Source organism: Rhincodon typus, chromosome 42 (assembly GCF_021869965.1).
Source record: "Rhincodon typus isolate 14 chromosome 42, sRhiTyp1.1, whole genome shotgun sequence".
Classification (NCBI taxonomy): Eukaryota; Metazoa; Chordata; class Chondrichthyes; order Orectolobiformes; family Rhincodontidae; genus Rhincodon; species Rhincodon typus.
The window spans coordinates 9,584,959-9,657,047 of record NC_063373.1 but is presented as its reverse complement, the minus strand read 5'-3'; the positions used below and the strand labels follow the sequence as shown (position 1 = coordinate 9,657,047).

At 42.3% G+C, this 72,089-nt stretch overlaps 2 protein-coding genes across 7 annotated transcripts; one reads left to right on the top strand and one right to left on the bottom strand.

Annotated features, from left to right (window-relative positions):
• The first annotated feature begins 10,796 nt into the window (after positions 1-10,796).
• LOC125487526 (gastrula zinc finger protein XlCGF17.1-like) lies at positions 10,797-15,801 on the top strand. Of its 2 annotated transcripts, XM_048619185.1 has the most exons (3): positions 10,797-10,891; positions 11,225-11,357; positions 14,211-15,801. In XM_048619185.1, the coding sequence occupies exon 3, from the start codon at positions 14,309-14,311 to the stop codon at positions 15,146-15,148; it is 840 nt and encodes a 279-aa protein (XP_048475142.1). In that variant the 5' UTR covers positions 10,797-10,891; positions 11,225-11,357; positions 14,211-14,308; the 3' UTR covers positions 15,149-15,801. The 2 variants fall into 2 exon arrangements, with proteins under 2 accessions (XP_048475142.1, XP_048475143.1); XM_048619186.1 differs by lacking the exon at positions 11,225-11,357 and having other exon boundaries at positions 10,818-10,891.
• Positions 15,802-29,978: 14,177 nt separating this feature from the next.
• LOC109916330 (zinc finger protein 239-like) lies at positions 29,979-53,608 on the bottom strand. Of its 5 annotated transcripts, none has more exons than XM_048619170.1 (5): positions 53,268-53,608; positions 52,296-52,397; positions 39,836-40,389; positions 37,171-37,279; positions 29,979-32,586 (listed from the first exon to the last, which is right to left on the bottom strand). In XM_048619170.1, the coding sequence occupies exon 5, from the start codon at positions 32,477-32,479 to the stop codon at positions 31,547-31,549; it is 933 nt and encodes a 310-aa protein (XP_048475127.1). In that variant the 5' UTR covers positions 32,480-32,586; positions 37,171-37,279; positions 39,836-40,389; positions 52,296-52,397; positions 53,268-53,608; the 3' UTR covers positions 29,979-31,546. The 5 variants fall into 5 exon arrangements, with proteins under 5 accessions (XP_048475127.1, XP_048475129.1, XP_020371636.1 ...); XM_048619172.1 differs by having other exon boundaries at positions 37,171-37,212; positions 53,268-53,592; XM_020516047.2 differs by having other exon boundaries at positions 39,836-40,385; positions 53,268-53,592.
• Between the last annotated feature and the right edge of the window lie 18,481 nt (positions 53,609-72,089).

The window sequence follows — 72,089 nt, the reverse complement described above, 5'->3', positions numbered from 1 at the left end:
GGCTCGTCTTAGTCTGTCTCACTCCAGAGCAGGACTGAGTCAAGATTCAGGAAGCTGCCAGCAGGTAGATAGCTCAGTGAGCTGGGCAGGGTTGGAGTGGTTCAAGGGACATGTTTTGGCTATATCAGAGCAGATACATTCCCGGTCCTCTTCCCTCTCCAAGTGGAGAACCGAAGGAAAACCAAGGAATTGAGGAGTTAAAAGAAAAATACCTTGGATTTTTTTCAGGCTGTGTGGTAACAAGATACCACAGTCATAAGATACAGCAAAAAGGAAAAATGAAAGAGAGAGAGACAAAGGTGTTGAGGCCCAATTAGCTGACATGTAAAGGAAAAGCCTGAACAGGTAGATGATCACATAGAGGTGCTGAGTTCTGAAAGATTAATGGAATTACAACAAAAAGATGAGACAATAATAGGTTTATATCATAAAGCCTACTTGTAAAATGAATCAGAATGTTTTCCCAAATGTTATTATCTCAAGGATAGAATCTTTAGGCGAAAATGGAGACCATGGCAGGTTAGTGCAGAGGAGAAATGGGTGGAAGTGCACCAGATAGTATACAGACCGGAAGTATTGCAGGTAACACATGTATTACCTGTAGGAGCTCATCTATGAATGAGGAAGACTCAGGCTAAGATACAAAACCTTTTCTACTGGCCTGGATTACATAAGAATGTGGTTGAAATTTGCCGTACCTGCCATACGTGTCAAATGGTAGGAAAGTCACAAGCAGTAATAAAATCAATGCCTTTGATGCTAATTCTTACATTTGAAGAATCTTTCACGTGGGTGATGATTTATTGTGTAGGCTCCCTCCACAAAAAAAACAAAAGCAGAAACCAGTATTTGCTAACCGTAATGGATATGTCTACCAGATTTCCGGAGGCAATTCCACTATGGAATGTCAAGGCAAAAGTGTTGTGGAGAAGTTGCTTGCTTTCTTTACCCATTGCGGACTACCCAGGGAGAATCACACAAACCAAGGGTCCAATTTTACTGCAAAACTATTTTAGGAGATCATGGAGAGTTTAGGCATCGAACACTTTTGATCAAGTGCCGATCATCCTGAATCCCAACAAGTATTGAAAAGGTGGCATCAGATCCTAAAGATCATACTGAAGGCTTATTGCTAGGATTCCCAAATAATTGGGATAAAGGTATCTCATTTCCATTGTTTGCCATGAGAGATGCTCCAAATGAATCGACTCAGTTTACTCGATTTGAGTTAATTTTCAAACACGAAGTAAGAGGGCCTTTAAAATTAATTAAGGGAAAGTCGATAGGTCCAAAGTCAGATCTCACAGTTGGATTATGTATCTGAGGTCAGAGAAAGATTAAATAGAGTGGGTGAGTTAGCTAAACAACATTTATCCAGACAAACGTATAGGTTTGCCTGTGGGGATAAAATATTGGTGCTGTTACCAGTGGTAGGAGATCCTTTCAAAGCAAGGTTTATTGGTCCTTATCAGATTGAGAAGAAGTTGAGTCAGGTGAATTATCTGGTAAGGATGCCAGATAGGAAAAACCTTTATCAGCTATGTCATGTAAATATGCTGAAACCTGATTATGACAGGGGCAGGGAACCAGAGAAACAGGTATTAGTTACTGCTCCTCAGAGTGAGGAATCAAATACAGATGATTTGGATTTTTATGCAGCTCAACATAAGTTAAATAATGAGGAATCCTTGGAGAATGGGATTGGATAGTGAGCTATCTGTCTCAGGAATAGACAACTGAGATGAAAGACTTCTTGCAGCAATATGAGGACATATGTAACAATAGAATGGGGACAATTAATATCAGAGTACTTGAGGTTGAAGTAGGGAATGCTGTTCCAATGAAACAACATTCCCACAGGCTTAATCCTCTCAAAGCCACACAGGTGCAGAAGGAAGTGGAAGTGATGCACCAAGAAGACGTCATCGAGCCAAGTCAAATTAAGTGGAGTTCGTCGATTGTGTTGATTCCCAAACCTGATAGTACTCAGCGATTCTGCATGGATTATCAGATGGTCAACACTATTGCAAGGCCGTAGGACTGTGTGGAAGAAGTTTGGCAAGCCACTTACATCACAAAGTTAGATTTACTTAATGGTTATTGGCAAATGCCTTTGTCAGATAAAGCAAAAGTAGTTTCTGCATTTGTAACAACAAATGGGCTGTATCAATTTAAAGTAATGCCTTTTGGAATGAAGAACATGCCAACTGCATTTCAAAGACTTATGAAAAAATTTGTGGCAGGATTGACTAATTGTGCCATCTATAAATACAACTTAGTGATCTTTGGCCATTCATGGAACAATCATATGGCGCATTTGGCAGAGCTCTTTGAAAGACTACGGTAGGCAAAACTAGTTATAAATTTAGCGAAAACTGAATTCGTGAAGGCAGAAATAACGTTCTTGGGACACAATATTGGATATGGAAGGATGAACCCAAGGAAAGTGAAGACGAAGGCCATCAAGGAAGTCCAAGATCATCCTCGAAGAAAGAGGTGTTTCGATTTTTGGGACTACGTGGATTCTACCAGAAGTTTGTGCTGCACTTTAGCAGTGTGGTGGCACCACTGATGGATTTGCTAAAGAAGAACACAAATTTTCAGTGGACTGAACGATGCCAGGAGGCATTTGAGAATTTAAAAGCCATGTTAACCACCGCACCAGTATTAGCCACACCAAATTTCTTGAAACCGTTTAAAGTCGCTATTGATGCCGGTGATGTAGTGATTGGAGCTATGTTGATGCAGCAGGATGATGGTGGAATTGAAAGGCCAGTTGTTTGTTTTTCAAAGAAACAATATCCACCAGAGAAAATGCTCCACCATTGAAAACAGTTATTGAGTTTAGTACTGGCCTTACAACATTTTAATGTTTATGTTACAAGCAATGTTTTGGAGACTGTTGTGTATATGGACCACAACCCTCTCACTTTTTTGGAAAGAGTTAGGAACAAGAATATGAGACTATTTTATTGGAGTCTTATGTTACAGGCTTTTAATTTATAGATTGTACATGTTGTGGGAAGTAAAACTGTTATTGCAGATGAGTTATCATAAGTTTAAAAGAAAATGTGTAGATGAGATAGAAGTGGTACTGTCCAATGTTATATATGTATGCAGAATTAGTATGAAAGGTGTAACTTTAGATTACTGACCTATATATCTTGTGATAATGGTGTCAAGATTTTTTTTAAAAATGAAGCCATCTTTTCATAATGATGGTTCATTTTATTTCTTAAGTGGGGTGGAGGGGGGAATGATACGAACTTGTGTAGAGTAATTGGAAGGCAGGAAGCTGGAATTTGTATGTAAAAAATGATAAAGAAAAAATGTGCATGGTCCCTTTAAAGTTAAGTTCTTTTCCAAGCTTAGAGATTTATACAAGGGAAAAAAAAATGTCTGTTTGTAGCTGAAGATGTACAGTCAGTTCTAAAATTGAAACACGTATCAATTTGCTGTGTGATTCGAAACCTTAGGCTTGTTTCAATGTTTTGGCAACTAGCTGGAATCAGCTAATTAATTTAAACCAAGCACTTAGCGATTGAAAGCCAATTCAATTTAAATCTGATGGTTTTTTCAACCTCAGACAAATGCTATTGTAAGAAAATTAATGTCATCCAAGGTTTATAAGGAGATGGTTTTTGGAAATCAGTGTGAGAGCGAACCACCATCTGAGAAATAAGCATCTCGCTGGCACAAGAAATTGCTATGTTCTCTAATATAGCACCATCGATTCATGAGAGGTACCACTGCATTTCTAGCTACAAGTCTTCTCAGAAGACTTCACAGACAAAACATCCCTAACAGCCGGATCAGTGGAAGATAGGCATTTATGACTTGAGAACATGGTGGCACAGTGGCTCAGTGGTTAGCACTGCTGCCTCACAGTGCCAGGGGCCCCGGTTTGAATCCACTCTCGGGTGACTGTCTATGTGAAGTTTGCACATTCTCTCTGTGTCTGTGTGAGTTTCCTCCATGTGCTCCGATTTCCTCCCACAATCTAAAGTTGTGCAGGCTAGGTCAATTGGCCATGCTAAATTGCCTGTAGTGTTCAGAGATGTGTAGATTAGGTGGGTTATGGGGGATGGGTATGGTCGGGGGTGGTGGGGATGCTCTCAGGGTTGGTGTGGACTTGTTAGGCCAAAGGGCCTGTTTCCACACTGTAGGCATTCTATGATTGAACAGCAGAAAGCAGGCATGTACACTTTGAGAAACTAAGTTTTAATTTGTTTTCGTCTTATTACATATAAGTTATATAAGGGGGACTTGAGTTTATTGGAATAGCATACCAGTAGAATTTAGTTCAGTGAGGGAATATTAGTAGTTAAGGGGAAACTGTTCTGTTTGTTCACTGTTAGGGTTAAATAAATGAATTGCTACATGTTACTTATAAAGTGAATACCAGGGATTTTTTTTTTCATTTAACCTCCCCTTCTTTGTAACAAGTCACACTGGGGAGAAACTGCTCACCTGTTCGGTGTGTAGGAAGGTATTCACTCAGCCATCCCTCCCACTGAGACACCAGCAAGTTCACACTGGAGAGAGTCCATTCATCTGTTCTGAATGTGGGGAAAGATTCACGCACCCATCCAAACTGCTGGAACACCAATGTTCAAAGAGGAAACAGACCATTCACTTGACCTATTTGTGGGAAAGCATTCACTCAGTGATCCCAACTCCTGAGACACCAGCAAATTCACAAATAACAAGAGTTGGATTTTTTTTCTCTTACACCAAGGAATGAACAGTGACAAAAACAATTTTCTGGAAAAGATCTGCAGGTCTGGTAGCATCTGTGGAGGGAAATCAAGTGACCCTTCCTGAGAACTGATGATAACTTGGAAAATGTCAGTTTATTTACACATGATGGAGTAGTGGGAGGAGGTAAGGTGTAAATGATAAGTGGGGTAGAGCCCAAAGAGGGAGAAGAATAGTTGGACAGAAAAAAGAGTGGACAAACATAGAACATAGAACGTTACAGCGCAGTACAGGCCCTTCGGCCCTCGATGTTGTGCCAACCTGTGAAACCAATCTGAAGCCCATCTAACCTAAACTATTCCATTATCATCTATATGTTTATCCAATTACCATTTAAATTCCCTTAAAGTTGGCGAGTCTACTACTTTTGCAGGTAGGGCATTCCACGCCCTTACTACTCTCTGAGTAAAGAACCTACCTCTGACATCTGTCCTATATCTATCACCCTTCAATTTAAAGCTATGTCCCCTCATGCTAGCCATCACCATCCGAGGAAAAAGGCTCCCACTGTCCACCCTGATAAAGATCAGCAACGTCACCAAACATGCCTAAAAATGAGGTGTCACCCTTATGAATCTACCAAACAGGAGTACATGCATGCCAAACAACATTGGTGGAAAGTGATAGACAGAGATAAGCAATTCCACAACCAACGGATCAGATCTAAGCTCTGCAGTTCTGCCACATCTAGTGGTTAATGATAGTGGACAATTCAACATCTCACCAGAACAGGAGGCTTAACAAATCTCCATGTTCAATGATGGAAGATCGGCCCGTCAGTGCAAAAGATAAGAATGCAACATTTGCGGCAATCTTCAACAAGAAGTTCCAAATGGTTGGTCCATCTCGACCTCCTCCAGTGGTCCCCAACATTTCACTCCATGTGATATCAAAAAAAAAGTGGCTGGAGGCACTGGAAACTGCAAAGTCTATGGGCTCTGGCAATTTTCTGGCTGCAGTACGGAAGGCCAGAGCTCTAGAAATTGCTGCTCCGCCAACGAAGCTCTGTAGCTAAAACTCTAACATTTTGAGGTTGGTTGGCTCGCCGAGCTGGTTTCTTGTTTCGCAGATGTTTCATTACCAAGCATGGTAACGAAACGTCTGCAAAACAAGAAACCAGCTCGGCGAGCCAACCAACCTCAACAACCTCAACACCCACAATCCAAGCTTCAAATCTACTCCAAAACCTTAGAGACTCTAACATTTACCAAAAATGTGGAAAATTGTCCAGATATGATAAACACACAAAAAGCAGGACAAATCCAATTCAGCCAAATAACAACCCATGAGTCTACTCTCAATCATCAGTAAGGTGATGGAAGGTATAATCAACAATGCCATTGAGCACGACCCTCTCAGCAATAACCTGCTCAGTGATGCGCAGTTTGGGTTCAGTCAGGGCCACGCAGCTTCTGACCTCATTACAGTCTTGGTTCAAACATGGCCAATAGGACTAAACTCCAGAGGTGAGGTGAGAGTAACAGCCATTGATATAAAGGCCATATTTGATCGAATGTGGAATCAAAGAACCCTATCAAACGCAATCAGGGGCAGACTTGGCACATGGTAAGATGGTTGTGGTTGTTGGAGGTCAGTCATCACAGCTCCAGAACATCTCTGCAGGAGTTCCTCAGGGTCGCCTCCTAGGCCTAATCATCTTCAGTTGCTTCATCAATGAGCTTCCCTCCATTAAAAGACCAGAAATGGGATGTTCACTGATGATTGCACAATGTTCAGCAGCATTTATGACTTCTCAGATAATAAGAGTGGCCATGTTCAAATACAGCAAGATCTGGACAATATTCAGGTTTGGGCTGACATGTGACAAGTAACATTTGCACTGCTATTTCATTGTCACTGTGTCCAAATCCTGGAATTCCCTCTCTAATTGTATTGTGGTCCAATTACAGCACATGGACTGCAGATCACCACTACCTCCTCAACAGAGACTAGGGATGGGCAATAAATGCTGGCCATGCAGTTCCACCCACGTCCCGTGAGAAATTATTTAAAAAGTCTTAAACACAAGTATCTTTAAATTTCACTGAAAATGACAGGCGAGTCCAAGCTAGTGTGTTGTGCCGTCTATAGCGCGTGGGAATTTCTCAATTCTTCTGGCAGTTTGATTCACTGCAACTGTAGGAAGCATTGCTGGCTCGAACAGCTTGAGTGCCAAGTCTGGGAAGTTGAAAGCCAGCTGGAAGCACAGAGGTGCATGGGAGAGGCTGAAGATTCCGTACATAGTGTGCTTTCTGAAACGGTCACCCCACAGACTAAGGAGGTGAAGGCACAGTGGGAACAAGTGACGACCAGGTAGAGGAAAGGCTCCAGGTAGCCAGCCGGGCAAGCCCTAGAAGGCATCCAACTCACTAACTGTTTTTCTGCGTTGGAAAACAGTGGGAAAGAGACAAGAAACATTAACAGAATACACAGAGCTTTCAATATAAAGTGGATGCATTAATCATGCAGAGAGATGGAAATAGGTGTGATACAGTTGGGATTATGGAGACAAGGCTTTAAGGTGACCAGGGATGGAAATTGAACATCCAGGAGCATTCACTATTTAGGAAGGCAGAAAAGAAAGAGTGGTGAAGTAATTTTGCTGGTTAAATAGGATATACACACAATATTGAAGAAAGATACTAACTCAGGCAATATAGAATCTATGTGCATATAATTGAGAAACACATTAGTGAGAGTGGTATATAGAGCATCAAACTGTACTGATGATATTGGGATGGCTTTAAACAGGAAATCAGAGATGCGTGCAGTAAAGGAACATCTGTAATTATGAGTGACGTTAATCTGCTTATAGATTTCGTGAATCAAATTTTACAGGAGGAATTATTAGAATGGTTTTCTCGATGAATACTTTGTGGAACCAACTAGGGGAGAGACAATTTAGACTGCATATTTAAGCAATGAGAAACGAATAATTGATAATGTAAGAGACCGCTTGAGGATGAATGATAATAAAATGACAGAATTCTTCATCAAGTTGAAGAGTGAGGCTACGATGCTATGAGGTATAGTTTGGCAATAATGGATTGAGAAATGTTACTGACATCACACTTATTACACAATGGCAAACATTCAAACAGTCAATAGGTGAATGACAAAAATTGTTTATTCCTGTACGCTGCAAGAGTACAAAGAAAACAATGGCCAAACCTTGGTTTATGAGAGAAATTAGAGATAGTGTTAGACGGAAAAAAGGGGCATACAGATTGGCAAGAAAAATACAATAGATCTGAGGATTGGGAACAGCTTAGAAGTTAGCAAAGGAGGACCAAAAGATTAAATAAAAAGAAGAAATAGAGTATGAGAGTAAACTTGCGGGACAAAACAACTGACTGTAAAAATTTCTGTAGATATATAAAAGGAAATGGATTGGTGAAAACTAATGCAGGCCCATTGCAGTCAGAAATGGTAGAATTTATAATAGGAAGCAAAGGAATGACTCACAAATTAAATTGATATTTTGTTCCTGTCTTCATAAAAGAAGACACTAATAAATAACCAGAAAAAATGGAAAACATGGGATTTAGTGAAGAGGAGGAACTAAAGAAAATCTGTACTGGTAGAGAAATGGTTTCAGAGAAATTGATGGAATTGAAAGTTAATAAATCCCCAGTGCCTAATAATCTACATCCTGGAGAATTTAAAGAAGTGGCCCTCGAAATTGTGGATGCATTGATGGTTATCTTCTACAATTTCTTAGAAACGTTTACAGTTCCTACATATTACAGGGTAGCTAATGTAACCGCATGATTTAAAAGAGAAGACAGAAACCTTATAATTATAGACCAGTGAGTTTGACGTAAATCATAGGGAAGATGCTCAATGCCATTATCAAGTATTTTGGAGCAGAGTACTTAGAATACAATAACAAAATCACAAAGTCACCATAGATTTACAAAAGGGAAATCATGCTTGACAAATCTGATGAATGTCTTTCAGGATGTAATGAGTCGAGTCAATCATGGCGAACCAGTGGATTTGTTTATTTGGCATTACAAATGCTTTTGAAAAAGTCCACACAGCAGAGATTAATGTGTACAATTGAAATGCATTGGATTGGGGTTAGTGTATTGAGATGGATAGAAAATTGGTCAGCAAATAGTCAACGAGGAGTCAGAATAAATGTGTCTTTCTCTCAATGGCAGGCAGTAACTAATGGGGTATCACAGGGATCAATACCTGAATCCCAGCTACTCACAATATATGTTGCTGATTTAGATGAGGAAATTAAACATGATTTCTCAAAATTTGCAGATGACAGAAATCTGGATGGAAGGGTGAGCCGTGAGGAGGATGTAGATATGTTGCAGGTTGATTGAGAGAAGCTTAGTGAGTGGGTAAATTAATGTCAGTTACATTACATTTGGATAAATATAAGCTTATCCGCTTTGTACCAAAAAAAGAAGGCAGATTATTATTTGAATGACACATGGGGGTGCTCAACGAGACCAGAGGATCCTTGTGCACCAGTCGCTGAAAGTAAGTGCACAGGTGCAGCAGGTGGTAAGGAAGACAAACTGTGTGTTAACCTTTATAGAGTGAGGATTCGAATACAGGAACAATAATTTTTTGCTGCAATTACTCAGGGCATCGATGAGTCCACACCTAGTGTATTGTCTATATTTTTGGTATTCTTATCTGAGGAAGGATGTTTTTGCTTTCGAGGGAGTTCAGCTTGTGTTTACCAAATTGATTCCTCAGACTGTAGGACTGACGTATGAAGAGAGATTGAGCTGGTTAAGATTGTATTCATTGCAGTTAGAAGAATGAAGGAATCTTGTAGAAATTTCTAAATTTCTGACAGAACGAGACAGGTTAGATGTAGGAATGATGTTCCAATAATGAGGAATTACAGAACTGGAGTCACAGTTTAAGGATGAGGGATGAATCTTTTAGAACTGAGATGAGGAGAAACCTCTTCACCCAGAGAGCTCCTAGAAGTGCATTCCTCTTTTTTCTCTCCCTCTCAAACTATATTAATCTCTTGTTTTCTGGATCTTTTCCTGATACCACACGCCTTTTTTTACAGGAGCCCATTTGGGAATAGCTTCCCAAACAGAGATTAAAGGTTTCATTAAATTCAGTCGAATGTCTAAGTTCTTATTTAAATATCTAATTTTTGAGATTACACCCAAGCATCTGTGAGTAGCTTCAAAATGATCATAGATGCACATATCTGCATCAGGAGCAGTTGTGTGCCCTTCAGCCCCTCGAACCTGCTTGGCCATTCAATAAGACATGTCTGGTCTGAGTGTAGCATCAACTCCAGAAACCTACCTACCATAATAACTTGTGACTTTCTTGTTGACCAGCAATATATTTAGCACTAATATAAGAACAAAAATAATGCTACCTCCTTCATCTTAGATAGTTAACATTTCCCTTCTGTGAACTAATGCGGGGAATTCATGCAATATAAAGTGCATTTCTCCCTTGACAGGTGCTCAATCTGTTTTTGTTTGTCCAAAGAGTGCCGAGACTGTGAAACTCATTAGAAGAGGTGATTGAGATCTCAGTCTGCTCTGGAAGCTCGTGAGTTACATTTCACGCCCTGTCTGACCATCTTAATTTACTGACACATCAGCACAGTCACAGCCAGAGGAAGACTCTTCATACTTCAGTGTGAGAATTGATTTATTTAGTTTTCTTACATGGTATCATTCAGCATTGACAGTTCGAATGATTTGATCAACAATAAATATATTATTCTTGGCAGGCGAAATTCAAATATTCTATGCAGGTAAAGAAAATATTTTGTTCATCTTAACTGTTGAGACTGCAGTGTGTACACATCTTTTTGTTTGCTGCTATTTACAGCCAGGATATAAATATGCTAAAGGACCGTGCACTTGGTTTCTTGTATCAACGGATTCCATCATCTTACATCCAGCTGATGCCTCCATATCTTCGTTCTATCAATGTGACTGTTCAATGGCAGCATTTTTACCTAGCATTCCTTGCGGGAATTAATATGCTCAACAGACAGCAGTTTCCTGCGCATGCGCAAAATGACGTAATCGAGCATGTGCAGTACCAGACACGAAGTGGAGCTGGAGGAAGTGGACGAGTAAAAGGCGCGATAAGGGACTGAAATGAGAAAGTGAGAAATCGAGTAAGTGAGAAGTCCAGGAAGTGGGCGGAGAGGCTTTATAAAGTGTTAGAGTAGCCACAGTCGCTGAATTGGAAAATGCCGAACCCGGTTTTGTCGCGAATGATCCGGAATTGCTGAATTCCTTTGTTTGCTGGTCCAGGGTGATCGCCGCCATGTTTATTAGGGGCATTGTTCCCTGTGCCATGTGCGAGTCCACCACCTTTATCCGGGGCGAACCGGAAGCAGACCGCATGCGTAGTATTTACTCGTTGGGGGCGGGGCGAGGGTAATGCGGGCAGGATTTACACAGAGCAAATGCAAATTCAGTTTTTCTGATCTGAAATTCTCTCCTAGACTGATCGTGATGGATTTTGCACTGTTATAGGGCGGTGTCAGTAGAGGAATTGATAGACAGGAAGCTCAAACCAAACATCACGTTAAGCTTCGAGAGAATAACTCGATTGAATATTATCAGCATCTGAATGCGGTAGGATTAACGTTTGTCGTTCAGTCTGTGGGATAAGATTTAAGATATCGGGAAATGTACTGAGACATACTAACTGTGGTTAGATTAACTTGCTTAGATGTTTTCAGGTCTGGGCCATGTCCTCAGGAACAATCTAATGGTCTTGGAATGGGTGTAGCACAGATTTCCCTGATTAATAACTAAACCCGTAGGTTTAGAATACAGGAAAGATCATACAAAAGAATCATTCAGAGATTTTAAGAACTGCCAATGCTGGAGTCAGAATTAACACAGTGGGGAGCTGGAGGAACACAGCAGGCCAGGCAGCATCAGAGGAGTAGGAAAGTTGATGTTTCGGGTCTGAAGAAGAGTCCCGACCCAAAATATCAACTTTCCTACTCATCTCATGCTGCCTGGCCTGCTGTGTTCCTCCAGCTCCACACTGTGTTATATCTTATACAGAAGAATCATATTGTGCTAATGGAACTACAGAGGCCATTTAGTCCATGCTAGCTCTCTAGAGCAATCCAGTCAGTACATTTCCCTGCTCTTATCCCTGTGCACTTGCATATTTCATCAAATACTTGTTCAGTTTCCTTTGAAATCAATCAAGATCCAATTATCTTTGCTGACAAATTAATCCATCCCATTACCTTCAAATATCTGTGCGTGTGAATCCCTCAGACCCTGCACACTCTTTGGAACCATACCCTTACCTCTTCCTATCCATTCTGCTAAAATATATCACTTCTCTATGAGGGAGGTATCCATGGAAATTGAATAATAAGATGTGCTTTTGATCAAAGTTTTGAGGATATGTTTGGCAACTGATAGGGGAATTAGAGAGTAACTATTTCCACTGGGTGGAGAATCGAGGACAAGCAGTCACAATCTGAACACGACATCAGATTCTAGCATATCTTCAGGTCAAGTGTTCCAGATCCTTGTAGCTGTCTGATGGTGCAGAAACTGCAGAACTCCATGTTCAGTCTGGAAGGTTGGAGAGTGTCAAATTGAAAAAAATCTGCTGTGCGTTGAGCTTCATTGGAACAGTGCAGGAGTCATCAGGGCAGTCTGGTACAAAAGATGAAGTCACATGAGCTGGCAAGATGGATACAGAACTCGCTAAGCATAGGAGACAGAGGGTAGCAGTGAAAGGATGCTTTTTGGAATGGAATGTTGTGACGAGTGATATTCCATAGGGATCAGTGCTGGGACCTCTGCTGTTCATGGTCTACGTAAATAATTTGGAGGAAAACATAGCTGGTATGACTAGTAAGTTTGTGGACGAAACAAAGATTAATAGAATTGTGGATAGTGAGGAGGATTGTCAGAGGATACAGCAGGATACAGATCAGTTGGAGACATGTGCAGCAAAATGACAGATGGACATTAATCCGGACAAATGTGAGGTGATGCGTTTTGGAAGGTCAAGTACGGGTGGAAATTATACAGTGAATCCAGAACCCTTAGGAGTATTGATATGCAGAATGATCTGGGTGTGCAGGTCCACAGATCACTGAAGGTGGTAGTGCAGGTCGATAAGGTAGTAAAAAAGGCTTATGGCATGCTTGCCTTCATTGGAAGGGGCATTCAGTATAAGGATAGGCAAGTTATGCTGTAGCTTTATAGAACTTTAGTGAGGTCACACTTAGAATATTGCATCCAGTTCTGGTCACCGCACTACCAGAAGGATTTGGACGCTTTGGAAGGTACAGAAAAGGTTTACCAGAATGTTGCTTGGTATGGGAGATTTTAGCAATGAAGAAAGGTTGGAAACACAGGGTTTGTTTTAGCTGGAATGCAAGAGGTAGAGGGGTGACCTGATAGAAGTTTATGAGATTGTGAATGGTATAGATAGGGTGGAAAGTATGAGGCTGTTTTCCCAGTGTGGAGGAGTCAATTACTAGGGGGCACAGGTTCAAGGTGCAGGGGGGGAGTTTAAAAGAGATGTGTGAGGCAAGTTTTTCACACAAAGGGTGGTGAGTGCCTGGAATGCAAAATGTGTCGGCACAGGCTTGGAGGGTCAAAGGGCCTGTTCCTGTGCTGTTCTTGATCTTTGTTCTTGACAGAGAATTGAGAGTGTGCTTGAAAGTTAAAATCATAAATGATCAGAAGCTCATGGTCCAGCTTGCACACTGAATAGATATTGTTTTGCACAGTAATAATCCAATCTGTATTTGCTGTTCACAGTGTGGAGCAGACCCATCATGAGCAGTGAAGATAATTAAAATATGTAAGGTACAAATGATTCATCATTTGTTTTCATCTTACAAAATCTTGAGGATATTCTGAAGAAAGTTATGTTATTTTCAGGGTAGGTTATAAAATACAGCAAACCATTTCCAAGGTATTAGATGCTAACTCAACGTTAGGCTAAAATAAACTCCAACTGTCAGAATGAACGTGGGCCCCGTTTTTTCAGCAAGTTGAATTTTCGATAAAATGCATTCTGACACATGGAGCAAGTGAATAGTCTCTTCCAGTCTATACCTGCTGCTGAGAGTCCTGGAAGTGATGGTATTCGCATGCACCACTTGCTCTTGTGTTTCTGTTCGATGAGTTTGGAAGATTCTGTCAAAACCTTATTTGAATTGCTGGTAGATGAAGCCCATCTCCTTTAATGCTCTCTATCTTTCTTGGTTTTCCCACAGAAAACCAAGTTCTGTGCAGTTCCGGATCAGGCAGCAAGTTCTTTTCCCTGAAGTTTATTACTGAACCAGTTCTGTTCTTACAACAATCCAAGAGCTTTCACGGTTACATTGTTCTCTTGCAGCTGCACAAATGATCAGATTTATTCAGTCCAGTTTTCAAGTACTGCCTTTGTCTTTGTGGGTCACATTTCCTTCTTTCTGTTTTTCATTCATTTTACAGGAAATCGGAACATTTGTAGTCAGTGAACTCAAACGTCACTTCAGATTCTGACGGAAATATTGAACTCATCAGGACCTGAATATCATCAGACTTTGATCATGGAAGCCAAAAGCAGCGTTCGCACTGAGAAACCATGGCAATGTGGGGACTGTGGGAAGGAATTCAAATATCCATCCCTCCTGGAAAGTCATCGGCGCAGTCACACTGGGGAGAGACCATTCACCTGCTCCGAGTGCGGAAAAGGATTCATTTGGTCATCCAATCTGCTGACACACCAGCAAGTTCACACAAGAGAGAGGCAGTTCATCTGCTCTGAGTGTGGGAAAGGATTCACTCACTCATCCCACTTGCTGACACACCAGCGAGTTCACACTGGGGAGAGACCTTTTAAATGTCCAGACTGTGGGAATTGCTATAAAAGTTCTGGAGAACTAATGTCCCATCAACGTGTTCACACTAACGAGAAACCTTTCAGGTGCTCTCACTGTGGTACTCGGTTCAAGCGATCATCTCAACTCACGATACACCAGCGAGTTCACACTGGGGAGAGACCATTCATCTGCACTCTGTGTAGGAAGGGATTCATTCACTCATCTGACCTGGTGAAACACCAGCAAGTTCATTCTAATGAGAGACCTTTTAAATGTTCAGACTGCAGGAAATGCTATAAAAGTTCTGGAGAACTGATGTCCCATCAACGTGTTCACACTGATGAGAGACCATTCAGATGCTCTCACTGTGGGACTGGGTTCAGACGAAATTCTAACCTCACTGTACACCAGCGAATTCACACAGGGGAGAGGCCATTCACTTGCTTCAGGTGCGGGAAGGGATTCACCAGGTCATCTTACCTGCTGAAACACCAGCAAATTCATTCTGATGAGAGAATTTTAGATGTTCAGAATGTGGGAAATGATCAGAAGATTCTGGAGAATTAATGCCCACGACCATGTTCACATTATTGAAATACCTTTTGAATGCTCAGATTGTGGAAAGTGCTTTTAAAGTTCTCAACAACTGATGATCCATCAATGTCTTTACACAGTGGAGAGACTGTTCCAGTACTCTCACTGTGGGACTGGGTTCAGGTGATTATTTCAACTCATTGTACGCCAGTGAGTTCATACTGGAGAGAGATCGTTTGCCTGCATTGAGCATGAGAAGGGATTCCCTCAATCATCGCACCCTCTGAAACACCAGGGAGTTCATAAGTAACCACAGTGGTTGCATTTTGTTATTAATCATATTTGGGAATGAACTCATTTCATCAGGGTCTGTTTCTACTGATGTTAAATTGACTCTCCTTCAATCATAGGTTTTGATTTTCTGGATAAAAGTCAAATAAACTAGCTTTCTGTTAAACACAAAATGTATTTTTTTTCAAATAACACAAATACAAGTTGATTTCTTTTGGCCTTCTTAGCGAGAGGATTCAGGAACAGGAGCAGGGATGTCTTGCTGCAATTGCACGTGTCTCAGTGAGACCATAGCTGGAGTATTGTGTACAGTTTTGGTCGCTTTATTTGTGGAAGAATGTTCTGACTGTGGAGGGAATACAGTGAAGGTTTACCAGAATGATTCCTGGGATGGCAGAGCTGACATGTGAATATAGACTGAATCAGTTAGCACTATATTCACTCAAGTTCAGAGGAGGGGGATCTTATAGAAAGGAAAAGATTCTGACATGACTACACTGGATAAACACAGGAAAGAGTTCTCAATAAACGGAAAGTCCAGAACCATGAGTCAGACTTTAAGGATATGGGCTAAGCCATTCGTTATTGAGATAAGAAGAAATTCCTTCACCCAGAGAGTAGTGAGCCTCTGGAATTTTCTGCCACAGAAGGTGCCTGAGGCCAAAACATTGAATGTTTTCAAGAATGATTTAGATATAATTCTTGGGGTGAAAGGGATCAAAGAATATGGAGAGAAAGCAGGAACAGATGGATGATCAGCTGTGATTGTGTTAAATGGTGGAGCAGGCTTGAATGACCAAACAGTCTACTTCTGTTTTCTTTGTCTATGGTTATTAGTTTCCCTAATACTTTTTTCTCTTGTGATCATTATTATGGTTATTTCCTCCCCTTTTTGCTGCTTGACTAGTTAGTAATTTTTGAATGTTGTAAGTATACCCTATTGTGAAGATTGATGAAAAGTATTTGTTTAACTCTCTTGCTCTTTACTGGCTCCCCATTATTATCATTTACACAACCTCATTCTCCAGGTGGTCTCGCCATCCACACAACCGGACAATTGGCCACATGCTTGTGCTGCAGCCCTAATGTTTCTGAAAAGCGCCAAGAAACAAAACCATCACCTTTGAGAAATTCAATGGAACTTTCTTGCTCTTGTACTCAATGGCACTAATAATAAAGCATATAATATCGTAGGCTCTATTAAGTTCTCACGCAATCTGTCCTTCTACATTTAAATACTTACGCACATATATACCCAGGTCACTCTGTCCCTGCATCCCCTTTAGAGATGTACCCTTTATTTTGTTTTGTTTATGTCCATGCATCCCATCAAAATGTATGATCTCTTACTTCTCCACATTGAACTTCATCCACCTGTGATCCACACACCCTATCAACTTTACAAAAGTTTACAAATTATGAAAGGCATGGATTGAATGGAGAGTCGAGTCTCTTTGGTAGAAATATCAATTACTAGGGGACCTAAGATTAAGGTAATAGGAGGTATGTTTAAAGGAGATGTCAGAGACAAGCTTTTAGACAGATGGTTGTAAGTGTTTGGAATGCACTGCCAGGGGTGATGTTTGAGGTGGATATGATAGATATATGAATAGGCAGGGAATAGAGAGATATGGACTGCATGGGGAAATAGGTTTTAGTTTAGAAAAGCATTGTGTGTCAGTGCAGTCTGTTCCTACGCTGTATTGTTCTTCGTTCTGTTATTCTCCTCACAACTTTCTCTGCTTCTAAATCTCAAACTATGCACACATTTTGACATTTTCCCTGTATCCCAATGTTTAAGGCACTAATATATATTAGGTAAAACAAGAGTCTCAACACTGGCACCGAGGGAATTTCAATAGATTCATTTGGCTATTCTGAAAAACATCCATGAGTCACCATCATATTTCTTTTCTGTCAGCTAATTTTGTGTATGTATTGTTACTGCAGTTACTTTCCCATAAACATGGCTCACGGGTCTGCTGTATGACATTGGATCACATACCTTCTAGAAGTCTCGGATGAACATGAACTGGATTCCTCTGATCAACTCTATCTTTTACATATGCAAAAGAAAGGTCATTAACAGCAAGTTAGCTAACGTGATGTTTCCTTGAGAAATTTATGCTACTTTTCACAAATTGACTTATATATGTCCATGTGACTATTCATTTTGTCTCAATTGTTGTCTCTAGAGCTTTCCAAGCAACTAAAGTAAATCACTTGTCTATAACAGTTGGATATATCCTTGCAAATTCTTTTTAACAAATGAGTAATCTTTGCAATTTCCCTGTATTGATAACACTTCCAAATTCAACAAGTTTTCTAATCACTTCAAGCAGACTTTATAAGTAGACTTGGAGACTGCCGGTGAACAGTTCTCATTCTTTCATGTGGCTCACCATCTCAGAAGAGGCCCATTTTGGAAAAGCCTGATCAGTATTTTCTTGCCGTGCATCTGCTGAACACCGCAGGATTGTTACAGCTCCACTTGCCTCACATTCAAAGGCAATTTCAAAACTTAACCACATGCACAAAACTGGCGAGCCTGGAAGGGGTAATGGACACTCAGCACATTCGTCTAACTAGTATGTGGGAGAATAAGGAAGATGAGATCCTAATGTTTTTATTACCTATCGTTGAAAACCCCATCAAATTACGATACCTTGTGTCTTATATTCCTTTTGCTTGCTTACTAGGTAAACATTGGATTTGCCGTTGGCCTGCATTGAGCACTTAATTGATGTTGGATCTAGCCGGGCAAAGGAGCTGAAGGTGATACAGGGACAGAAGCAGACAGAGATGTAAATTGGAAGTGTCGTGTGTTAGTTGATTACAGTGAGAATGAGTGTTGTGTGTTGCACCCTAAGTTTCCCAGGAGTCATAGGAGTGATTGGGTTTTGAAAATGGAAAGCCACACATTAGCAGCTTATGGAATGATTTCACCTCATTGATGATGGCATGTTCCACCAAACAGCAACAGTTGCTGACATTCGCTGAAGATATAATTTATTACATCTGAATACATTATCTCCAGTCAAAAAGGTTTGAAGTCTAGAGATGGAGGTGTGGGAAAAGCAGTTTGATAACTGAACAACAATGGAGTGATGGCGGGTTGGTGTTGAGGTAAAGCTGGGCATTTTCAGTATACATGTGAAAACTAACACAGTGCTTTTGACAATGTCATCATGTGGCGGCATGTAGATCAGAAATCAGAGGGGCCAAGGATAAATCCTTGGGCAGCAAGTACAAGGATTTTGGAGACGAAAGTGGGGTGGAGATGGGGCAGGGGCTTAGAATGATGATGAGGTCAAGAATTGTCTTTTGAGTTTGCGTGATGACATTGGGTTTAAAGATGAGAGCAACATTAGCAGAAGAGAAAGAAAACTTAGCAATATTGACAAATATGGTAAGTTCAGTGATCAATAGTTTTGTGAGAATAGGGTTAGAGAGAAAGAGAAAGACTACCTGGAGAAAGTGAATGCGAGCAGAGCCGGAGAGTGTCACAGGAGAGAATCTGGAGAAAGATGAGAGTTCACGTTTGCGCTGGAGAGAGATTTAGAGACAGCTTGGCCCGGTGGCTAATGGAAGGCAGGAAGCAATTGAGACAGCTGATTAGATTGTCTCAAACTTCACAAAAAGCTTCATGTGCTCCTTGTACTTGTTGGAGGTGAGGATGGAGGAGACAGGGGACAGGCAGAGCCACTCAAAAGGAACTAACGTGTCAGTGATGTGAAAAAGACACCACACAAATAGTTTAACATTAAGATCATAAGACATAGGAGCAGAAATTAGGCCATTCAGTCCATCGAGTCTGCTCCGCCATTCAATCATGGCTGATAAGTTCCTTAACCCCATTCTGCCGCTTTCTCTCCGTAACCCGTGATCCCCTTGATAATCAAGAACCTATCTATCTCAGTCTTAAATGTACTCAATGACCTGGCCTCCATGACGTTCTGTGGCAGTGAATTCCATAGATTCACCAGTCTCTGGCTGAAGAAGTTTCTCCTTATCTCCGTTCTAACAGGTCTTCCCTTTACTCTAAGGCTGTGCCCTCAGGTCCTAGTCTCTCCTACAAATGAAAACATCTTCCCAACATCCACTCTGTCCAGGCCATTCAGTATTCTGTAAGTTTCAATTAGATTCCCCCTCATCCTTCTAAACTCCAATGAGTATAGTCCCAGAGTCCTCAAATGTTCCTCATATGTTAAGCTTTTCATTCCTGGGACCATTCTCGTGAACCTCCTCTGAATCTGCTCCAGGGCCAGTACATGCTTCTTGGGATATGGGGCCCAAAACTGCACACAATACTCTAAATGTGACCTGACCAGAACCTTACAAAGCGTCAGTAGTACATCCCTGCTTTTATATTCAAGTCTTCTCAAAATAAATGCCAACATTGCATTTGCCTTCCTGACTACTGACTCAACCTGCAAGTTTACCTAGAGAGAATCCTGGACTAGAACTTCCAAGTCTCTTTGCACTTCAGACTTCTGAATTTTCTCCCCATTTAGAAAATAGTCCATGCTTTTATTCCTCTTCCCAAAGTGCATGACCTCACACTTTCCCACGTTGTACTCCATTTGCTACTTCTTTGCCCATTCTCCTAACCTGTCCAAATCCTTCTGCAGCCTCCCCACGTCCTCAATACTACCTGCCCCTCCACCTATCTTTGTATCGTCTGCAAACTTAGCCAGAATGCCCACAGTTCCTTCATCTAGATCATTCGTGTATAAAGTGAAAAGTTGTGGTCCCAACACTGACCCTTGCATAACACCACTTGTCACTGGCTGCCATCCTGAGAAAGACCCTTTTATCCCCACTCTCTGCTTTCTGCCAAACAGCCAATCTTCTATCCATTCTAGCACCTTGCCTCTAACACCATGGGCCTTTATCTTACTCAGCAGCCCCCTGTGTGGCACCTTATCAAAGGCCTTCTTGATTTATTTCATTTTTTTTTAAATTCATTTATTTCATTTTTATCTAGAATATTAATACCTTTATCTGGGCAGGAGATTTGAAAATCAGCAGAAACAGTCCCTGATAAAATCTGGTTGAGTTCTGGATGTGATTTACATCGAAATCCAGGCACTACAGTTAACTATGAATGCACTGGTGCATCAGCAAGATGGATGACTGAATGAATTCCTTCCTATACTCAAAGCAGGAGAACAGCCTCTCCACATTTGCGCATATGCAGTGAACTGGAACTCAGTTATACAGTGAAACCACCTGAGCAGTCTCTTATTAGTGAGAGAACATTGATCGCGGGTCCAGTCCCAGGAACTTTCAACCAATTTCTCTCATTCTGGGCATTTAAAAGGCCTCTCATCAATGTGAAATCACTGGTGTTCCAACAGGCTGGACAGCTGAGTTTCGAAACTCAGAATGAGCAAAAGGCCTGTCATCAGTGTGAACTCACTGGTATTGGATGATTCAGTGAACTCCCCTCCCATACTCAGAGTAGATAAACAGTTGCTGCTCAGTGTGGAGTTGCTAGTTGACAGTGACCTGTTAGGGATGATTGATTGAACTCAGACTTGCCGTAACAGCATCTGAAGGGTCTCTTGTCAGTGTGAACCAGCTGCTGTGGCTGGAGACTGGATAACTGACTGAATCCTTTCTCACACTTGGAGCAGGTGAATAACCCACATCCAGTGTGAATTCCCTAGTGAACAGTGAGTTGAAACGATCGCTTGAATGTCATCCTGCAGTGAGAGCACCTGACCATCTCTCGTCAGAGTGAACATGTTGATAGGACTTCAGTTTCCACGAATTTTACAGCCTTTCCCACATTCTAGACATTTAAAAAGTTTCTTGCCAGGGTGAACTTGCTGGTGACTGAGCAAATTGGACAAATGAGTGAATCCCTTCCCACCCTCAGAGCAGGAGTACAGCCTCTACCCAGTGTGAATTCATTGATGCACAGTGAGGTTGTATAATTGCTTGAAGCCTGCCCTGCAGTGAGAGCATTGGAATGGTCTCTTCTCAGTTGAACCAGCTAGTGTTTGAGCAGGTCAGATGACCAAGTGAATCCTTTCCCATACTCAGAGCAGGTGAATGGCCTCTCTTCCCCTGTGAACTCACTGGTGTACAGTGAGCTGAGATGGCAACATAAGAACATAAGAACTAGGAGCAGGAGTAGGCCATCTGGCCCCTCGAGCCTGCCCTGCCATTTAATAAGATCATGGCTGATCTTTGAGACTCAGCTCCACTTACCCGCCCACTCACCTTAACCCTTAATTCTTTTACTGTTCAAAAATTTATCTAGCCTGGCCTTAAAAAACATTCAGTGAGGTAGCTTCAACCACTTCACTGGGCAGGGAATTCCACAGATTCACAACTCTTTGGGTGAAGAAGTTCCTCCTGACCTCAGTCCTACATCTGCTTCCCTTTATTTTGAGGCGATGCCCTCTAGTCCTAGTTTCACCTGCTAGCAGAAACAACCTCCCTGCCTCCACTTTATCTATTCCCTTCATAATCTTATATGTTTCTATAAGATCTCTCCTCATTCTTCTGAATTCCAATGAGTATAAGCCCAGTCTTCTCAGTCTCTCCTCATAATCCAACCCTCTCAACTCTGGAATCAACCGAGTGAATCTCCTCTGCACCCCCTCCAGTGCTGGTATATCCCTTCTCAAGTAAGGAGACCTTACTGCACACAGTACTCCAGGTGTGGCCTCACCAGGACCCTATACAGCTGCAGCATAGCCTCCCTGTTTTTAAACTCCATCCCTCGAGCAATGGCAGTCAAAATTCCATTTGCTTTTTTAATCACCTGCTGCACCTGCAATCCCGCCTTCAGCGATTCAATGCACCTGAACACAATTCCACAGTGAGAGCATCTCAACGGTCTCTCCACAGTGTGAACATGTTGATGAGACACCAAGTCCTTGGAACATTTATAACACTTCCCACAGTCTGGACATTTAAATAGCTTCCTGGTGTGAACCCGCTGGTGGCTCAGGAGGTTTGATAATTCCCTTCCCCCAATGGGAGCAGGTGAATAACCTCTCCCCTGTGTGACTGAGCTGATGACATTCCAGCTCAGATAGGGAATGGAATCCCTTCCCACAATTCCCACACTTCCATGGTTTCTCCCCACTGGGTACGGTGCTTCTTCCATGTTCAAAATCTGATGATGTTCAGGTTAAGATAAAATGTGTGACTCCATCAGATCCTGATGTGATGTTCCTGAATGCAAATCTCCCTGTTCCTGTAACATTGATTTGAAGGAGAAAACAAGGAGTGAGAGAAAACCCATAAAAATAACATATTCTGAAATGGAACCAAATTAATACGGTAATGTGTGGGACTGACACTGGGAGCAAGGGACCATGAAACCTCCTGGATTGTCATAAAAACTTATCTGGTTCACTAATGTCCTTCAGGAATGGGAACTTGCCGTTTGTCTGGGCCCACACAAGACTCTGGCCTCGAAGGGAGGAGACAGAGAGAGGTAGGAGGGAGGGATTTTATGCATCTATGACTTCATCACAGCGTTGACAAAAACTAACCAGAAAGACTAGGGTAGTAGGTTCATGTGAATAGTTTCACCTCCCAATCACACACTGTCTTGATTTGTCTGACATCGAGTGCTGGATGAGCAGAAATTTTGTAAATATTGGGAAGATAGAAGGCATTGACCCTGCTACAAACTCCAGTTGCTCACCACCGACTCCATCCCTCTCCCCTAGTAACTGTCTGAGGCTGGACTAGACTGTTCATATTCATGGTGAAATATTTCATTTTTACTTTAATCATTCTGATATTAATCCTGAACTCCCCTGTCTGCTATTAATTCTGTTATTTCTGATAATTTCACAATTATAGACATTACATGTTAGAATCTAATCTACTCTGTGTAACCTTGGTTGATCTTTATATTGTAGTAAATAACAGACAAACCCAGTCCTTTGCCTGATCTGGTTCAAGTTTCCAATGAGGAGATCCTGTGCAATGGAATGTCTCCAATAGTCAATGAGTCATCAACTGGATGAAATCAAATTCAAATCATCAACAAAACACCCAGACCCAGGGTGAAATATTGAACAGATGGTACAGAAATGTTCCAGACACTCACAGTGCCTCCAGAACAATGTCCCAGACGAAACTCTTAGTTTCTATAATCTTTGTGTTCAATGTTGTTCTCATCATGATGATGGATGTCATCACTGTGGTGTGGGGCAGGCTGAGCACCCAGTGGCTGCTTGAAACATTCTCCAATCAGATATAGCACACGCTAGATGCACAGTGAACCTCCCTTCACATTTTCCCCTTTACCACAGGTCCGGGCAGATACAGCTCAGGTTAGATACACATTGAACCTCCTTTCACATTATCCTCATTACATTATCCTCATTACATTGCCATGGGAATATATAGCACAGGTTAGATACACAGTCAATATCCATTCACATCACACTGTCCCAGGCAGTTACAGCAGAGGTTAGATGTGCAGAGAATCTGCCTTCACATTAGCCTCATTACACTGACCCAGTCAGATAAGGCATAGATTCGAAGAAGAGTAAAGCTCTATCTGCATTGTTATCATCCCCCTTCCTGAGCAGGGGATTAGTGCTTAGATACAGAGTAAAGTTTCCTCTATGTTATTCCCATTATACATTCAAAGGACAGGTATAATGTAGTGTCATGAGCACAGCGAAGTTCCTTTAGTACACTCCACAACAAGTATTCCCAAAACAGGTTAGATCCAGTGTAAAACTCTCTTACCTGAAGGGAATTAGCAACAGGATGAGCCGTGTAAAGCCCAGAATTAATGGGGACAGACACAGGATAATTTCTACTTTACTGAGTGAAAAACATCATTGACCTGGAGACTCCCAGTCTCTCACTATCTGTATCACAGGGACAGGCCTGGGTTTACTCTATGTCTAATCCATGCTGCATTTGTTTGGGGAGTGTATCATTCTGACTGGTGAGATAATCTCAATAACATTGAGATACACCCATCAGCTCCTCCCCGGCACAGATCCTGAAGAACAAGGAGTGTCTGCAATGTCTTACACATTGACCTTGATTATGTTCCGAAATTTCTGCTCACATCTCCTGTCACCCTGCTTTAAACTGATGAAAAGACACCCACTTTCTCTCAACTTTTGAGAAGGCACACGTAAGACTGCTCATGAGATAACAGCCCATTGGGCTGGGTGTGGGGGGAGGTCGTATATTAGCATGGACAGGGAATTTGGCTAACTAACAGAGGACAGAGTTAGAATATGAGGGGTGTTTTCAGGATGGCAATTTGTAATCAGTGGAATGTCACAGATCACAGCCGTGGCCAAAATTATTTACAATGTATATTAATGACTTGAATTGGGCAAGTAAATGTACGAAAGCAAAGTTTGTGAATTAAACAAAAATAGATGGGAGACAAGTGCCAGGGATGACACACAGAATCTGCAGATGGATGTGGACATGTTCGGTGAGCAGACAAAAACTTAGCAGAGGGACATAGGGGTCATCATTTGGAGGTATGTTGGCTTCTCTTTCAAATGGAATGGAGAATAAAAAATAATGAAGTATTGTAAAGCTAAACAAGGCACTAGTTAGACCACATCTAGAATAATTAGAACAGTTTTGGTCATCTAATCAAAGAAAAGATACACTGACATTGGAACTAGTTCTGAGCAAGTTCACTCGGTTGCTGCTGGGTGTGGACGGAACGTCTTCTGAGGAAAGGTTGAGTAGGTTGAGCTTGTACTCAGTGTAGACTAGAAGCCACTTCAACTCCCCCTTCCACTCCCTGGACGGCATGTCCATCCTGGGCCTCCTCAAGTGTCACAACGATGCCATTCGGAAACTGGAGGAACAGCACCTCATATTCCGCCTTGGAACCCTACAACCCAATTGTCTCACTATGGACGTTACCAACTTCAAAGTCTCCCCACCCCCGACCTCATCCTAGGACCAGCCCCACCTCTCGTCCCCGCCTCCTTGGCCTGTCCATCTTCTCTCCCACCTCACTGACCAACGCCCACCCCCACTTCCTACCTACACTCATCTCTACTAGCTTCACCCCGCCTCCTTGACCTGTCCGTCTTCTCTCCCCCTATCTGCTCCACTATCCACCTTTTATCACCGCCCCCCACTATTTATTTCAGAGCCCCCTTCCCCTCCCCCATTTCTGAAGAAGGGTCCAGGCCCGAAACGTCAGCTTTCCTGCTCTTCTGATGCTGTCTGGCCTGCTGTGTTTCCTCCAGCTCCACACCTTGTTATCACCGGGAAGTTGCCTAGCCTGAAGTAATTTAAGTTTGAAGAGTCACTGGACAGGCTGGGGCAGTTTTCCTTAGAGAAGGGAAGACTGACGGTGAACCTGACAGTTGTATATAGTTATGAGGGGCATTGTTGACGTCGATAGAGAGAAACATTTTCCCTGAGTAGAGCAGTCAATACTTTTAAGGTAAGGAGCAGAAGGTTCAGAGTGAATTTGAGATGGTGGTGAGCAACTGGAACTCATTTCATGTAGGAGCATTAAAAAGGTTGATCTCTCCGGACATTGAAGAACTATTTCGTAGAGGCTCCCCACTTGGTACTCCAGCCCCGCCCCTCATTCATTCCCAGTTGGTCCTCCAAGCCCGCCCCCTACTTTTTTATTGGTCCGGAGCTGCAGTCGATCGGCGGGGTCCTATTGTGAGCTGGAGCATGCTCTATGGCAGCCCCGCTGATGGACTCCGATTGAGCCCGTGGTTTAGTTGCCTAGATCCAGAAACACACAGAGACGAGAAGACTGTGAAACCTACTTTTACGGCTTTTAATCTGGGAGTAGCTTCTCAGGGTACATCTCGCGAGTTAACAGCCGCCATCCTGAACATAGTCAGAAGTCACAGGACACCAGGTTATAGTCCTTGTCATTTCAAATAAACCTATTCCGGGACTATAACCTGATGTCGTGTGACTAGTGACTTTGTCTACCCAATCCAAGACCAGCACCTCCACATCATCTTCAACATGAGCTGGTGAACAACACCGGGACAACTGATTCCACCCCTCGTTCACTTACATTGGTTGGAGCACTGTCGACATTCGTTTGGTCCTATAACCCGACTCCGCCCCACACTATTGGTCGACCAGTCACGCAGCTGGTTTGAAGGAGAGTTGCTGAACATCAGCTAGTGCATGCTATAAGCGTGTTTTACACAGTTTGATTCTCGGATGGACCTTACCGTGCAAAGTTTTGTTTTGCGAGCAGTACAGATAGATCATAACAAACAAGGACAGACAGCTCATAGGCAGAGCGAAGCATACAAGGTTACAGTTGAAATAGGAGGGGTCCGTTTCGCGGGGGGGAGGGAACACAATTCATGTATACAAAAATATGAAGGGCAGGGACAGGGAGAAACATTTCCTCTTAATGGAGGGATCAATAGAATCAGCGTAAAGAGCAGAAGGGTTAGGACAGTATTTAAGGAAGAATGTTTTCACCCAGTGAGTGGTGGGGTATCTGGAACTCACTGACTGAAAGATTGGTAGAGATGGGTACCATGTAAAACATTAAAGTATTCAGATGGTCACTTGAAGCATCAGAACACACAAGGCTTTGCACCAAGTGCTGGACAATAGGACAACAGTAGATAGTTGCTTGATGTAGATCAGCCAAAGAGCAGCAGTTATGCTTTAAACCTCTATGACTCTGCGAGAGAAGGAAAGTTTATGTTTTGTATTGAATTTCATTCTTCTTTGGAAAGCATAAGGTAATACTACTTTTTCAGAAGGAATATGGAGAGTGAATGTATCCTGAATGGCACAGATTGAAAGGCATGCAGGTACAGGGAGACCTAGGTGCTAAGGTGAAAAACCCTTAAAAAGTGACAGGACATATCAAGAGAACATTTAGAGAAATATGCAGGATCCTGTGCTTCAGGATTAGAGGTAATCAGATCAAACTCTGGGAAAGATGCAGAAATAGAAATCATAGAATCCCTACAGCGTGGAAAGAGGCCAATCGGCCCAAAAAGTCCACAGTAACCCTCCGAACAGCATCCCACCCAGACTTATCCCCTTCCCTGTAACCCTGTATTTCCCATGCTAAACAACCTTACACACCCCTGGACACTACAGGCAATTTAGCATGGCCAATCCACCTAACCTGCACATCTTTGGTCTGTGGGAGGAAAAAGGAGCACCCAGAGGAAACCCACACAGACACCATGAGAATGTGCAAACTCCACACAGTCAGCCGAGGGTAGAATCAAACCCGGGTCCCTGGTGCTGTGAGGCAGCAGTGCTAACCACTGAGCCACCATGCCACCCACTTTATAAGGATCTGCTTCGGTCACAACTGTGCCCACTTTTGGTTACTAGATGAATCCTGGAAAACAAAAGGACATTTAGATATAAGATTTAGCTTGGAGAAGGTGGAATTGTTCTCCTTGAAGAAAAGGTGTTGACGGAACATTGGATAGAGATGTACATAATTATAAGAGGTTTAGGTAAGGGAAACAAAGCAAAAGCGGTTTCCAAATGTGAAAATGTTGCGAAAAAGATAGATGAGCAAGAGTTTTTTTAAATGCAGTGACTGATAGTATGCAGAACAAGCTGCTTGTGAGAGTGATTCAAGTGCAGATGATGAATGCACAAAAAAGGAAATCAGATCAGTCAGCTTGCATGGCTTTCAGAACAGAGTAGGGAACGAGATAGACTGGGTTGTTCTCCAGAGACACAACTTGTTTCTGGTCCATAATGAATCCCTTGTGCATTTTTTAACATGTGCTGATAATATAAATGTGGAATCCTGTATCACTTTTGTAAATACACTCTGCACTCCATGAAAGGCCAAAAAGTTTTACACTTCCTCGTCCTTGTGACTTGAGTAACAGGTCGTGTTGTGATGTTTGTTTTGAGCTTCCCGTCTATGAATCCTGTTCTACTGTTCTGTAAAAGGTGCCTACAACATATGTCAATGTTAGCCCAGGATAGAAATTCAGAATGAACAAATGTTTATGATTTCAGTTTGTGTATAAATCCTCACCTTCCAATCTCATGTTAAAGGAGTTTCACGATCAACTCTGATGGTGAGGGATTTGAAATTCAGAAATCACAAACATGGTTTGAACTTGCTGTATGTGCGTGTCAACCTATTTCTTTTGACTCCAAAGGAAGGTTGTGTGCATGCCCTATTCCACATTACCCCTCATAAAAACGGTGGTCACACATGCATCTCACAGAATATTGACCCCAGTAACGATAGCGGAGGTAACCTGGACCCTTCACTGCCTGAGGAGGGCAGCCGTTTTCCTGTATGCTGGAAATACAGGACCAGGAGTTTCTAATTCGGGCATGGCAGGGTGTACTGGGTGTTTATGAAACCTTCTATTTCACACTGACTCCAATTTGCTGTCACCTCTCCATCATTTTCTTAGTCTTCGGTTTCAGCCTCAGGATGCATGCAGGGAAGGATTGTCACATGGCGGAAACTAGCCCCCACCCTTAATTCACACGCAATGGTGCAAGAACTAGCTCCGTCCCCACTTATGAAACTCATCAGAACATATAGAACATAAAACAGTACAGCACAGTACAGGCCCTTCGGCCCACGATGTTGTGCCGAACTTTTACCCTGATCCTAAGGTCTATCTAACCTCCAACCCTTATACTATCATCCATATGCCTATCTAATAGCCGCTTAAATGCCCCTAATGAGGCCGATTCCACTACCCTCTCCGACCACACGCCTACCTCTGACATCTCCCCAATATCTACCTCCACTCACTTTAAAACTATGCCCCCTCATAATAGCTACCTCCACCCTATGAAAAAGTCTCTGGATGTCCACTCTATCTATACCTCTGATCATTTTGTACACCTCTATCAAAGTTACCTCTTGCCTTTGTCGTTCGAAAGAGAAAAGCCCTAGCGCTCTCAACCTTTCTTCGTAAGACCTTCCCTCCATTCCAGGCAGCATCCTGGTAAATCGCCTCTGCACCTGTTCCAACATTTTTCCTGTAATGAGGTGACCAGAACTGGACACAATACTCCAGATGTGGCCGAACCAGGCTTTTGTATAGCTGGAGCATAACTTCACTGCTCTTAAACTCAATCCCTCTATTAATGAAAGCTAACACACCATACGCCTTCTTAACAACTCTATCCAAGTGGCAGCTTTCAGGGAACTGTGGACATGAACCCCAAGATCCCTCTGCTCCTCCACACTGCCAAGAATCTTTCCATTAACCCTGTATTCTGATTTCAAGTTTGTCCTTCCAAAATGAATCACCTCACACTTTTCAGGGTTAAATGTTATCTGTCACTTCTCAGCTCAGCTCTGCATCCTATCAACGTCCCTTTGTAACCTAGAACAGCCCTCCGCACTATCCACAACTTGACCCACCTTTGTATCATCCGCGAACTTACTAATCCACCCTTCCACTCTTTCATCCAAATCATTTACAAAAATCACAAATTGAAGAGGATTCAGAACAGATCCTTGTGGTACACCATTGTGAGTCACAGTTCTAAACTGCAGAAAAGACTGCTAGCCCTTAGTAAATAAAGGGTGACTAGGCAACGGGACCCAAACTCTGTGCAGTTATTTTACAAAGACAGCAAAATATTTTGTTATTTAATCCACCATTTCCTTGTTATTTACTAATAACATCCCATTTTCATTATCAATAAAATCAACACTCACTCACTCTTTTCCTTTTATAATGCTTGTAGGAAGCTTTGCTTACATTTCTATTTCAATTATTACTGCCTGTTTCAGTTAATCTCCTCTTTAAAAGAAAAAAGACCATCAACCCTTCGTTTTCAGGCCATTCACAGAGTCAGAGTGGTCTCAGCACATGTAGACACCTTACAGTCCATCGGAATTTCTCCCTGGATCTTTCACCACCGCCCACTAAGCAGATTGTAATTTAATCTTGCCCTTTTAACAGGAGAGTTATATTTTACCACTTGCTTGGTGGACTCTATTCTGTGGTTTCTGACAAAATAAAGTTGATTACCTTTAATAGAACAAATGGATGTTGTGGCTATTTTTAACCAGCTAGAAACTTCACCTCTGCAGGCTAAAGTTTTTGATACCATCAGTAAATGCAGTATGAAACAGCATTGAGCCTTGAACAAGCTGCTATTTCAAAATTCTATACTTTAAATGCAGTTGAGATTAACATTGTTGGAGGTGTGTAATCAAGCCTCCATGGGGGTCGGGGTAGTGGCAGGCAGTAACCACCAGACTTGCACTGCAGATAAACAAAACAACTAGGACCCATCTCTAAGGTTAGGACAGCTTCTTGTGGGTAGTGTAAGTTGCAGTCCTCTTATGTGAGGGAATTATCAGACAAATTCTGTCTTTATGGGTATGTTGCACAACAGTTTCACAATGCAGTCTCAGCAAAGGGTATATGAAATGCTGATTCTCTGGCTGACTTTGACTTCAGAGGAACCATGATGGATTACTGTTAATTCAAATAATGTGATTATAGCAGCTATCCTTATTGGACAGTTCACAAACAGTCATTGCACATACATGTGGATATGTACTAAAGGTTATTTTAAACCAATTTGTAACAATAAATATTAGGAAAAGCAAATGACCCAACACTGATCCCTGGCAAACTCCACTACAAAGTTTCCTCCTGCCTTTAAAATATTGATTCATCACAATGCTCTGCTTCCTGTCAATCAGTCAAATCTACATTGTTGCTGTTACTATCTATTTTACTCCATGAGTTCTAACTTCGCTCACAAGTCTATTGTGTGGCACTCTGGCAAATGCTTTTTGGAACTTCATATACACCACATCAACAGCATAGGGGTGATCAATCTTTTCTGTTATCTCTTTGAAAACTCTAGGAAGTTAGTGAGAAATAATATTCCCTTAAAATTACATCGGCTCTTCTCAAATAACCGGCAGTTGTCCATGTAAGAATTTCTTAAACTCAAATTATTGTTTCTAAATTTCCCAACCACTAGAGCTAAGCTGATTTAACCACAGTGTAATGTTTATAAATCCCTAATTCTCTAGCATCATTAATAAGTGTCAACACTGAAAAATACATTTGACAACAGACTCTGCAATTTCCCCTCTCATACCCCTGAGTATCCTCGGATGCATCTTCTACATTCTCAGTTGATAATTAACTTTAAGAATAGACAACATTCCATACCACCTCCTTATTAATCAATAATCACGCAAGTGTCAGATTTAGCAGCAACATCCAAAGGCTGTAGTTTCTTTTCAACTCGCTGGTGTTTCAACAAATGGGATAACTGAGGGAATCTCTTCCCACACTGGGAACAAGGGAATGACCTCTTCCCAGTGTGAATTCGTTGGTGGACAGTGAGTTGAGATGATCGCTTGAACCGAGTCCCACAGTGAGAGCATCTAAATGGTCTTTCATCAGTGTGAACACGTTGATGGGACATCAGGTCCCCAGAACTTTTATAGCTCTTTCCACAGACTGGGCACTTAAAAGGTCTGTCTTCATTGTGAACATGCTGGTGTCTCAGCAGGTCGGAGGAGACAGTGAATCCCCTTCCACACTCGGAACAGGTAAATGGCCTCTCTCCTGTGTGAACTCGCCGGTGTGACAGCAGACTGGATAACTGAGTGAATCCTTTCCCACACTCAGAGCAAATGAATGGCCTCTCACCAGTGTGAACTCGTTGGTGTTTTAGCAGGTTGGATGAGTGAGTGAATCCTTTCCCGCACTCAGAGCAGGTAAATGGTCTCTCCCCAGTGTGAACACGGTGATGTTCCAGCAGGTGGGTTGACTGAGTGAATCCTTTCCCACACTGAGAGCAGGTAAATGGTCTCTCCCCGGTGTGAACTCGCTGGTGTTTCAGGAGATGAGTTGATTGAGTGAATCCTTTCCCACATTTGGTGCAGGTAAATGGCCTCTCTCCAGTGTGACTGCGCCGGTGCATTTCCAACTTTGAAGGTGATTTAAATCCCTTCCCACAGTCTCCGCATTTCCACGGTTTCTCCCCAGCATGGCTGCACTTGTGTTTTGATAGACCAGATGATTGGCTGAAACCTCGTCCACACATAGAACACATGTATGGTTTCTCCCCACTGTGAGTGGTGCTTTTTCTTTCCATGTTCACCATCCAAGGATATTCAGGTTTTGATAAATTGGATAACTCTCTCAGACCCTGATGTGATGTTTGGTTTCAGTCTCCGAACTTTAAAGATCTCGTTTTAATACCCTGTGAAACTGATTCAAACAGAAAGAGTGAGTGAGATGAAGCCACAAAAACACAAAGGCAGGTTGTAAAGTTGACCTGAATGAAACTGACAATTTGTGAGGCCAGCCTTGGAAAAAAGTGACCAGAATAGCTGCTGAATTATGATAAAAACCCAAATGATTCATGAAGATCCATGAGGGGAAGGGACTTTCCAAACAGTCTGGTCTTACACAAGAATATGGAGACTCTGGGAGGAGATGGAGAGAGGGATAGAAAGGATGGATCTTACACATCTACAACATGATCAGAACTTTGACAGAACATCCCAAACTCCCAATGTCCACCATCTAGAAGGACCAGAACGCAGTTGTACGTGAACACCATTATCTCCAAGTCACACAACATCTTGACTTGTTTGACATCCATTACCCGATGAGCAGAAATTTCCAATATTTAATGATTGGGAAGTCTGAAGCCATTGATATCAGTCCCTGCTCAAAAATCCACTGCCTCAACAGGAACTCCATCCCTCATTTGGGCAACTCTCTGAAGCTGAACCAGACTGTTCATAACCAATGTGAAATATTTCACCCCAAGATGAGCTTCCAACCACATATCTCCATCATCACCTCAGTAATATCATCTGACTTCATTAGTATCAGCTCATCCATTGCTGGAACTCTCATCCATTCTTTTCTTACCTCTCAACTATGTTACCACACTCTCAGCAGGCATCACACTTTGAGCTGTTCTGTAATCTCGAGTGCATCCAAATTTCTGCTGCTTGTGTGCAGACTCACACCAAACCTAGTTCACCCATGATTCCTGTGTTTAGGATAAAGGCTGCTGTTTAAGAAGCACCAACATTTATACATTGTTGTTCTCATTTCTCTTCTTGGTTATGATCATATCTGTTTCTGTGTTCTCTTCCAATCAAAAGACCTTAGAAATTCAGTTTTTTAAAAGTATTGGAATTTATCAAGGTAAAATTAGATCAATTTTTGGTGTACGGACATCAACTGAAATGACAGCAAGCTGGAAAGTGGGATTAAGACCACAACCAGATTTTGGACGATTTTATTGAATGGAAGAGCAGGTTTGGTGGGCCATAATGTCTGGTCCTGCTCTGAATTCTTACACTCCTATCTCTGCAACTCAACTAATTCCGCCTGGTCTAGCATTCCTGATGTGCATTGCTCCAAACTTGGTGGCCTTCTTTCACCTGCCAATGCCATAGATTCTGGAATTTCCTCCCTAAATGTCTTTTGCTCCCCACCTCATTATCATTCCTTGAAGCATTCCGTGAAGCCAATCTTTTACTCCAATATGTTATTCACCCTCCTCAATATCTGCCTCTGTTTCTCAGTGCCAAATGTTGTTTTGCAACAATCCTGTGAAATGAGTTGCAATATTTTGTTACGTGAACAATGCATTGTAAATATAAACTAGTGACACAGACCTGGACATGGCTACAATACACCTATTATTACAGACAGAGTAGCTAGACAATGGTGGAGAGATAATCAGGGAGAACAGAGGTGAAACAGAGTAATGAACGGACATGGATTCAGATCCACAATAACAAAGTCACACCAGCCCAGAGTCATGGAACTTATCAGGGATAACAGACCACAACACTAAATCTACCACATAGTAGTTGAACGGTCAAAAATACACTCCTCTGAAACCAATTCAGTTTTCAATTTTGGAACCTCCTGCTGGAGTCTGCAGCTGGACGGATATCAGAAACACTGGAGTCAGAGAAAAATCTCACAGTTGAGGAAAGCCTCGCAGAGGGGGTGATGTCACTGTGCAATTGTTGCTGCGTGATGACATCACTGTGAATGTTAGCCCCTGAAGGATGAGACTGGGGAGTTAATAGTTGGGAACACAGAAATAACAGAGACACTGAATCAAATATTTTGCCTCAGTTTTCATGTTGGAGAACACTAGTACCAATAGTAACAGGTAATGCAGATATTACAGAAAGGGAAGACTTAGAACAATGATCACCACGAGGGAAAAAGTACTGAGCAAACTATTGGGATAGATGGCAGAAAATTCTCTGGGCCCTGATTGCAGACATCCTAGGTCTGAGGGGGAGTGGCAGGAGAGAGACTTAATCCATTTTTTATATTTTTTTTTATTCTCTGGATATGGGAAATGTCCCAGAGGAAAGGGAAAATGCTAATATAACACCCCTATTTAAAAAGGTAAGGAAGCAGAAAGGAAACAAAAGACTCTGTCAAGCCCCTTAAGAATCATGTATGTTTCAATGAAATCACCTCTCATTCTTCACTTTGCGCGGTTGCAGAGAGACTTCCGTACTCTATACTCCAACCCCCTGATAGAAGGGCCAACATTCCATTAGCTTTCCTGATTATCTGCTACACCTGTGTCCTAGCTTTCTGTATTACACATGTAAGTACCACAAGTCTCTTTGTATTGCAGTTTTTTGCAAATTCTCTCCATTTAAACAATAATCTGTTCATTTGTTCTGCCTTCCACAATAACAAGTTCAGTTTTCCACATTAGGTTCCATTTGACAACTTTTTACCCACTGACTAAATCTATCAATATCTCTCTAAACTGTTTATATCCCACCCCCTCACAGCCTGCCACCTTTTTTTGTGTCATCTGCAAATTTGGCTACAGTACATTCACTTCCTTCCTCCAAGTCATTTATATTGTCAAACAGTTGTGGTCCCAGCACTGGTCCCTGAGGAACTCTGCTGGTCGCTGTTCACCAGCCTGAAAAAGTATCCCTGTTTCTGACTATTAGCCAATTCTCTATCCATGCCAATATACTACCCCCAGCATCATGGGCTCTTACCTTATAACTTAACCTTTTGCACAATATCTTGTTGAATGCCTTCTACAAGTCCAAATGCACATCTACTGGTTCACTCTACACACTACGGTTGAGACATTCTTGAAAAACTCCAATAAATTAGACACTATTTCACTTTCATGAAGCCATACTGACTCTGCTTGATTATGCTGGTTTTTCCAAATGTTCTGCTATTACTTCCTTAATAATGAATTCCAATACTTTTCCAACAACAGATGTTAGTCTAATTGGGCTTCGGTTATCCGCTTTTTGCGTTCCTCTCTTTCTGAACAGGGAGGTTTAGGATAAGGGGTAGCAGATTTAAAACAGAGAGGAGGACAAATTACTTCTCTCAAAATGTCACGAATCTATGAAATTGACTACCCCACGATGGGTTAGTTGTCAAGACACGGAGTAAATCTAAGGATGTGATAGATGTATTTTTAATTAGCAATGGGTTAAAGAATTATAGAAAACATGCAGGAAAGTGGAGCGGATGCTAAGTTGATGGCTGAGCAGGCTCAAGGGGCTGAATTACCCACACTTGCTCCTAGATCTTATGTTCCTAACTGCAGTAACTAATTCCAATTAATAATGTAACACTGCCTCCTCATTTACATCCTTCACTGTTCCGCCTGAAAATACTACATCCCAGAATGTTGAGTTATTAACTGTTGATCTTGCTTAAATACCAAAGAACAATTAAAACAAAATGTACATGTAAAATGGACTAAAAGCATCCACAGAAATGACTGTTCCTAAAGGAGCACCTTATTACATTGTATGCACAGCGTCCATTTCGCAACCTGGTCTCCCAAAAAATCTTCCACCCTTTACAATCAGAGATCAGAAATTCTGGGACCTGACTGGGTTTCAAAGGCCTCAGGATTAAACTCTGTAGCTCCTCTAACATCTCCACTTCAGCTCAAACTGATACATCTTCAGGATTAAACCCACCAGCTCCTCCTCCACCTCCATTCCAGGACAAACTAATTCAACAGATGCTTTCAAAATAGAACTGGAAAAACACCTGAAATAAAAAAAAATTGTTGGGGTGCAATGAAGGGAAGCGTAATGAAATTCACTGATATGCTCTGACAGAGAGCCAGGGGCACCATGTGTGAAATGGCCTTCTTCTGTTCTGTAATCAATCCTTAATTTTGTGTAAAAGGATCTAAACTGGAGACAGGGAGTAAACCTCTGGAAGCAACACTGCCCTACTGCAAACCGACCTTAATTGGTCTGTCTGTGTTTCTAGATTGTTCTGTGAACAACCTTTGGAATAACACAAGGAAAATACTGTAGATGCCGGACATCTGAAACAAAAAAAAAACGAAATACTAGAAAGCTCAGCAGCTCGGGTTGTATTTGTACAGAAGGCAACAGAGTTGACATTCAGGGACTTGCAGAATGAATATGGTGAATGAAAATAATACAGAATATGATAGTTTACATCAGATCAGCAGGGAATATAAATGATTGTCAGCTCAGGAAAATTCCTAAGCATGAGAAGGTAAAGGTGCTGAATCAGTAGCACATAGTCAGGAGGTGGACAGCAATGGAAACCTCAATTAGTCATATTTGGTAACAATAACAATACCAGACAAGGTTAAAATACACCTTGTATTAAAAGCAAAGAGATGATCAGGATGAGAGGTGTAAAACAAAAGATTGGACATAGATTCACATCCAGTGTAAAAGACTTACAACAGGCCCAGAGTAATATTTCGAGAACATCACACAAAAAGCTGTAAATTGAGGATGGATGCTCAATAGTACTCACTTCTGAAACAATTTCACCGATTTCTCCTGCTGGATGTCACAGCTGGAAAAGTAGCAGAAGAATGGTAGTAAGAGAAAAATCCCCCAAGTTTTCAAAAATCTTCAGCTCCCTGTAAAGTGTGATATCAAAAATCATAAACGTCAATTAAATTTGAAATTCAGAGAAGACAAACGTTTCTCTTGGCTGGAGTTTGCCACGTATAAATTTTTGCTTTTTAAAGCCTAGTGAAAGGAATTTCCAAAATCCATCACTGTCATACCAAACTGGATATTCACAACATGATTTGAGGGACAAGAAATTTTAATTGTAAGCTTAGGTAGGAGACACTGTGGCAGATGGGAGATTTGAGAGATAAGTTCAAATTTAGAATATATTTACATACTGAACACAATCTAAGTCGCAGGGTGAAGTTGTGTTGCTGTTACATGACCCTTTGCCCAGAGTGACCAGTGAAGTGCTTTGTAATGCCCTGAGGTTGTGAGTGATGTTATATCAATGCAAGTTTTTCAGGGTTTGTTTCTTTTTTTTTGAAGTTGACAACAATCCTCACTATCCCAGCGTTAGTCTTCTTTGGAGATTTGATCTTACGCACAATCTCAGATCATTTTGCTTGACCAAGAGGAGGAACGGTCCCCTGACTAATCCTGAAGGACACAACTGTTTACATTCCTAGGTCTGTATATACAACTCAGCAGTATAACCATTCCATCCATTAACATCACATGTCCTCTAACACACTTTATTGACATTATGTGTCTTTTTAGAAATGATGTACTTCAGTCACTGTTCCGAATTACGTTCTGAACTTCCAAAACAATTACCTTCAAAACAACTGACCAAAATCCATATGCCTCTACTTAACAATTCAAATCCCAAGGATAATATATGTTATACACCTTTTATTACACCTAACTAATACATCTTTCTCATTAACTTAAAAACAATTCAAGCACCAGAACTATCTCATCTTTCACCATGGTCTGAGTAGCATCTTCTTCCTTTGGAAATCCAGATATCAAGACATCATTTCACACCCCAGCTATGCCTCCTGCATAAATTCCATATTTGGTCCCTACCTGACCTTACTCCTCCTTTCACCACACTTCAATGGTTAATATCTATAAAAGAGCTTGGTATTCACTTTTAATGTAACTGCCAATTTCATTTTGCAATCCCGTATTCCTTTTCTATCTCTTTTTCCACCTCCCCTTTAAACCTTTATATTCAGCCTGGTTCTCAACTGTATTTTCTCCATCACACCTCCAATAAGTACACTTTTTAAAAAATTTGTTTGCCATCCATGAAGCTCTGGTTTCCTTTGTCCTACTTTTTTACTTTGTCTGAAATATCTCTTTTTCAAAAAGACAGCCAATTGTTCAGTTACAATTTTCCATGTCAACATTTGACTTGGGTTGTTCTTACTTCCTTGAAGTTAAAACAATTGAGTAATACAGCACAGAATAAGTCTTTGGCCCATCAAGTTGGTGAAGGCAAAGCGACACTATATCTGCATCAGTACCAGTTTCCAACACTAGACCTTGAATGTCATGATACGTCAAGTGCTCATCCAAGTACTGTTAATCATTGTCAGGTTACCTTGGTCAATTGACCTTCGAGGCTGTGCATTTGAGACCCTCAGAATCCTCTGCGTGAAATTTGTTTTCCTCAAATCCCCTCTTATTCTCTTATCTTGCACATTAAAATTACGCCTCCTTATTAATAACCCTTTGACTAAAGGGTCTCAGTTGGCTTTGATGATTTAATTATTTGTACATTCATTGTTCAACATTATTTTCATAATTGCCAGCCTAAATTGTAAGACAGAATGATCACCAACCCTGACACTTGATCCCCCTCATTTTCAAGGACCAGGTCCAATACTGCCTCCTTTCTCACTGGACAGAAAACACATTCTGGGTCAAAATACTGAAACTCCCACCTTAACAGAATGATATGTCTTCCCACGCCAAATGGATTGCAGCAATTCAAGAAAGCATCTCTTCACAACATTTTCTAATTCTGTTCAGGATGAGCGATAAAAGATGACAGAGCCAGCAAGGCCCAGATCCTCTGTATAGAATATTTTCCTGCAAACAGTTTCCCAACTCTTGCCCTTCTCTGTCCTTTATGCAAGAACTGCTACAGTGTAATTTTCTTCCTGATTTTAATGTATTGCTAGACCCAATCCAAGTCATTGCTAGCAAGGTAGGAATGGCGGTATGGAGCTGGAGGAACTCAGCAAGCCAGGCAGCATCAGAGCAGCAGGAAAGTTGACGTTCGGGTCGGAACCTGAAAAATGATCCCGACCTGAAACGTCAACTTTCCTGCTCCTCTGATGCTGTCTGGCCTGCTGTATTCCTCCAGCTCCACATTGTGTTATCTCTGACTCTAGCATCTGCAGTTCTTAATATCTCAGATTAGGAATGGCGGCATCTTTAACCGCCTTCCCCAGCGGTGACGATATCCTGGCCGCCGGAGAGCGGTGCGCATGCACAATAAATCATGACAATAGGCAGAGACGCCGTTTATTTTCTCAACTGTAGGAGATGAGGATGGGAGACAGCGGAGTGAGCGCTGCAGCCGATGGGAGATCGAAAAAAGTTCATAGACACTTATTAAATACCTCAAACTCAAGTAACAACCTGCAAGTCCCGGATTTACAAACCTGGCGCTTTTCCCCGGGAAGAACTTCAAATTAACGGCTGCCATCTTGGATCCGCGATGACGAGCGCACTTGCGTCTCAGCGTCGTGACGCGGCTTGAGGACGGGGCTTCAGGTTCACTGGTTCTAACTGGGTCCTGGTGAGCAGGTAGTGACATTCAACCTGATAGTTGCCACAATTGCTGGGTACCTTGAGAATGGAGTGTCTCAGACTTTGGAAATAATATTCTGGCTTAGGTCGGAAAGGTCCCTTTGCTTTTCTGGAAACTTTGTTACTAATTTTGACTTCATTTGGTTGGATTAGTTTTTTTTGGGATAACAGGATGGAAATGAATGTTCCAGATAGACTGGAATTGTCCGGCCTGAATTTCTATTGTGGACTGATAGTGAGGGCTTTTGTAATCTCCTTTTACAACGTTCTGGCAGAGGATTGCTGACTGGAAATCCAAACTAAGCACCACATCTATATCTGACAGAGTCACTCGATTCATTCAAACCTGAATATCATCAGTCTCTGAATGTTGAATGAGAAATGGGTGACATGGTTTCAGTTCTGTCTAAAAGAAACAAGATTAAATGTCAGTATGTCTGGAAAAGCAACAACACAAACAGACCTGAGCAAGAGTGTTCAGTTACACATCCTGAAAAAGAAGTCACAGCATTTACAGCAGAGAGAACTGTACACATGGGGATCAAATAATCATCCAGACTGGATAGACACAAGGACACCTTTGCCGTGGAGAAACCATGGAAATGTAATGATTTTGGGAAAGGATTCAATTACCCATCTCAACTGGAAGTTCATAGGTGCAATCACACTGGGGAGAGGTCATTCACCTGCTCTGTGAATGGGAAGGGATTCACTCATCCATCTGGTCTACTATATCGCCAGTGGATTCACATTAGGGAGCGGCTGTAATCCTGGACTGTGTGGGGGAAGGGATTCATTAATTCATCCAATCTTCTGATACACCAGCAAATTCACACAGGAGATAGACCTTTCATCTGCTCTGTTGGTGGGAAAAGATTTACTTGTTCATGTAACCTTCTGACTCATCAGCAAGTTCACACTGGAGAGAGGCCATTCACCTGTTCCATTGTGTGAAAAAGGGATTTAATCATCCTTCTAGCCTGCAGCCACCAGACGATTCACACCTGGGAAGAGTCTGTTTACCTGCTCCGAATATGGGGAAGAATTTTCTCACTCATCCTCCATGGTGAAACACCAGCAAGCTCTGGGAAGAGGCCATTTACCTGTACTGTGTGTGGCAAGGGATTCACTCAGTCATCTCATCTGCTAACACACCAGCAAATTCACAAGCATCTGCAAGATTTGTATTTCAGCAGATGCTGTTAATCATATCCAGGATTGAAGTATGTTCATCCTGATTATCCCGATTTGTTGATGAGGTTTTACATTCTGGAGAAGTGTGAAATAATACCTTTGGAGACATTCTTGGAATCTTTGTCTTTCCCACCTGAGTGTTTAATGTCAGAATGTTGTCTGGAGTCTCAAAAGGACAATCTGGGAGCAGGAACATATGTCAAAAATAGCTCTTCAACCTTAACACAGTCCATCAGTGTCATGCTCACAGGGACTTTTGGTTTTTCTTGTTTCGCTTCACTGATAGCTAAGTCCTCATGTTTAATGCTAAGGTGCATAATCAGTTTGGCACAGTCACTCTCTTCCACCGTTCAGAGATTCTAGTGAACCGTTTTCCAACTGTGTTCATAGTCAGAAAGAATGGCAGTGAATGTTGGAAATGTGTTGAAAAATCAGAGATTGGTGTCAAACTGTGGTCTGTCTCATAACATAAAATAGGTCTGATCACATAGATTTGAGTGTTTGCAATCTATTCCTGACTGAAAATGAAATGGCAGAATTAAGTTTCCACTCTGAAAATGGTACTTGATAATTTCCAAACATTTGGACCAGTTTGTGTTACAATTTTGATTTATTGACCAGAAACCCATTTAAAATACTTCAGTTAAAATCTGTAACAACATCGCAGTTGGAGGAGTTTACTTGCATCTCTGAGCTTCTTTGACAGTGATAATACTTTTATTCCCAGATGAAGAAGAACCCACATAGTGTCCAAGAATTTCCCCTTGAATTGATATGTGTTTCCCACACACATCCTTCTAAATATTTCTCACCCCTACTGATGACTTAATATGAGCTGTCATGCATTCCCTGAAAGGCTGATGCAAACAGATTCAAAAGTAACTATATTTGAAAAGGAAGCATTGTAAGAGCTTTGGAGAAAGATTGCAAAACTGCAACTACTGGACGATTGCTTCAAATAGCTGACTTAATGGGCAAAAGGGACTTGTATTTCTTTCAAATTCCATTAGTCTAGGAATTTTTCTCCATTTTTCCAACTTCCTCCATTTTTTGCAGCAGCAGCGGGAGCGGTGAGAGTGAGGACCAGGAGGCTGCCGGGAGATAAGTTTCCCAGTTAAAAACTTGCCTCGTGCAATCAGCGGCCTCCATTTTTTGCAGAAGCAGCGGGAGCAGCGAGAGCGAGGACCAGGGGGCTGCCGGGAGGTAAGTTCTTCATTTCGGCAGCGGAGCTGAGTGGGAGCAGTCAAATTACGCTCTGGGAAGGTGAGTGAACGGATATATTTGGGTAGTGGCTACGTGTCAGGGACATGGCTGATGTCCCTGACTCCTACCGGTGCAAGAAGTGTGTCCAGCTGCAGCTCTTGTTAGACTGCATGACGGCTCTGGAACTACGGATGGACTCACTTTGGAGTATCCGCGATGCTGAGGAAGTCGTGGATAGCACGTTCAGCAAATTGGTCACACCACAGATTAGGATTGCTGAGGGAGAAGGGGAATGGGTGACCAAAAGGCAGAAAAAAAAAAAGCAGGAAGGCAGTGCAGGTGTCCCCTGTGGTCATCTCCCTCCAAAAACAGGTATACCGTTTTGGATACTGTTGGGGGAGATGGCTCACCAGGGGAAGGCAGCAGTAGCCAGGTTCATGGCACCGTGGCTGGCTCTGCTGCACAGAAGGGCGGGAAAAAGAGTGGAAGAGCTATAGTCATAAGGGATTCGATTGTAAGGGGAGTAGATAGGCGGTTCTGTGGTCAAAAACGAGACTCCCGAATGGTATGTTGCCTCCCAGGTGCACAGGTCAGGGATGTCTCAGATCGACTGCAGGACATTCTGAAGGGGGAAGGTGAACAGCCAGCTGTCGTGGTGCATATAGGCATGAATGATAGGATCTCATCCCATTTTTAACCTACAAGCAGAATTTAGGGAGTTAGGAGCCAAGCTAAAAAGTAGGACCTCAGAAGTAGTAATCTCAGGATTGCTACCAGTGCCACGTGCTATTCAGAGTAGAAATGAAAGAATAGGCAGGATAAAATGAGTGACTTGAGAGATGGTGCAGGAGGGAGGGGTTCAGATTTTTTGGGAAATTGGGACCGGTTCTGGGGGAGGTGGGACTACTACAAATTGGACGGTCTACACCTGGGCAGGACTGGAACCAATGTCCTAGGGGGTGCTTTTGCTAACGCTGTTGGGGAGGGTTTAAACTAATGTGGCAGGGGGTTGGGAACCAAATGAGAAGGTTAGTGGACAGTAAGGAGGTAGTAACTAAAGCCTGTAAGGAACTAGATAATGAAGTCAGTGTGACTAAGGGGAAGAGTAGGCAGAGAGCAGACGATGAACGCAAAGGGACAGGTGGTCTGAAGTGCATTTGTTTTAATGCGAGAAGTGTAGTAGGTAAGGCAGATGAACTTAGGACTTGGATTAGTACCTGGGAGTATGATGTTATTGCTATTACTGAGCCTTGGTTGAGGGAAGGGCAAGATTGGCAACTATATATCCTGGGATATAGATGCTTCAGGCGGGATAAAGAGGGAGGTAAAAGGGGTGGAGGAGTTGCATTACTGGTCAAAGAGGATATCACAGCTGTGCTGAAGGAGGGCACTATGGAGGACTCGAGCAGTGAGGCAATATGGGCAGAGCTCAGAAATAGAAAGAGTGCGGTAACAATGTTGGGGCTGTATGACAGGCCTCCAACAGTGAGCGTGAGATAGAGGTACAAATATGTAGACAGATTATGGAAAAATGTAGAAGCGACAGGGTGGTGGTGATGGGAGATTTTAAATTTTCCCAACATTGACTCGGATTCACTTAGTGTTAGGGGTTTAGATGGAGCAGAATTTGTAAGGAGCATCTAGGAGGGTTTTATGGAGCAGTATGTAAGTAGTCCAACTCGGGAAGGGGCCATACTGGACCTGGTGTCGGGGAATGAGCCTGGCCAGGTGGTTGAAGTTTCAGGAGGGGGTTACTGTGGGAATAGCGATCACAATTCCGTAAGTTTCAGAATACTCATGGAGAAAGACGAGAGTGGTTCTAAAGGATGAATGCTAAATTGGGGGAAGGCCAACTATAGCAAGATTCAGCAGGAGCTGGGGAATATAGATTGGGAGCAGCTGTTTGAGGGTAAATCCACATTTGATATGTGGGAGGCTTTTAAAAAGAGATGTTGATCAGAGAGCAGGACAGACATGTCCCTGTGAAAATGAGGGATAAAAAGGGCAAGATCAGGGAACCATGAATGATAGGTGAAATTGAGAGACTAGCAAAGAGGAAAAAGGAAGCATACATAAGGTCTGGGCGACTGAAAACAGACGAAGCTGTCGAAGAATATCAGGAAATTAAGACCAATCTGAAACGAGGAATTAAGAGGGTTAAAAGGGGTCATGAAATATCTTTAGGAAACAGGGTTAAGGAAAATCCCAAAGCCTTTTATTCGTACATAAGGCGCAAGAGGGTAACGAGAGAAAGGGTTGGCCCATTCAAGGACAAAGGAGGGAAGTTATGCGAGGAGTCAGAGAAAAAATGAGTCAGATTCTTAATGAGTACTTTGCATCAGTATTCACTGAGGAGAGGGACATGACGGATGTTGAGGTTAAGGATAGATGTTTGATTACTCTAGGTCAAGTCGGCATAAGGAGGGGTGGGGGGAAGTGTTGGGTATTCTAAAAGGCATTAGAGTGGACAAGTCGCCAGGTCCGGATGGGATCTATTCCAGGTTACTGAGGGAAGCGAGAGAGGAAATAGCTGGGGCCTTAACATATACCTTTGCAGCATCCTGGAGCACGGGGGAGGTCCCGGAGGACTGGAGAATTGCTAATGTTGTCCCCTTGTTTAAGAAGGGTAGCAAGGATAATCAGGTAATTATAGACCGGTGAGCCTGACGTCAGTGGTAGGGAAGCTGCTGGAGAAGATACTGAGGGATAGGATCTATTTACATTTGGAAGAAAATGGGCTGATTCGTGATAGGCAGTATGGTTTTGTGCAGGGAAGGACATGTCTTACCAACTTGATAGAATTCTTTGAGGAAGTGACAAAGTTGATAGATGAGGGAAGGGCTGTAGATGTCATATACATGGTGTTTGATAAGGTTCCCCATGGTAGGCTGATGGAGAAAGTGAAGTGGCATAGGGTCCAGTGTGTACACCTAGGTGGATAGAGAACTGGCTGGGCAACAGGAGACAGTAGTGGAAGGGAGTTTCTCAAAATGGAGAACTGTGACCAGTGGTGTTCCACAGGGATCCATGTTGGGACCACTGTTGTTTGTGATATACATAAATGATCTGGAGGAAGGTATAGATGGTCTGATTAGCAAGTTTGCAGATGACACTAAGATTGGTGGGGTAGTAGATAATGAAGGGGACTGTCAGAGAATGCAGCAGAATATAGATAGATTGGAGATTTGGGCGGAGAAATAGCAGATGGAGTTCAATCCAGGCAAATGTGAGGTGATGCATTTTGGAAAATCCAATTCAAGAGCGAACTATACAGTAAATGGAAAAGCCCTGGGGGAAATTGATGCACAGAGAGATCTGGGTGTTCAGGTCCATTGTATCCTGAAGGTGGCATAGCAGGTCGATAGTGGTCAAGAAGGCATACGGCATGCTTTCATTCATCGGACAGGGTATTGAGTACAAGAGTTGGCAGGTCATGTTGCAGTTGTATAGGACTTTGGTTCGACCACATTTGGAATACTGCGTACAGTTCTGGTCGCCACATTACCAAAAGGATGTGGATGCTTTGGAGAGGGTGCAGAGGAGATTCACCAGGATGTTGCCTGGTATGGAGGGCACTAGCTATGAAGAAAGGTTGAGTAGATTCGGATTATTTACATTAGAAAGACGGAGGTTGAGGGGGGGACCTGATTGAGGTCTACAAAATCATGACAGGGTGGATAGCAAGAAGCTTTATCCCCAGAGTTGGGGACTCAATTACTAGGGGTCACGATTTCAAGGTGAGAGGGGAAAAGTTTAAGGGAGATATGCATGGAAAGTTCTTTACGCAGAGGGTGGTGGGTGCCTGGAACGCGTTGCCGGCGGAGGTGTTAGAGGCAGGCACGATAGCGTCATTTAAGATTTATCTAGACAGATAAATGAATGGGCAGGGAGCAGAGGGATACAGATCCTTGGAAAATAGGCGACAGGTTTAGATAGAGGATCTGGATCGGTGCAGGCTTGGAGGGTCAAAGGGCCTGTTCCTGTGCTGTAATTTTCTTTGTTCTTTGTTCTAATTACACTCATATCTAACCACATCGAAGCAACTTCAAGAGTGAATTGCAGTTTGCGTTATCAGCATATGGAAGTTTAATAGCAGCAATGTCATGGCAAAGCTGTAGCCATGTAAGGCCACCTTCTCATGATTTGCATTATTTGAGAATCACTAGGTTCTGGAATTGATTTCTGTTTCAGAACCTGATCACATTTATCAGTTGTCCAGTCGCTGCAGAACTGAAAAAGTATCATTGTTTCTGGCCATCATCTGAACTAATAAAAGCATCAATTTTATTACTGTTGTGTTACATTAGGACATGTAAAGAATTGATCCTAATCATACTGTAATAGATCATGTCACACGTCATCCTCCAACAGTTATCACTGCAGTTGATCAGGTTTTGTTTTACTTTAATCTAGACCTTGGATCAGGAATTTCCTCAGAAGAAACCATGTTGGTTGTGATGGATTTCATGTAAAGGAAAGCTGAGCTGTCAAGCAAAAAACTGCAGCATTTTGCACTTAAGCACATTTAAGAACAAAAGGAAACAAGAGCAGAAGTAGGCCATCTGGCCCAGCAAGCCTGCTCCGCCATTTAATACGATCACGGCTGACCTTTTCGTGGACTGAGATCCGATTACCCACCCGCTCACCATAACCCTTAATTCATTTACTGTTCAAAATTTTCAATGAGGTAACTTCAAAATGCTTTGGACAGGGAATGCCACAGATTCACAACCCTTTGAGTGAATAAATTCTTCCTTAACTCAGTCCTAAATCTGCTCCCCCTTATTTTGAGGCTATGATCCTAGTTCTAGTTTCACCAGCCAGTGAAAACCACCTCTATTCTCTTCAAAATTATATATGTTTTCGCAACATCCCCACTCCCACACCAACCAATTCCTCTAAATTACTCAGTCTACTCAATCTCTCCTCATAAGCCAACCCTCTCAATTCTGGAATCAACTAGTGATCCTCCTCCACAACCTCTCCAGTGCCAGTACATCCTTTCTCAAGTAAGGGCACCTATTCCAACCTAGCCAATTACCACCCCGTCAGTCTACTCTCGATTATCAGTAAAGTCATGGAAGATGTCATCAACAGTGCTGTCAAGCAGCACCTGATCAGCAATGCCCAGTTCAGGTTCCACCAGGGCTACTCAGCTCCTGACATCATTACAGCTTTGGTTCAAACATGGGCAAGAGAGCTGAATTCCAGAGGGCAGGTGAGAGTGACAGCTCTTGACACCAAGGCTGCATTCGACCGAGTGTGGCATCAAGGAGCCCTAGCAAAACTGGAATTAATAGGTATCGGGGGAAAACTCTCCAGTGGTTGGAGTCAGATCTGACACACAGAAAGATAGTCGCGGTTGTTGGAGGTCAGTAATCTCAGTTCCTGGACATCTCTGCAGGAGTTCTTCAGGGTCATCTTCTCAGCCTAACCATCTTCAGCTGCTTCAGCAATGACCTCCCCACATCATAAAGTCAGAAGTGAGGAAGTTCGCTGAGGATTGCACAATGTTCAGCACCATTTGTGACTTCTTGGAAACCGAAGCAATCCATGTTCAAATAGAACAAGATCTGGACAATATCCAGGCAAATATCACTGGCGCCACACCAATACCAGGCTATCACCATCATGAATAAGAGATAATTTTACCACCACCCCTTGGCATTCAAAAGGTATTCCCATCACTGAATCCCCCACTACCAACATCCTGGGAGTTATCATTGACCAGAAACTCAACTGGACTCACCACATAAAGACAATGGCTACAAAAGCAGGTCAGAAGATAGGAATACTGCAGCAAGTAACAACTCCCAACTCCCCAAAGCCTTTCCACCATCTGCAAGACACAAGTCAAGAATGTGATGGAATACTCCTGACATGCCTGGATGAGTGCAGCCCCAACAATACTCAAGAAGCTTGACACAGCAGCCGGCTTGATTTGGCACTACATCTGCTCCCTTTACCACCAACGTTCAGTAACAGCAGTGTGTACTATCTACAAGATGCACCGCAGAAATTCACTAAGAGATCCTCAGACAGCACCTTCCAAACCATGACTACTTCCATCTAGAAGGACAAGGGTAGGGAACATCACCACCTTCAAGATCCCCTCCAAGCCACTAACCATCCTGACTTGGGAAATATATCATTGTTCCTTCACTATCACAGGTCACAATCCTGGAATTCCCTCCCTACTGGCATCGTGACAGCTCACCACCACCTTTACAAGGGCAACTCAGGATGGGAAATAAATGCTGGCTAGCTAGCGACATCCACAGCACACAAAATGAATAAATAAAAGGAAGCCAAAACTGTACGCAGTACTCCAGGTGTGGCCTCACCAGCACCCTATACAGCTGCAGCATAACCTCCCCATTTTTAAACTCCATCCCTCGAGCAATGAAGGACAATATTCCATTTGCCTTCTTAATTACCTGCTGCACCTGCAAAGCAACATTTTATGACTCATGCACAAGGACACCCAGGTCCGACTGCACAGCTGCATACCGCAATTTTTCACTATTTAAATAATAGTCCATTTTGCTGTTATTCCTACCAAAATGGATGACCTCACATTTACCAACATTGTACTCCATCTGCCAGATTCTTGCCCATTCATTTTATCTATATCCTTCTGCAGACTTTCAGTTTCCTGTTTGTTCTACAATTCATCTTAGTGTCATCTGCGAAATGACACAGCACACTTGGTCCCCAACTCTAAATCATCTATGTAAATAGTATACAATTGTGGTCCCAACACTAATCCCTGAGGCATACCACTGATCACCAACCAGAAAATCACCCATTAATCGCAATACTTTGCTTTCTGTTAGCTGACCAATCTTCTATTCATGCTAATACATGACTCAGAACACTTTATGCAGAGCCTTTTGTGCGGTGTCTTGTTGAATGTCTTCTGGAAATCCACAACAAATCACTAACCCCAATTAACAAAAACCACATTTAAAAAATTCATTCAGTAGATAAGGTTTTATTTACTTATCTATCCAGCTTTTTTTAAAAAGACTCAAACCCTCCATTCCCGACAATATCCTGCTAAATTTTTTCTGAATCCTCTCCAGTTTAATAACATCCTGCATATAACAAGACAACCAGAGCTGCACACAATACTCCATAAGATGCCTCACCAAAGTCCTGTACCACCTCAACATGATTTTCCAACTCCTATACTCAAAAGGTCTAAGTAATGTAGGCAAACCAGCTAAATGTGTTTCTAACCATCCTGTCTACCCGTGATGCAAATTTCAAAGAATTATGTACCTGGACTCATAGGTCTCTGTTCTACAACACCACCCAGGGCACTATATATAGCATAAGTTCTGCCCTTGTTTGTTTTACCAACATGCAATACCTCACATTATCCAAATTAAGCTCCATCTGCCACTTCTCAGCTTATTGATTCAATTGATCAAAGTCTCTTTGTAATCCTCAATAACCTTCTTCACTGTCCACTATACAACCAATTTTGGTTCATCCACAAACTTACTAACCACCCTGCTATATTCTCATCCAAATCATTTTTTAAATGACAAACAAAATTGCACGCAGTAACAATCCCTGTGGGATACCACCGGTCACAGGCCTCCAGTCTGAAAAACAACCATCACCACCACCCTCTGTCCTGTACCATAAAGCCAATTTTGTATCCCATTTGCAAGCTCACCACAAATCCCATGTGATCTAGCTTTACTAATTAGTCAATTAACTTTATCAAAGGCTTTACTATAATTCAGACAGACAAGGTCTATCACTCTGCCCTCAATCTTTTTGGTGACTTCCTCAAAATAGCCCAAGCTATCCTCGATTCCTGTGGTCCTCTCTCGTCACTGCCTGCCACCCCGGAAAAGACCACTTTCTTCCAACTCTGTTTCCTGTATGTGTACTGAAATGAATTGAGAAATGGTCAGCAGTCTCCAATCTCATGTGCTTTGATATTGCATGCTGAGTTGTTATGTGATGTCATTGAGTGTCCTTCTGAATGTCCAAGTAAACAAGATCCGCTGGCTCCCTCCTAGCCACTCTGCTAGTTACATTCTCAGAAAAATTCAGATTTCCTCAAGCGTGATTTCCCCTTTGTAAATCCATGCTGACTCCTAATTCTTGGGACAATGTTCTAAATTGTTTGCTATTACACCTATTATAGTGGACTCTAGCATTCTTCCCATCACATGTTAATTCCCTGTTTTCTCTCTGTCTCCCTTCTTAAATACTGGGATTACATTAGTTATCATCCAATCCACAGGAACTCTTCCAGAGTCTACAGACTTTTGGAAGATAACCACCAGCATGTCTACTTTTTCTAGGACCACTTCCTGAGGTCCTAAGAGAAGGTTATCAGGCTCTGTGGATTTGTCTGCCTTTAATCCCATTAGTTTCCCCAATATCATTTCCCTACTAATTTCTTTCAATTCCTGCTTCAATTTAGACCCTGTGATTTTCAATATTTTTGAAATGTTATTTGTGTCCTCCTTTGAAGGCAAAACCAAACAACATCTTTAATTGGTCTGCTGTCTCTTTGTAACCCATTATAAGTTCCCCTGGTTCTACCCCTATATTCATTTTTACTGATCTTTTTCTCCTCACAGACCTTTTGAGGCTTCTACTACCAATCTGGAATCGAGAGTCTAATTGTGACCTTAAAACCCTTTAGGGAAGGAAACATCTGTCCTTATTTGGTCTGCCCTATAAGTTATTCCAGACCAACAGCAATGCACTTGACTCTTAACAGCCCTCCGAGTGATTAGGGATAGGCAATAAATTCTGGCCTAGCCAGTGACACCCATATCTTGTGAAAGACGTTTTTTAAAAAACGTCTATTGGTTGGTATAGTCGCTGCAAGCTTGTTGTCATACTTTGTTTTCCCCCTCTTAAATCAATCCCTTTGTTGAAATGTAAACTGTTCCAAATGCTCAGGTCTGTTGCCTTATTTTGCCAATTTGTGCGCTTCTTCCTTAGATTTAATACTAATCATAATTTCTCTTATTTGCCATGGTTTGACCACATTTCCTGTATTGTTTTTGTGCCAGACTGGGCAAATTACTTTTGTAGCTGGTCCACTCTTTAAATGTTTGCAATTACCTATCTCCCATCATGCATTTGAATACTGATATACAATTTATCACAGCTATCTCACACCTCATACCATTATAATCTCCTTTATTTCATTTCAGCATGCTGATCTCAGAAGGAATGACATCACTCCCCACTTTAATGAAGAATTCTATCCTATTGTGGTCATTCTTCGCTAGAAGCCCATGCTCAACTAGATTGTCATTTATTCCTTTCTCATTACCCAATACCCAATTGTTTCCTCAACATATTGATTCATAAGAAGATTCTATATACACTCAATGAATTCCTCCTCAATTGTTTTACTACAGATCTGATTTGCCTAATCTTCAGGCAGATTAAAAGTCACCCAAAATGCTATATCCTTATTACTTGCATCTCTAGATTCCATTCTAATCTCTTCACCAATATTACTCCTGCAGCTTTGATTCTATATACAACCCTACTGTTGTTTTCTGTCTATTGGTGTTTCTAAGATCAAGCCATACAGATTCTACTTCACCAGTCTATATCCTTGCTCACAATCACAATAATGTCCATTTTTCATCAGCAGTTCTACCCCTCCTTTCCCTTATTGCCTATACAACCTGTCCTCCTAAGACAACATGCCGATTCCAGGAATCAATCTCGTAAACCTCCTGAGAACCATCTCCAACAAATTTACACATTTCCTGAAAGATGATGATGAAAATTGTGCACAGTATGAGAGGAACAGTCTCACCAATGCCCTGCACAAATTAAACAGAACATCCTTACATTTATCCTCAATTCCAGACACAGAAAGGATAGCAGTCCATCAGCTTTCTATATTACATGCTTTACCTGCATACTAGTTCTTCATGACGCATACTTTAAATCCCTATGCAACTCGGAATTCTGGAGTCATTTTCCATTGCTGGAAAAGCTCACCAGGTCTGGCAGCATCTGTGAAAAGAAATCAGAGTTAATATTTCAAGTCCAAAACCCTTCCTCCAATTTCTCATCACAGATGCTGCCAGACCTGTGGAGCTTTTCCAGCAACTTCTGTTTTTATTTCAGATTTAGAGCATCTGCAGTTTTTTTTTAGTTTTTATATATATCCTCAACCTCTTTTTGGCTTCATCATATTTTTCCATCTTTAGCTACTGCACCTTCCATCTTCTCATTTAAGTAATTTATGTAAATTCTAAAAGGTTGGGTAGTGTGTTAGACCCAATCACTTAAAAGAGACACAGGAGTATTAAAGGATTTTTTTCCCCCCAGAATGAGTCGTACTACACAATCCTCTCTGGTTATGGGTGGAAATGAAGAGAATCAACGAACTGAAAAGAAGGAAATCAGACAAGCATTTCTGTGAAATAAACTTGCAGACCTTTGGAGAGGGAGCAGGGGAATGAAACAGACTGCATTGGTCTATAGAAAGTTGGCACTGATGAAATAGATCAAATTATTTCTTTCTGTTTCAAAGATTCACTTCTGCAGCCTCTCCTCAAAAGGCAATCCAGAAATTGTGGTAAACCTGTGTTGCCTCCACCAGGAAGGTCCACAGTCCCCCATTCTCAGGTATAATGCCCAAACCGTGGACACATCCTCTGTGGCTGGTCTGCGCACAAGTTCGAATCTCTAGGAGCTTTTCCAGTGACACTGATCTCGGAAATCTTTTCGCACAGCCACAACAGCCAAAGCTTTTAACTTTCTTCAGGATTGCTCCTTTCCTCCAGATGCTGCCTGGCCTGCTGTATTCTTCCAGCCTCCTGTTTGTCTACCTTGGATTCCAGCATCTGCATTTCTTTTGTCTCTAACCAAAATTTTTACCTTGGATGGTGAAAAGCCGATGATAGTGAGGTGCTGGTGAATGGAGTGACTCTGTTAGTTCTTGCTGTGACATCTGGGTGGAATTGACGATCTGGAAATGCTTCCCCTTCAACGTGCTGTAAATACAGTAAACAGAAAGTCATTGTTCCCTTAATCCGGAAGACAACATTTCTGAAGGGTCTAGGCCCGAAACGTCAGCTTTCCTGTTCCTCTGATGCTGCTTGGCCTGCTGTGTTCATCCAGCTCTACACCTTGTTATCTCAGATAACGTATTGACTCCAGGACCCCTTCAGCGCAGGCTCCACTCACCGCACCCGGCCCCATTTCGTCATTCATTAATTGGCTGGAGAAGTAACCCCGCCCCCACATTCTCTGAAACGTCGGTGATGCAACCCGCCCCTCATTCACTGATCGGCAGGAGGACCAATAGCCGCCGTCCGATCCTCCAGCCCCGCCCCTTGCTATTTGACATACTCCAGGGTGTAGATTACCACGTTCTGGGATTTGTTGCCTTTTAAGACCACCAATTTCCCCAACAACATTGATTTCCTTGAGTACCTCCCTCTCATGTATTCCTCAGCATTTTAGGGATATTATTTGTGTCAACCTTCGTGATGACAGAACCAAAGTATGTAGTTAATTGGTCTGCCATCTCTTTATTCCACGTTATAACTTTCCCTGTTTCTGATTGGAAGGGATTTGTTTTCATCAATCTATATTTCTCTTCGTATACCTTTAGGAACTTTGACGATTAGTGTGCACATTCCTCACAAGCTTACGCTAAGGCTTCATTGTCACCTCTTCATCAATCCCTCAGTCCTCTTTTGCTAAAATCTGAACTGCTCCCAGTCTTCGGATCTGCTCGTTTTAGCCAATTTGTACGCCTCTTCCTTGGATCCACTACCATCCCTAATATCCCTGATTATCCATGGCAGGGCCACCTTTCCCAGTTTATTTTGTGTCAGACAGGAATGAACAACGTTTGTAGTTCGTCCAAGCGCTCTTTAAATGTTTGTCATTCCTTCCAAGTTATGTTCCCCAATATATTGTAGCCTGCTCATGCCTCAGACTATCGTAATTTCCTCTGTTTAGAGTTCGGCCCAGAGTCCAGAATCAACTCTGTCACTTTCCATCTTAATGAAGAGTTCTGTCACTCAGTTATTTATTCTTCCACAAGGGGGCACAGACAGCCAGATAGCCAATTATTCTCTTTTTATTACATAATTAACATCTTGACATTAAAGTTGCCTTGGTCCCAGAAGATCATGGGACTGCTCTCTTACTTGAAATCAAGACATTGGTACTTTAACTTGAGGGTCACCATGCCTCAGTCCAAGAGCAAGGTTATGAAGATGGGACCTTCATGGTGACCTCAACTGGTACAGGAATTGAGCACGTGCTGTTGGTGTCACTCTGCATTACAAATCAGCCATCAGTTTACTGACTTAACCCACTCCCAGTCATTACGCAGTATGCAGTCGAGGACAGCCTGTCCTCCCTTTGTGTCCACAATGTATTGATCCAGAAAGCCACCGCATACACACTTCAGGAATTTGTCCTCTATGGTGCTGTTACTGATTTGATTTGCTCAATCCATGTGCAGATTGATGACACCCATAATAACCATTAGAGCACAAGATAAAGTAGCAGAATTAGGCCCATTAAGTCTGCTTCACCATTTGATCGTGACTGATATGTTTCTCAACCCAATGCTCCTGCCTTCTGCCTTCTCCCATAACCATTGATCCCTTCAACAATCAAGAACCTATCTATCTCTGTAATAAAAACACTCACTGACTTGGCCTCTACAGCAATGAGCTCCACAGAATCAGCACGCTCTGGCTGAAGAAATTCCTCCTCATCTCAGCTCTAAAGGATCATCACTTCACTCTGAGGCTGTGCCCTCGGTTGCTGGTATGTTGTACTAGTTGAAGTATCATCTCCACATCGACTCTATCCTAACTCTCAGTGTTCTGTAAGTTTCAAACACAGTCAGGCAGCGCAAAAACAGACCCCTCAGTCCAACCACTCCAGGCTGACCATGTTCCATGCCTGCACTTGGTCCATATCTCTCCAAACATTTCTTATTCATGTACTTATCCAAATGTTGTTTAAATATTGTAAGTGTACCTACGTTCACCATTTTCCCTGGAAATCCATTCCATACATGAAACACTGAATTTTTTTAGAAGTTGCCCCTCATGTCCTTTTTAAATCTTTCTCCTCTAACTTTAAACATGGCCCCAAGTCTTGAAAAGACACCTGCCATTCCCCCTATTTATACACCTCAGGATTTTATAAACCTCTATAAGGTCACCCTCAACCTCCTACGCTCCCATGGAAGAAGTCCCAGCCTAACCAGCCTCTCTTTATAATGCATCACTCCATTCCCAGCAACCTCATTGTAAGTCTTTTCTGAACTCACTCCAGCTTAATAATATTCTTCCTATAACAGGGCGACCAGAACTAGACACAGTACTCCAGAGGAGAACTCACCAATGCCCTGTACAACCTCACCATGATGTCCCAACTCCTGTAGACAACGGTCTGAGCAATTAGGGTAAGATTACTAAATGCCTTAACCACTCTGTCTACATGTGAAGCAAACTTCAAGGAATTAGATAACTGAAACCGGATGCCTCTCTGTTCGACAGCACTACCCAAGGCCCCACCTTTAATTGTATAAGTCCTGCCTCCCTCGTTTGCTGTACCAAAATGCAATACCTCACATTTATCCAAATTAAACTCCATCTGCCACTCCTCAGCCCATAAGCCCAATTGACCAAGATCTCTTTGTAATCTTAGATAACCTTCTTCACTGTCCACTCTACCACCAATTTTGGAGTCATCTGCAAACTTATTAACCATTCCTTCTATATTCTCATCTAAATCATTTATAGAAATGACAAACACAAGTGGGCCTAGCACCGATTCCTGTGGAATACTGCTGGTCACACGTCTCCAGACCCAAAAACAACCCTCCACCACCAAACCCTGTCTCCTGTCATTCGGGGAATTAAATATCCAATTGGCAAGCTCACCCTGAATCCCATGTGATCTAACTTTACTAATTAGCCTACCATGTGGAACTTTGTCAAAGGCTTTGTGAAAGTCCAAGTAAACAATGTTTACTGTTCTGGCCTCATCGATCTTTTTGGTTACTCCATCAAAAAGCTCAATCAAATTGGTGAGACGCAATTTCCCCTAAAAACAAAACTGCTGACTATCCCTAATCATTCCTTGCCTCTCCAAATGCTATCTTTCAAAATCACCTCCAACAGCTTACCCACTACCAAAGTCAGACTTGCAGGTCTATAATTCCCAGGCTTCTCCCTACATCCTTTCTAAAACAAAGGCATAACATTAGTGACTCTCCAGTCATCCATCACCACACCCATATTTATAGATGATAAAAATATTTCTGCAAGGAGCCCCGCAATCCCCTCCCATACTTCCCACAATGCCCTGGGCACACTTGATCAGATACTGGAGATATGTCATCTTCAAATTTTCTAAGACCTCCAGCACTTCCTCTCCTGCAATGTGAACTGTCTTCATAACATCAATATTTATTTCTTTGAGTTCTCTAGCCTCCTTTGGTCCAAATTGTCTGTGTCGATCAGGTTGCTCATACTGAATTAGTCCTACTTGCTTGCATTTTGACCATGCCCCTCTAAACCTTTCCTACTCATGTACCTGTCCAAATGTTTTGTAAATGTTGTAACTGTACCTGCATTTACCACTTCCTCTGGCAGTTCACGCCACATACAAACTACTCTTTGTTTGAAAAGGTTGCCCCTTGGGTCCCTTTAAATCTTTCTCCTCTCACCCTAAAAATATACCCTCTAGATTTGGACTCTCCTATCCAAGGGAAAAGTACTTTGCTGTTCATCTTATCTCTACCCCTCATGATTTTATGAATCTCTGTGAAGTCACCCCTCAACCTTGTACGCTCCAGTGGAAAAAAGTCCCAGCCTATCCAGCCTTTCCTCATAACTCAAACCCTCAAGTCCTAGTGACATATAGATTCTAAGCATAGCATGAAGCCACACAGTGGCTTCCAGCTGCTAGAAACATCACCCAGTCTCCATTTCTTTGGCCCTTGGTCAAACAGTTTGGCAACAGGTACTGTCCAGCTTCATACATGGAGAGTGAACATTTGGGCTAGCTTTTTCCACAGTCAAAACTGATGCGAAATATTCTTTAATACTTCTTTCATCTGCTGAGTTTCGACATGAAAATGTTCTCCTTGATCTTTAAGGTACCCAATCTCTCTCCAGATGCTCTCTTCCTCTATATGTACTTGTAGAATCTCTTTAGATTATCTTAGCCTTGGCAGATAAGGCTATCTCATATCCCCTCTTAAGAATGCCCCTAACACTCTTTTATACTGTTCAAGAAATTCATTCAACCCAGTTGTCCACATTGAACATATGATTCTTTTTCAATCTTGACTAGAGCCCCAATATCTTTATCCATCCATTGTTCTCTAATCATACCAGCCTTACATTTCACACTAACAGGCACAGCAAGGAACATAATGGCTCTGAACTCGTTATCACACCTTTGAAGGCCTCCCACTTATCTGACAACTGTTTACTTGCGGACAGTCTACTCTAATCAACTTTTGAAAGTTCTTGTCTCATATAATTAAAATTTGCATTACTCCAATTGAAAACTTTTAACTTTTATGGAAGGCTTTTCCTTTTCCTTAACTGTTTTGAAACTGATGGAATTATTATCACTCGATCCAAAGTGTTCCCGTACTGTCACTTCAGTCACGTGCTCTGTCTTATTACCCAAGTGGAGCTCCAAGTTTTTTCTCTTTCTTTAGTAGGAAGATTGACTTATTGATGAAGAAAATTTTTCTGAACACATTTAACAAATTACTCAGCATCCAAACCTTTAACACTATGACAGTCTCAGTCAATGTTTGGAAAATTAAAATCACTTCCAATTACAACCTTATTATTCTTACATATATCTGAAATCTCTCTATGTATTTGTCCTCAATTTCCCTCTGGGGCCTATAGTACAATTTTATCAGAAGATAATTTCTTTCTTATTTCTAATTTCAACCCATTGGGCGATTTTTCAGAAACATCTCTTCTAGTTACAGTGGTAATGTTTTCCTTAATTAAAAAAAAACACTCCCTCTCCTCTTTTGTCTTCCTTTCTATCCTTCCTATAGATTCTGAAACCCAGAGCATTAATATGGGCAAAATATCTTGCATAATGTAGGAAAACGTGAAATAATTCACTTTGGCAGGAAAAATAAATAAGAGGAAAATATTCCTAAAATGGTGAATGACAGCAGAATTGAGGTGCAGAGGGATTTAGAGTTCATAAAGTATGAGTTACAAAGTTAACATGCAGCTATAATATGTAATCAAAGGGTCATACAGCATGGAAACAGACCCATCTGTCCAACTAGTCTATGCCAACCATTTTCCCAAACTAAACTAGTCCCATCTTCCTGCATTTGGCCCATATCACTCCAAACCTTTTGAGTTCATGAACTTATCCAAATGTTGTTTAAACACTGTAACTGTGCCCGCATCCATCACTTCCTCTGGCAGTTCATTCCACACACAGACCACTCTCTATGTCAAAGAAAAGTTGCCCTCATGTCTTTTTAAAATTTTTCTCCTCTCAGCTTAAAAATATGTTCCCCACCTGAGGGAAAAGAACTTTTGCTATTCACCTTATCAATGCCTCTCATGATTTTATAAACCTCTATAAGGTCACCTCTCAACCTCCTATCTTCCAGTGAAATACGTCCTAGCCCATCCAGGCTATTTTTAGAACTGAAACCTTCCATTCCCAGCAATATCCTGGTAATTTTTTTTCTGAACCTACTCCAGTTTAATAATATCCTTCCTATAACAGGATGACCAGAATGGCACACAGTACTCCAGAAAAGGCCTCACCAACATCCTTTACAACCTCAACATAACGTTGCCACTTCTGTACTCAAAGACCTGTGAAATGAAGACAAGCATGCTAAATGCCTTCTTAACCACCCTGTCTACCTGTGATGTAAATTTCAAACAATGTTGTACCAGAACCCTAGGTCTCTCTGTTCCACAACGCTATTGAGAGCCCTACCATTAATCATTTAAGTCCTGCCCTTGTGAAGTATTGCATTTTGGTAAAACAAACATTTATCCAAATAAAACTCAATCTGCCACTCCTCAGCCCATTCACCCAATTGATCAAGATCTCTCTGAAATAAAGTAAGCCAACAGGCTGTATCCTTTATTATGACAGGAATTTAACATCCATGTAAAGATGTTCTGCTTCATTTGTACAGGGAAGGGGTGCGTCTCAAATACCATGTGCGGGTTTTGGTCTTCTTACATTTATTCGAAGTGGTTCAGAGGAGGTTTACTAGATTGAAACGTAAAATCAGTGGGTTGTTTAAGGAGGATAGGTTGGGCAGGCAAAAAGGAAAAGGATTAGGTTAGAACTGTTGCTTTAAACAGGAAGGTAATGTGATGTGAGCCAGGATATATAGTGTGGTGAAATATGGGTTGAACTTAGAAACGCCAATGGACAGAAAATGATATTAGTGTTGTATATAGACCCCAAGCTGCAGTAATATTGGGGAAGGTATTAGAATGGAATTTAGAGATAAAAGGCGTAAAGTTATGGCTGCATATAAATTGAGCAAATCACATCTGTAGCAATACAAAAGAAGAAGAATTCCTAGTATTTATTGGTACAATTTTATGAATCAATACATTGAAGGAGCAAATGGGTATTGGGTAATGAGAAGGGAATAATTGACAATCAAGTTGAGCATGGGCCCTTATGGAAGCGTGATCACAATAGGATAGAATTCTTTATTAAGGTGGAAAATGATATTGTTGTTTCTCTGAGATGAGGGTCCTGTAATTAAATGAAGAAAGTTAAAATGGTATAAGGCATGACCTAGTTGTGATAAATTGTGGATCAGTATTTAAATGGATGATGGGAGATGATAATGCCAAACATTGAAAGAAAGCGTGGACAAGCTACGAAAGTTATTCGTTCCAGTCTGGTATAAGAACAATATGGGAAACATGGTTAAACCATGGCACAAAAAGGGAAATAAAAGGGTATTAAATTTAATGAAACAGCATGCCAATTAGGCAAATAAAGCAACAGACCTGAGGATTGGGAACAGTTTAGATTTCAGCAAAGGGAGGCAAAAGGATTTAATAAGAGGGAGAAAATAAAGTATAAGCACAAGCTTGCAGGGATCATACAAACCAATAGCGATGTTTTTTATTCATTCACAGGATGTGGGCATCGCTGGTTAGACCAGAATTCATTGCCATCCCTGATTGCCCAGAGGGCTGTCATGCGTCAACTACATTGCTGTGGGACTGGAGTCACATATAAGCCAGACTGGGTAAGGATGACAGTTTCTTTCCCTAAAGGAGATTAGTGAACTAGATGGGTTTTTCCTGATGGTCAACAATGGTTTCATGATCATCATTAAACTCAGTTGAAGATAGACAGTGAAAGATTAGTCAAGAAGGGCGGCACAGTGGCTCAGTGGTTAGAACTGCTGCCTCACAGTGCCAGAGACCCGGGTTTGATTCCACCCTTGGGTGACTGTCTGTGTGGAGTTTACACATTCTCCCCATGTCTGTATGGGTTTCCTCTGGGTGCTCCGGTTTCCTCCCACAGTCCAAGGATGTGCAGGCTAAGTGGATTGGCCATGCTAAATTGCCCGTGGTGTTCAGGGGTGTAGATTAGGTGGGTTATAGGGGGATGGGTCTGGGTGGGATCTGGCTCTGAGGGTCGGCGTGGACTTGTTGGGCCGAATGGCCTATTTCCACACTGTAAGGATCCTATGAATTCTATGAACCTAGGATCTCCTTACAATCAGAAACAGGGAATTTATGATGGGGTACAAAGTGATGGCTTAGATTTTCAAAAAGGACACAAATAATGAACCAAAATTAAGGGGATCACAGAGTCCAATGGGAAGGTGGAATTGAAAGAAGTTAGTATTAGTAGGAAAATGATATTGGAAAAACTGATGGGTTAATAGGCAGATAAATCCCCAGAGATTGATAACCTTCATCCCAGCATACCTTAGGAAATGGCCCTAGAAACAGCAGGTGCGCTTGTGGTTATCTTTCAAAATTCTGTAGACTCTCAAAGAGTTCCTATAGATGGAACGTAGCTAACGTAACCCCAGTATTTAAGAAGAGAGTCAGAGAGAAAACAGGAAATTTGAATAACACTGATTGTGGGAAAAAAATGTTAGGGCCCACTATATAAGGTGGAATAACAGAGTACTTGGAAGATAGTGGCAAGATCAGACAGAGTCAGCACAACCTTTTTCTGTGCTGTAGATCTCTGAGACTCTATCTTGGGCATGAATTGCGTCTAAGCCACTTACCATCCTGACTTGGAAATGTGTCACTGTTCCTTCATGGTTGCTAGGTCAAAATCCTGAATTCCCTCCCTAACAGCATTTGTGTGTCCACCTACAGCTCATGGACTATAGTGGTTCAAGAAGGCAAATCACTACCACCTTCTCAATGGCAGCTAGGGTCAGCCAGCAATGTCCACATAAATTTTTTAAAAAAAATCAAGTCCAAGTGGGAATGTGGAATTGAAGCCTAAATATACCAGATTTAAGCTTTTTGAGGCTCAAGGGGCAGAATGGACTACTTCGGTGCCTATTTTGTATGTTCTCTACTCCTTTTATCAAAATACATCCAAGATCACACCCCACAACTTGGATTTTTTTTCATTTCCTCTCCCTACGGCATCAACCACATGAAAATTCTCCAAGTTCTGATGAAACGGCATTGTTATGAAAGAAGATTACTGTTTTAAAAGGCACACAGATGAACATGCAAAGAGTGAATTTAACAGGCAGGGCCAGTTTGTTGGGGGAAGGGGGAGCAATCTATTTTATGGTTGATAATTGGGTCATTTCCCCAGGACAGATGATTATCCAACCAAAGAAACTCGTCTTTTTTTTAAAAACAAATTCTGTTTTGGCTAATATTGCCCTGTGCCCCAAAAATCCCTGGGCCATGTCAATAACAGCTGGTCCAGGTAATGTTGGAGCTCACAGCTTCGGCATCTCTCATGCCTATATACCATCATAGAAGGACCGCGTGCTCACAGACTGCATCACTGAAGCCACGGAGTAGCTCCGTGCGCTCATTCCCACCCCCATTTCTGGTTGTATCTTCACGGCTGCGCCACTGCGTTTCTCTGATTCCAGGCCTGGGAACTGAGATCATATGATTGTCTGCAGCTTCAAAGTACTTCAAATTTGGTCAGTGGCCAGGGACAGCAGGGTGTGACCGTAAGCGAGGCAGGTAGAGGGATCCTGCAGTCAGGAACAGAGGAACCTTAGCTCTTGACCTTGTTGAACAGGTACGAGGTACTTGCTCCCTGTGTGGATGAGGAAAAGGGCTGCAGGGAGGATGAGCCAACTGACCACTGCACCGTGGTACAGGAAGCCATTCAAGAGGGGGGAACAAAAAGACAGGTGGTAGTTGAAGGGGATTCTATAATTAGGGGGATTGACAGTATCCTTTGTAAGCAGGATCGAGAGACCCCATGGTGTGTTGCCTGCCCGGTGCCAGGGTAAGGGATATCTCTGACTGGCTCGAAAGGATTTTGGAGCAGGAGGGGAAGGATCCAGTTGTTGTGATCCATGCCAGAAAAAACAACACAGGCAAGACTAGGAAAGAGGACCTGTTCAGAGGTTATCAAGAGCTAGGGACCAAATTAAAGAACGGGTCCTCAAGGGTTATAATCTATGGATTACTGCCCGAGCCATGTGTTAATTGGCATAGGGACATGAGAATAAGGGAAGCAAACATGTGGCTAAAAAAGTGGTGCGGGAAAGAGGGGTTCCTTTTCATGGGACACTGGCATCAGTATTGGAACAGGAGGGATCTATACTGTTGGGATGTTCTCCACCTGAATCGAGCTGGGACCAATGTTCTAGCAAAAAGGGCAAATAGGCTGGTCAACAGGACTGTAAACTAGTAAGTGTGGCGGGGGAGGGAATGGTGAAACTTGCCCCGGTGGGAAACAAAGCAGCAGGTTAACATCTGTAATGGTGGATTCAACTAAGTGGAAAACTATGAAAGAAATGACAGGGAAGGAAAATTCAGGAGAAGTTATTAAAGTCCCCAGCACAGACAGAAATAGGACAGAATGTTTGGAAAAGGCTGGTAATCAAACACTGGAAAAATGAATGAAAATGAGAAGATGGAGGGTTAATACAGGACTGAAGGTGTTATATCTGAATGCACGCAGTATAAGGAATAAGGTAAATGAGCTTGTGGCACAGATCGCAACTGTCAGGTATGACGTGGTAGGCATCATGGAGACATGGCTGCAAGGGGATCAGGATTGGGAACTAAATATCCAAGGATATACATCCTATTGAAAAGATAGGCAGGTGGGCCGAGAGAGTGGGGTTGCCTTATTAGTGAAAAATGAAATTAAATCAATAGGAAGAAGTGAAGTAGGGTCAAATGGTGTATAATCTGTGTGGGTAGAATTAATGAACCGCAAAAGTTTAAAAAAAACATAGTTGTGGTTGTGTACAGGCCTCCAAACAGTAGTCAGGATGATCACTTATCTTATGATCACTGCCTCCTCAGGGTTCCTTTACCTTAAGCTCCCTTATCAAGTCTGCCTCATTGTACAACACTAAATCCAGTATGAGATAACAAGGTGTAGAGCTGGATGAGCACAGCAGGCCAGGCAGCATCAGAGGACCAGGAAAGCTGATGTTTCAGGTCTGAACCCTTCTTCAGAAAAAAAAGGTCCAGAAGAAGAGTCCAGACCAGAAACGTCAGCTTTCTTGCTCCTCTGATGCTGCCTGTCCTGCTGTGTTCATCCAGCTCTACACCTTTTATCTCATACTGGATTTAGTGTTGTACAATGAGGCAGACTTGATAAGGGAGCTTAAGGTAAAGGAACCCTGAGGAGGCAGTGATCATAAGATGATAGAATTTACTCTGCAATTTTAGAGGGAGAAGATAGAATCAGAGGTAACGGTATTACAGCTGAATAAAGGTGACTACAGAGGTATCAAGGAGAAGCTGGGCAGAATTGACTGGAAGAGAAGCCTAGCAGGAAAGACAATGGAACAGCAATGGCATGAGTTTCTGGGAGTAATTCAAGAGACACAGCAAAAATTCATCCCTAGGAAAAAGAAGCATGGTACAGGGAGGATGAGGCAACCATGGCTGACTAAGGAAGTCAGGGATAGCATAAAAGCAAAACCAGTGTGGTGAAGGGCAATGGAAAACCAGAGGACTGGGAAGCTTACAAAGAGGGCAACAAAAAAGGAAATGAGGGAGAAGATTAAATAGGAGGGTAAGCTAGCCAGTAATATAAATGAAGACTGTAAGGGTTTCTTTAGGTATATAAAGGGCAAAAGAGAGGCAAAAGTGGACCTTGGATCACTGGAAAATGACGGTGGAGAAATAGTAGTGGAGAACAAGGAAATGGCTGAAGAACTGAATAATTACTTTGCGTCAGTCTTCACAATGGAAGACACGAGTAATATCCCAAAAATTCAAAAGAATCAGAGGGCATAGCTGAGTATGGTGGCCATCACCAAGGAAAAGGTGCTAGTAAAACTGATTGGCCTGAAGGTGGACAAATAACCTGGACCAGACGGACTATACCCCAGAGTTCTAAAGGAGATAGCTGAAGAGATAGTGGAAGCTTTAGGGGTGATCTTTCAGGAATCACTAGAGTCAGGAAGGGTCCCAGAGGACTGGAAAATCATTAACATGACACCCCTGTTTAAAAATAGAATAAGGCAAAAGATGGAAAATTACAGGCCGATTAGCCTAACCTTGGTCATGGGCAAGATTTTGGAGTCTATTGTAAAGGATAAGATTTCTGAATATTTGGAAGTGTATAGTAAAATAGGACAAAGTCCGCATGGTTTCATCCAGGGGAGGTCATGCCTGACAAATCTGCTAGAATTCTTTGAGGAAGTAATGAGCAGGGTAAACCAAGGAGAGCCAGTGGGATGTTATCTACCTGGACTTCAAGAAGGCCTTTGATAAGGTGCCACACAGGAGGCTGCTGAGTAAGATAAAGGCCCATGGTGTTAGAGGCAAGGTGCCAGCATGGATAGAAGATTGGCTGTCTGGCAAAAAGCAGAGAGTAGGGATAAAGGGGTCTTTCTCAGGATGGCAGCTGGTGACAAGTGATGTTCCGCAAGGGTCAGTGCTGGGACCACAGCTTTTCACTTTATACATTAATGATCTAAATGAAGGAACTGTGGGCATTCTGGCTAAGTTTGCAGACGATACAAAGATACAAAGGGGGAACAGGTAGCATTGAGGAGGTGGCGAGGCTGCAGAAGGACTTGGACAGGTTAGGAGAGCGGGCAAAGAAGTGGCAGATGGAGTACAAGGTGGAAAAGTGTGAGGTCATGCACTTTGGTAAGAAGAATAAAAGCAAGGACTATTTTCTAAATGGGAAGAAAATTCAGAAGTCTGAAGTGCAAAGAGACTTGGGAGTTCTAGTCCAGGATTCTCTCAAGGTAAACTTGCAGGTTGAGTCAGTAGTCAGGAAGGCAAATGCAATGTTGGCATTTATTTTGAGAGGACTTGAATATAAAAACAGGGATGTACTACTGAGGCTTTATAAGGCTCTTGTCAGGCCACATTTGGAATATTGCGTGCAGTTTTGGGCCCCATATCTCAGGAAGGACGTACTGGCCCTGGAGCGGGTTCAGAGGAGGTTCACGAGAATGGTCCCAGGAATGAAAAGCTTAACATATGAGGAACGTTTGAGGACTCTGGGACTATACTCATTGGAGTTTAGAAGGATGAGGGGGGAATCTAATTGAAACTTTCAAAACACTGAATGGCCTGGACAAAGTGGATGTTGGGAAGATGCTTCCATTGGTAGGACAGTCTAGGACCCGAGGCACAGCCTTAGAGTAAAGGGAAGACCTTTTAGAATGGAGATAAGGAGGAACTTCTTCAGCCAGAGAGTGGTGAATCTATGGAATTCACTGCCACAGAAGGCTGTGGAGGCCAGGGCATTGAATACATTTGAGACTGAGATAGATAGGTTCTTGATTATCATAGAATCCCTACAGTGTAGAAACAGGCCCTTTGGCCCAACAAATCCACACTGAACCTCAGAGCATCCCACACAGACCCATCCCCCTATAACCCACCACATTTACACATTTACACATATACACATCCCTGAACACTATGGGCAACTTAGCATGTCCAATCCACCTAGACTGGATATCTTTGGACTGTGGGAGGAAACCAGAGCACCTGGAGGAAACCAATGCAGACATGGGGAGTTTGCACAAACTCCACACAGACAGTCGTCCAAGGGTGGAATCGAACCTGGGTCCCCGGTGCTGTGCGGCAGCAGTGCTAACCAATGTGCCACACAAGGGTTACAGGGAGAAAGCAGGAGAATGGGATTGAGGAACTTATCAGCCATGACTGAATGGTGGAGCAGACTCGATCGGCCATGGCCTAATTTCTGTTCATCTTATGGTCTTACTTAGTTTCATTTTTCAATACAGTGTACGTAGTCGCACCGTGACCATTTAATGGCTAGCACCCTGCGTTGTGGGCACAGCAGCCTCACTTCAAATCCGAGTCATGGTAGTGAATGCTTCTCCCCGCTTTACTCTCTGTCACATGTGCTGAAAGAATGCAGTAAGAAGGCCTCTTTTTTGCATGAATATATTCTGCAAGGCGATTATTTTGCTCCTTCAAACCCTGCTCTCTCGCAGGTCTGCGGTTGATGCTTCAGAATTCAAACAGACCTATCTTAGGAGATTTTTCTCCCTCCCACAGTCGCTAACCCTCCTTTACGACCCTCCTTCTGTTTCTCTGCAACTTCACGGTGGCACTGTCTCATCTCATGTTCACTTTCACATTGACACCATTCAGTCTATTCCACTGTTTTCTTTGTTGCGTCTCCCAATCTCACCATTGAAGACTTTAAACCAGTTGATTCATTTAAGTGTTGAGGTTGTGAGATCGAGCCTCCCGCAAGCCTCAAACGTTTATTGATAAGGGCCAATGCTTATTGCAGCACCAGATTCAGGAAAAATGCACAGGAGGGGAAAAGGTTACAGAGCAAATCAACTTCCTTTTTGGACATGTGCAATTTCTGTGGCTCTCAGCATTGTTTAACTCATTTTGTGACTTTTTGTCTCATTTAGGATTTTGAAATCGCTTGCTCCGTTCATAAGTGCGAGTCATTAATATCTGCCCAGACAACAGGTGGTTCCAATACTGACTCTTGGGAATAGCACTCAGTACTCTCAAGTCTGGAAAACAATTCCTCACATACGTAGTGAGAACTGCTGGTGCTGGAGTCAGAGATAACACAGTGTGAAACTGGAGGAAAACAGCAGGGCAGGCAGCATCAGAGGAGTAGGAAAGCTGACCTTTCGGGTCGAGACCCTTGGTCAAAAATGAGGCGGGGGAAAGCAGCTCTGAAATAAATAGAGGAGGGGTGGGACTGGAGTAGGTAGACGGGATGGTGATAGGTGAGAGCAGGTAGGCAGTGGTGGGGATTGGTCAATGAGGTGGGAGGAGTGGATAGGTGGGAGAGAAGACGGACAGGTTGTGTCAGGACAAAAAGGCGGGGATGACAGGGAGGGTGAGTCATGGGATGAGGGCGGGGGTGGGGAGATTTTGAAACTAGTAAAGTCCACTTTGAGACCATTGGGTTGTAGGCTCCCAAGGTGGATAAAAGGTGCTGCTCCTCCAGTTTCCGGGTGGCGTCATTGTGACAGGCCTCCTCCGGTGGTGGTGGGTGCAGGGTTAGTGCACGCAGGAAAAAAAAGTGAACTAAAACAAAGAACAGCAGATGCTGGAGTTTGAAATAAAAACAAAATGTGCTGAAAAGAAACAAATTGGATTCTATCCCACTTTCCAATTATTGGTCGGTAAATTCAGTCAGTAACACGCAATATTTCTCCAATTTCACCAAAAAAAATCATGAATATCAGAAATAAAGACACAATAACCAAAATATTGCATAACCTGAGACCAGAAACGGAAGTGCCTGTGATTGTAATGTACAAATGTAAATACCTGGAGATATAATAACATTTCATTGAATAATTCAGTACCATGTGACTCACAACTAATTCAATTTCATGTTCCAGGGGCCAGCATCATTGTTGCATCACAATAGTTGAAGGCCATCACCGCTCATGTAATATGATGTCACAGTGCAGCTGGAAGCCCCAGGGACAGTTTATTAAAGAAATCTCACTGAGGGTCAGATAGACCTGCATCAGGAAGCATTTGGATGGCCAACCGCAAACATTTTACACGAGCACTAAATCTACAAATTAAACAGCCAATGAGCAAACCTCCCTTCTTTCCATTTCAAGTACAAGATCTATCAAGCTTGGATCTCTCACGTATGTATGTTTGGAAACAAGTGTTAGACAATGATAATGGGCATTTTGTTCAAGTCTAAAATGGTGAGAAGTAATTAAGATTTGAACCTGCTGGGCTTTTTTTTGAAACCAGTGACTGAACCATTCAACCACTCTTCTGATACTTAGACAAATGGTGCTCCGATAAAACTATAGCCTGATTACATCAGAGAAAGTCTCCATTTGCCCCGTTCTGTTCGTGCTTCTAGAAAGAAAAAAAAAAGGTGACACTGGACTTGAAACTGAGGAACTAGCAGATAGGCTGCCGAATCATTCTGTACATATCCACACATGTGCTGGTTCCTGATGACGTGGACATGTCAGCAGGTGATAGCTTCAGACTGTCCCCATTTCTCCACAATGAATGTCCCAGCCTTTATTTTGGAAGAATCAAACTGACAGAAGACAACTGCCATTTCAGTAACTGCAATCTGAAGTTTGAACTCGCTGACAACTGGATTTCGGGGATCTTACAGATTTATTTCACATCAGACTCTCTAGTGCATCCAGTTCTAACATTTGGCTGTTCGCTAAAATAACTGAGAGTTGAAATGGGGCATAACCTGAGAATTAGAGCCAGAACATTTAAGGGAGATATTAGAAAGCACTTCTACACCAGACTGTGGCATGTGTTTGGAAATCTCTTGCACAATTGGCAGTGGATACAGGAGCAGTTGTTAAGGTATTAAGGATATTGGCCAAAGGCAGATAAATAGAGTTAGGCTGCAGATCAGCCCATAATTTCATTGAATGGCAGAACAGACTTGACAGGCTGAATGGCCTATTCCTGTTCCTATAGTCTTTTGTTTTCTTGTCACCACATTTCCAGCCTCTCAGTGGAGACATTAGCTGCAAGAAAATATTCCCAATTATTGACTGTTCTGTGAGTATTCAGTACATTTATGCCCATGCATCTTATACCAATATTCTTACAACCACAATAACAACAGAATTAACTGACTGTATTCCGACATGAATCATTCGAAATTTGTACATTCTTCATTTCAACCAAGCCAGATTGGCTTTCCTCAGCTCCGCAGGAAGTAACACATTGAAAAGCAGAAAAAGGCAATATTCCAGCCCCCTACACTCTCCAATCCTCTGCTGCCAGCGAACAGACCATCTGAACCCACAGCAGGAGCACCTGAATAGGCTCTCGTCGGTGTGAACACATTGAGGCAACTTCAGGTCCCCAGATCTTTCATAGCACTTCCCAAAATCTGAGCATTTAAAAAGGTCTGTCCTCTGTGTGAACATGCTGGTGTTTCAGGAGTGTGGATGATCGAGTGAATGCTTTCCCCACACCCAGAACAGATGAATGGCCTCTGGCCAGTGTGAGCCGATTTATGCTGTGACAAGGCAGATGATCTGCTGAAGCGTTGTCCACACGTACAACACATTCTCCCCTCTGTCAATGGTGTTTTTATCCTTCCATGTTCAAAATCCAATGATATTCATGCTGCAATAAACTGGGTGACTCTGTCAGATCCTGAAGCAATGTTCGGTTTTAAGTCTCCTCATTACAAATCTCCCCCCTCTCAAACCCTGTGAAATTGGTTGAAAACATAAAAAGGGAAGCAAGTGAGAACTCAGAATAAGTCATAGAGAGGGACAGGAGCAGACGGTATGGGAAAGTATTTAATTGGGGGAGGAGGAATTACAATGCTATTAGGCAAGAACTGTGGAGCATAAATTGGGAACGGATGTTCTTAGGGAAATGCATGACTGAAATGTAGAGGTTGTTTAGGGATCACTTGCTACGAATTCTGGATTGGTTTGTCCCACTGAGGCAAGGAAGGGATGGTAAAGTGAAGGAACCTTGCTTGACAAGACATGTGGAACATCTAATCAAGAGGAAGAAGGAAGCTTACTGAAGGTTGAGTAAGCAAGGATCGGACTGGGCTCTAGAGGGCTACAAGGTAACCAGGAAGGAACCGAAGAATGGACTTAGGAGAGCTAGATGGGGGTATGAAAAAGCCTTGGCGGGTAGGATTAAGGAAAACCCCAAGGCGTTCTATGCTTATGTGAGGAACAAGAGGATGGCCAGAGTGAGGGTCGGGCCAATGAGGGATAGTGAAGGGAACTTGAGCGCGGAGTCGGAGAAGGAAGGGGAGGTCCTTAATGAATACTTTGCTTCAGTATTCACCAGTGAGAGGGGCCTTGACGTTTGTGAGGACAGCATGAAACAGGCTGATATACTCTAACAGGTTGATGTTAGGAAGGAGGATGTGCTAGAAATTTTGAAAAACATGAGGATAGATAAGTCCCCTGGACCAGATGGGATATCCCCAAGGTTACTATGGGAAGTGAGGGAAGAGATTGCTGCGCCTTTGGCGATGATCTTTGCGTCCTCACTGTCCAGTTAGGGCTTTTCTCATTGGAGTGAAGAAGGATGAGAGGTGTCTTGATAGAGGTGTACAAGGTAATGAGAGACATAGATAGAATGGATAGCCAAAGACTTTTTCCCAGGGCGGAAATTACTATTACAAGAAAGCATAATTTTAAAGGTGATTGGAGGAAGGTATAGGGGAGATGTCAGAGGTAGGTTCTTTGCACAGAGAGTGGTGGGTGCATGGAATGCGCTGCCGGCAGTGGTAGTGGAGTCAGATACATTAGGGACATTCAAGAGACTCTTGGATAGGCACATGGATGATAGTAAAATGTAGGGTGCGCAGGGTAATTTGATCTTAGAGTAGGATAATAGGTCGGTACAACATCGTGGGCTGAAGGGCTGTACTGTGCTGTACTGTTCTCTGTTCTATGTTCTTAAGAAAAAAGATGATAAAACCATAAGATAAGAGCAGAAGTAGGCAATTCAACTCATTGGGTCTGCTCTCACCATTCAATGAGATCAGGGCTGATCTGATAATCTTCAAATCTACTTTCCTGCCTTATTCCCATAATCCTTGATTCCCTTACTGATTAAAACTCTGTTTATCTCAGCCTTGGATACACTCAGCCTTTGCAGCCCTCTGCCGTAAAGAATTACATAGATTCAGTACCCCTTTAGAGAAGGAATTCCTCCACATCTCGGTCTTAAATAGATGACTCCATGCTCTGAGATTGTGTCCTTGAATGTCATAACAAGAAGGAACAATCTCTCTGAATCTACCATGTCAAACCTCTAAGGATGGTTTATTTTCAATAAGGTCTTCTCTCACTCTTCTAAACTCCAATGAGTACAGGGCCAGCCTGTTTAATCTCATCTCCTGAGAAAATCCTCCCACGACCGGAGTCAATCGCCTGAACTGCCTTTCCTAAAATATGATTTGGACTCCATCGCCAGACAGGGATATTCCCTCCCAGTGGGGGGAACACTTCAGCAGTCAAGGACATTGGGTCTCGGATCTTTGGGTAAACGTCCTCCAAGGCGGACTTCGGGA

Coding starts and splice junctions, on each gene's coding strand:
- LOC125487526 (XM_048619185.1), top strand. CDS start 14,309: ATGGAAGCCAAAAGCAGCGTTCGCACTGAGAAACCATGGCAATGTGGG.
- LOC109916330 (XM_048619170.1), bottom strand. CDS start 32,479: ATGGTGAACATGGAAAGAAAAAGCACCACTCACAGTGGGGAGAAACCA.